At 32.8% G+C, this 72,089-nt stretch overlaps 3 protein-coding genes across 4 annotated transcripts; 1 reads left to right on the forward strand and 2 right to left on the reverse strand.

Moving 5' to 3' along the window:
• Positions 1-686: 686 nt before the first annotated feature.
• LOC143064057 (pancreatic lipase-related protein 2-like) lies at positions 687-13,407 on the reverse strand. Of its 2 annotated transcripts, none has more exons than XM_076236570.1 (9): positions 13,291-13,407; positions 8,900-9,351; positions 7,147-7,381; positions 5,933-6,172; positions 5,112-5,215; positions 4,088-4,217; positions 2,011-2,119; positions 1,628-1,813; positions 687-799 (listed from the first exon to the last, which is right to left on the reverse strand). In XM_076236570.1, the coding sequence occupies exons 1-9, from the start codon at positions 13,358-13,360 to the stop codon at positions 715-717; spliced, it is 1,611 nt and encodes a 536-aa protein (XP_076092685.1). In that variant the 5' UTR covers positions 13,361-13,407; the 3' UTR covers positions 687-714. The 2 variants fall into 2 exon arrangements, with proteins under 2 accessions (XP_076092685.1, XP_076092694.1); XM_076236579.1 differs by lacking the exon at positions 13,291-13,407 and adding an exon at positions 10,062-10,183.
• A 19,391-nt stretch (positions 13,408-32,798) lies between these two features.
• LOC143064074 (growth arrest and DNA damage-inducible protein GADD45 gamma-like) lies at positions 32,799-35,725 on the forward strand. Its single transcript, XM_076236605.1, has 6 exons — positions 32,799-32,950; positions 33,422-33,526; positions 33,969-34,092; positions 34,389-34,487; positions 34,945-35,079; positions 35,376-35,725. The coding sequence occupies exons 1-5, from the start codon at positions 32,901-32,903 to the stop codon at positions 35,041-35,043; spliced, it is 477 nt and encodes a 158-aa protein (XP_076092720.1). The 5' UTR covers positions 32,799-32,900; the 3' UTR covers positions 35,044-35,079; positions 35,376-35,725.
• A 13,429-nt stretch (positions 35,726-49,154) lies between these two features.
• LOC143064069 (growth arrest and DNA damage-inducible protein GADD45 gamma-like) lies at positions 49,155-51,846 on the reverse strand. The gene is made up of 5 exons (XM_076236592.1): positions 51,669-51,846; positions 51,047-51,151; positions 50,377-50,500; positions 49,848-50,073; positions 49,155-49,544 (listed from the first exon to the last, which is right to left on the reverse strand). Exons 1-4 carry the CDS (start codon positions 51,710-51,712, stop codon positions 49,882-49,884), a joined length of 465 nt encoding a protein of 154 aa, XP_076092707.1. The 5' UTR covers positions 51,713-51,846; the 3' UTR covers positions 49,155-49,544; positions 49,848-49,881.
• Positions 51,847-72,089: the final 20,243 nt, after the last annotated feature.

Consider the following 72,089-nt stretch of genomic DNA (forward strand, 5'->3'; position numbering starts at 1 on the left):
GTTTGTTGATGTGGTTCTCGGTTTTTCGTTTTTCTTTATTTAGATTAGACTGTTGGTTTTCCTGTGTGAATGGTTTTACCTTAATCATTTTGGGGCCCTTTATAACTTGCTGTCGGTGTAAGCCAAGACTCCGTGTTAGAGGCCATACTATTGCATATAATGGTTTACTTTTACAAATTATGACTTGGATGGAGAGTTGTCTCATGGGCACTCATAACACATCTTCCTACATCCAACTAATGCTATATTTGCATTGCTTTGAATGATCACAGGTCAAGGTCTACACAGGACAGTCGAACAATATAAACATCTTCTCTATTAAAATATTTTCAGTGGAGATCCCACTTGTTTTTAGAAATATATAAATACGTATAACAGCCTGAAAATACATTGGGGAAAAAGTAAAATAACAAAAATACCAAACTCAACAAAGTTCAAAACGGAAAATCCCTAATCAAATGGCAAAATGAAAAGCTCAAACACATCAAACCAAAGGATAACAACTGTCATGCAGGCATATTTTTATGATTACTGAGACTGTAAACCGGAAATCAAAACGAGAGACAACACTTTCCCCCGGTAAACAATGGATTGATTAATTCGCACTAGTAATTGAATAGAAAAGACCAACAATTCAATAAAAACAATTCTCACGTTGGGAAATTTCACACAAATCAGATATTCCAATATTTTCTATGTTTATTGTCACTACAGTTAGACACATGTTCTGGTTGTCGACTTTTTGGCTGTAACAGGTGTTCCGTGTGGTATATCCAAACCATTCAAACAGAAAAAGTAACTAAAACAAAAGAAAATACAAGTATTACAACAGTTAATGTAGCAGTATTGAGTATCTGCTATATAATTCGTATACAATTAATTACACACATACAAACATCGACGGAGTAGGTTTGTCAAAAAAAAATCCGTGATATGAAATTTTAACATAAGATCATTTCAAAATGGACACTCCGTTTTATTATATAACTGAGAATCTATTTCTTTTTAAACTCGTCTGAAATGCATGCTTAAAAACATATGTACTGTCTCAATTTAACATCAGTTAATACAATTTTTGAAAATGTATATAATTTATTATGTCATTTTTAAATATAATATGAGGTAATAACTCCCAATGAGGCAACGCTCTATCTAACAGAGATCAAATGCCGAAGATCTTGTGTTTTGTTCAATGCATTTTTTTTTAATAATTTCTGATGCATCTGAAAGGACCAACTAATTGATCTTTGAGGGCTCGTTTTACATATCCTTTGAATTGATTTAAGAGACCCGGGACGCTCGGTGGACGAGGAGTCAAAGTATATCATTAGCCAGTTAACACTGACATTGTCAGTTCGAACCCTTCACTTGGTAGATGCATTCGATTTTAATCTTAATTTTCTAGGATCGTCCTGAACATGCATAAAATATTTGCATCTGGACGTCAAACAACCAACAAGAAAATCTAAGCGGCGCAACCTCAATTAAATTATTCTCCTCCTTAAAAAATGTCGTTCTAACTTTTTGTAGAATGAATCATTCACCTGACCTCAATAGATACACAATTATGATTGTATTTAAAAAAAAAATTATACTTATAAAAAAAAAATCTCTAGACATAACTTACTTTCCTCCTATTTCTCCCGAGGTGACTTCCAATGATATGGCATCATAGTGACTTTCTCCTCCCCAGAAGTGCATTAAACTCTTTGGCCTTTTCACGTACTTAATTTCAACATTTTCAATTTCTCCAACCTCCACCGATGATATAATCAATTTGCTGTAGGTTTTGTATTGAGTAATTTCATCATCCCTACAAAGAAATGGAAGAGAACACTCCCTGTAGTACACAATAAGATCCCGGACATTTCTCAAGAAATAATGTTTGAAAAGCAAAAGTAACTAATTATTTTGGCTTCATGTTGTTATCAAAAATCCTATTAGGTCAATAACTCTGATGCATGCAATTTGCTTCAATTGTTTTTCTAGAAAGCAAAACAATAACATTACTTGATATATTCCAGCCATCCTGTGGTTCCAAAATTTCCTTTTATTTGGATGTTGATTGTTCCATAAGTAGTTTTTGAACCAGATTCTAACTTAATCATGTAATGGAAACCTGGAAAAGATATCATAGTATGTAAACCGTTTTATATTTGTAATGTACACAATGTGGCAAAAAGACGAATAAAGACCAAACTGTTTTTCATAAATTCCCTTTAGACTGAACAATTCAATTACAGAATACTTGATACAATATCATCTGAACGAAAGATATTCTGTTTAGCGAGTCTTGCATTTGAACAGGTGTGTCTTCAATTTGATTGGACCTGTCAATAGGACTAATATTTGTTTTGCAGATACTTTCGATGATCTGATATCATGCCATTCAGACTGTTGAGGCTTGTGATGTATGTTGGTTATTTGATATGTAATCGTGACTTTTAGTCTGTAAATGCTAAGACACCGTGATATATCTTGGTTATTTGATGGTCTGTAATCATAACGTTCAAACTTTATATGTTGAGACCTTGTGATGTATGTTGGTTATTTGATGGTCTGTAATCGTAACGTTTAAACTTTATATGTTGAGACCTTGTGATGTATGTTGGTTATTTGATGGTCTGTAATCATAACGTTCAAACTTTATATGTTGAGACCTTGTGATGTATGTTGGTTATTTGATGGTCTGTAATCATAACGTTCAAACTTTATATGTTGAGACCTTGTGATGTATGTTGGTTATTTGATGGTCTGTAATCGTGACGTTCAAACTTTATATGTTGAGACCTTGTGATGTATGTTGGTTATTTGATGGTCTGTAATCGTGACGTTCAAACTTTATATGTTGAGACCTTGTGATGTATGTTGGTTATTTGATGGTCTGTAATCGTGACGTTCAAACTTTATATGTTGAGACCTTGTGATGTATGTTGGTTATTTGATGGTCTGTAATCGCGACGTTCAAACTCGATATGTTGAGACCTTGTGATGTATGTTGGTTATTTGATGGTCTGTAATCGTAACGTTCAAACTTTATATGTTGAGACCTTGTGAGGTATGTTGATTATTTGATGGTCTGTAATCGTAACGTTCAAACTTTATATGTTGAGACCTTGTGATGTATGTTGGTTATTTGATGGTCTGTAATCGTAACGTTCAAACTCTATATGTTGAGACCTTGTGATGTATGTTGGTTATTTGATGGTCTGTAATCGTAACGTTCAAACTTTATATGTTGAGACCTTGTGATGTATGTTGGTTATTTGATGGTCTGTAATCGTAACGTTCAAACTTTATATGTTGAGACCTTGTGATGTATGTTGGTTATTTGATGGTCTGTAATCATAACGTTCAAACTTTATATGTTGAGACCTTGTGATGTATGTTGATTATTTGATGGTCTGTAATCGTGACGTTCAAACTTTATATGTTGAGACCTTGTGATGTATGTTGATTATTTGATGATCTGAGATCGTGACATTTATATAAAAAGATGTGGTATGATTGCCAAAGAGACAACTGTCTCCACAAGAGACCGAATGAAACAGAAATTAACAACTATATAGGATTAGGTCACCGTACAGCCTTCATCAATGAGCAAAGCACAAATAGCATAGTTAGCTATAAAATGCCTCGAAATCACTAATGTAAAACAATGTCGGGACCTAGTGATGCATGTTGATTAATTGATAATATTTAGACTGTATACATATGTAGACATATGTAGACCTCGTGATGCATGTCACTTACTTATAAACTTATAGACTCGAACATGATTTTATTCTTATGCAAAACGTTTCGGACAAGAAATATATAAAAGACATTTGAATTTAAGTCATATGAATGTCCGATTCATTGTTTGGTTCCAAACAGACATATTCGGTTAAAATTAGTTATGGAAAATTTAATTTGACAGCAAACAAATTAAAAACAAACATGGCCTCTATTTGGAACGAAAAAAAGATTAATACAAAAAGCCATGAACATTGCATGTTTTTGAAAATGTAATCCAGACTACCACATAACAAAGCTCATTTATACCAATGATTCTAACATCATTTTTGTATTGTTATATACTACTAACCACAAAATGGCGTCTTTGCTTTCGTGTTAAGGAAGAGTTTTCCACGTGCTCGATACATATCTGCATAGTAACCAAGTTGTGAACAGCCAGTAGAACCACAAGTTAGACAATTCCCAGCATTAAAAGATTCCTGAAGCAAAACATTGAATTTATAAACTAAAATTCATTTTTATATGTAGAGCAAAATATAAAAAACCAACAAGAGTTTTCAGCTTTATTTTTTTGGTACCATATAAACTCTACCCACTAACAAAATGATATTCAAATTCATATGAAATATACAGGATATCATTTAAAAAAGTAATGAACTGTCAAATTGAAAGCAAACCTGTGTTTTCAGTATCTTGAAAGGGCTATCACGCCCATTCTCCAATTTATCAAAAACCATAACTCCTGAACGGTAAAAGTGATAGTCCTCAATATTGAACCTAATGTCCAAATGTCATCAGTATATTTTTTGCATATTTCAAACTAATTTCTCTTACCAGTTTGATCCTATTGGCCATGGATCGGATAGGGAGACGGTCTATGGAATTGTGCATATTATATATGACAACTTAACAGCAATTATATATGCCCAAAAACTTTTTTTTTAATCTTTGCTTTTTTACACAATATACGGTTCCTGACTTTTATGTTATTTCTGACATCTAATGGTTTATGGATGCATGGGTGTTTTTATGTTATTTTTTATTACTTAACAATCCACAATTTTGGCAAAACACTTCATGTACCTTATCCACTACAATGGTTTACTGGGTATAATTATATGGTCATCCCTGGACTCTTCCCGCCGTCCCACACAGTAAAACCATGTCTGATTTGAAGCCTCCGTTTTACTGTACGAGGATGTACATTTAAACGAAATGATTAACATCAAAACACCTGACGCAAATTCAGATTAAGTAACACGAACCCCAAGAAAACACCCACTTCTTGCACACAACACGTTGATATGACAAGAAATAACAAATGGTGATTAGACGTTCTAATATTTTCCTTATTATGATTGTGTAATTCTTACAGAAGTATTGCAAGGATATGCTGTGAATGGACAAGGTGTGTTGATTGATTCTGTAAACACTTGATGAGATCGGGAGTGACTACACGAAACAGCCTCGGCAGCACCTACAAATTGTTTACAAAATATTAGGAGAAAGCAGTTTAATATTTATATGTCCAGGCGGTGTTGTCTCGATATCTAAATAGCATGAGCTTTAATCCCGGCGAGGGAAAAACATTTTTTTTCTCAGCAATTTGCAGATTTAACATTATTGTGCAGAGAGAAGTTTGAATAAAAAATGTGTTTTCAGTCGTGTATCACCTTCGAGTTCACTGGTGATACAATGGATGTATCTGTAATTGAACTTCAATTATCAAAATAATTATTTCTGTACCTGTATCTTACGATCCTTAACGAAAGATATTTAGCTACTAGTCAATTCCATCTTCATGTATTACAACTCTAGATTCAACTGACGAGGAAAGTAAACACTAGGCCAACGAAAGCTAAATTATTAAATCTGTCTAGGTGGCCGAGTGGTCTAGAGCGTTTGACGCAGTGCAGGCAGTGTTGTATCGACATCCAAATGGCATGAGTACGAATCCCGGCGAGGGAAGAACAAAAATTATAATCAAAACACACAATTACCCTGAATTATCAGGTAGATGTTATAGAAGAAAACCATGTGTAATCACCTGTATCATTTGCGGACCTTTACTGAGAGTAGCTTAGTATAAAAACGACCGAACTATATTTTCCCGTAACTGTTGATTCTTAAAAAGGTGTAGAGATTATGTCTACTAGTCAACGTTTATTCATGTGAAGGAATTTGTCAAACAAACCTTTGAATCCGCCACCAAACAAACCACTAAATGCTCCAGAAAACTGGTTTGGACAACCCGGCTGTAATTCCCCTCCGTTTACATAAAAATCTACATGTCCTGAAACCTGCATAAGGCCTGCACCACCCTTACTAAAAGGAGCCCCGTTCGTGTGAATAACATCTACAAACTGAGCATCTGTTTCGTCTAGTCTTATTTGTATTGGATGATGCTCAAAGTCTGGTTCAGCAGCGTCCATACCTGAAACAATACATACATATATTAGACTTAGGACTTATCTGTATTGGATGATGCTCAAAGTCTAGTTTAGCAGCGTCCATACCTAAGACAATACATATTAGACATCACATGCATTTGAAAAGATATTTGTCGCTAATGTTAAAAATTAGATGAAAAAGTATAATTGGCAATGAGACAACTCTCCACCACAGACCAAATGAAGTAGTAGGTTAACAACTATAGGTCACCATACGGTCTTCAGCTATGCGCAAAACCCATACCAAAAATCAATAAAAGGCTCTCAAATTACAAAATGTAAAACAATTCAACCGAGAAACTAACTACCTGAACTAAAAAAAAATCAATAAATGATTTACAGCAACAAACGACAAACACTGAATAACAGGCTCCTGACGATGGGACAGACACATACAGAATGTGGATAAGGGGGTCAAACATGTTTGCAGGCTCGCCATTCTTTCCGAAAATAAGAACAAACACAAGGTTGACTGCTGTGCCTATTTTTTTTACATTTTCACATATTATGACTGGGTTTTGTTTTGTCCACACATTGTTGTCAATATAATCGAGTTGTGTGCGACTGTCATACCAGTGAGATGTTTATAAAGTTATAAAACCCTGTTTACTTCTACACAGTCTGCACGGTTAGCCACTAGTCCGATGCCCCAGACTAGTAAAATGTCATTCGGACTAGTAAGGTTTTGCAAAACTTTGTTTGGCCCAATAAGAAAAATGTCAGAATATTGGTCTTCGGACTAGTAGTTGAAAAAGTTTTTGGTGCAGACTGCTACACAATAAATACATGTACTAAGTCAGAAATATGATATTTGTTTGATGTGTTTGAGCTTTGATATTGCAATTTTCATAGGGACTTTCCGTTAAGCATTTCCTCAAAGTTCGTTATTTTTTTGTTTTTTTAACTTTTGTTCTATAATGACCCGCAATTTAGGCTTATGCATGCAAATAAATCTTACCGGTAATGCGCGCGAGTCTTCCATGTAGAAGCCATCCTGTAAAACCAGCCGTATGAGCTCCAAGACTGTGTCCAATAAGATGTATGTCTGAAAATTTAGCACGGGCATGATCGACCATCATGTCTATAATCAAACGAATCTGTGTTCCCACCATTCTTGTATTAGCTACAGCTTGATCATAGTTTGGGAAAGCAGCACCAGGTCCCCAGGTTACGACGACAACATTCATATTTTCCTATGCAAAAGTTAGGATAAAGAGGAAAGGTTAGTTTAATGCAAAGTACATGTATATACATTTCAGGGGTTGTCGCATGTTTTCATGAATTTCTGTACCAAGACCAATAATACGGGATTAATTAATGCGATGCATGTATACATATAGACTGTAGTACACTCTTAGTAAATAACTTACCCAAATACCATAATATATTCTTTATATTTCTAAAATGATCGGACACTGTTCGATAGGGCGTAGCCATTAATCGAGTTACTGAATATTCAACACAATTCTTCTCGACACTAACCATTTAGAGAAAATCCTGAATAATCATAGGTCTGGTCTATGTTGCCTTGGAACATTTCAGTATGATCATAACTACAGAACTGGATCTTCAATCACTGAATTGGATGTCTAAGTTAGATAGGTGTCGTTACAAAAAACGTTATATTGTTGGATCTGCCAAGTACTCAAAGAAACCTCTGTCAAAACTATTGACGGGTGTCACATGTGGACCTGAAATGTTTACCATTCCGGGGCACATGAGACCAAACCGTTTTATGGTGATGTTGGTGTTGTTTAGTCTTAAGTGTTCTGTTGTGTTTTATAAAAGGTTGTTATTCTTTTCGTAGATTTTCCTTTTTTGCCAAGGCGTTATATATAAAAAGGAAGATATGGTATGTTTGCCAATGAGACAACTCTCCACAAGAGACCAAAATGACACAGAAATTAACAACTATAGGTCACCATACGGCATTCAAAAATGAACAAATCCCATACTGCATAGTCAGCTATAAAAGTGCCCAACAGGACAATGTAAAACAATTCAAACGAGAAAACTAACGGTCTAATGTCAGTTTGTAAAACAATTCAAACGAGAAAACTAACGGTCTAATGTCAGTTTGTAAAACAATTCAAACGAGAAAACTAACGGTCTAATGTCAGTTTGTAAAACAATTCAAACGAGAAAACTAACGGTCTAATGTCAATTTGTAAAACAATTCAAACGAGAAAACTAACGGTCTAATGTCAGTTTGTAAAACAATTCAAACGAGAAAACTAACGGTCTAATGTCAGTTTGTAAAACATTCAAACGAGAAAACTAACGGTCTAATGTCAGTTTGTATTTGATTGATGAGGTTGAATATATCTCTTTGGTATATTGTGGGCATCTCTTTGGTATATTGTGGGCATCTCTTTGGTATATTGTGGGCATCTCTTTTCATTATTGCGATTTTCACATTTCAAGATGTCTGAATATTTCATATGCATTAGTATTTCAGATTTGTATATTTCCTCAAGTTAAATGTGATTACTTATCATACCATGATAAGCACTCGGCGACATTGTACCAACATGACTTACATGTACTGAAATTTCTGTACTGTGTCTATAACTCTGTTTTGTTTTGTCGGTATAAGGTAATTTATTATTTAATTAAATCATTTGAATCTTACGTTTTAGAGGCAGCGTACCCAAATTATAAGGTTTTTTCCTGTACATAAAGATTTTCAATACAACTAATTATGAACCTACCAGTTTCAAAAGTTCGTCTTTCATTTCATATATCCATGGTGTCTTAATGGTATTACTAAAGCCATGAATAATAAACTTAATTTTAAGTCCGGCTTTAAATGGAGATTTGGTTATAGTACCCAAGTCTGTAAAATTTAAGAAGTAACCATGGTTTGGGTTGCTATTGGTAAATATCTGCATTTGAGTACCAACTTCCTGTGGTGACTTAGGAAGATCTAGCTGGGCATTATCGAATGGCGGGAAGTTGTCAAAACAACCAACAAAAGGATAACATTTCGTTTTGTTTTCATTAATCCTTGGTGTGGTGACAATTTCTGTATTTTGTCGATAACTCTTTGACGTTTTGATTTCATTGATCTTTAGTGTGGTGACAATTTCTGTACTTTGTTCATAACTCGGTGGTGTTTTGACGTTGTTTGAACTAGCTTCTAGTACTGCAGTTAGACTAAGCACTGAAAAAAACAAGTTTCATCGAAATATTTTAATCAATAGCTTTAACTTTTCCACCACCAGTATATTCAAATAAACACAACGTTATTTTTTTTCAAATATGACTAATATTGCTGTTTAGAATTTTGAAATTATAATCATAATATGTATTTTACTGAAACACAAATGACGTTTTTAGGTAACATTGCGAATTTGACGAAATCTTGTAATGCGCGATATCAACTGCAGAGCGGATACAGGAAATTACGTCGCATTAATGAAGCTCTCACTCCGACAAATCATCGAGTTGAGCAGTCACGGTTTTTTCCTAGCTGATTTTGAGGTGCAAGAAAGCCAACACTTGCATGACATCCATTTCAAAAATGTGCTTTTGAGAACTTAATAGCTCTCCTTCGTTCAATAAATTTAAGAGTACTTTTAAAAGACTATAACCTTTGAAAGATGTGTTAGCAACCTTGTCCTGTTTATCATACAGTTACAAGATACACAAATAGTTTCTTCTAGAATCAAAGACACCCCACAGAATACGAAGTTAAAAATAATTACGATATTTAATGTTAGAAGAGTTTTCGTTTGACAATGACATTATTGCAATTAATGCGGCCTTTTAGATTACGTTTAGCAAAGAATATATAAGTGATGAAATACCTATGAAAACGACTGTAAAATTTATATTCCTAAAACCAAAAAAATAATTATATTATGTGCTTACCAATTACCGAAAGGAAATGCGATTTGTTCATGTTCTCTCCGTCCTGTTAACTTACAAGAGGAATATCAAATGTGAGAGATAAGAGAAACCTTAATAGTCAACAAGACACATCTATAGAATCAGTACTAATCATGACACATAGGAATGTTCAGTATATATATATATATAGAGGTTAACCTTGCTCATGCATTACAAGGACTAACTCTTAGTTCCCATTGTGTTCTCTATATAAACATTGTGTTTGCATATATTGACGCGGTTTGTACAATATCCAAGAAGTTGGGCGGGGGTCGAGAAGACAAGAAGACAGAACCAGCTCTCGTTACAAAAAATATATATGATAGTGTTCTTCTCTATCACAAATTGTAGCACGAACTGTTCGTACAACCGAATTAAGCTGTCCGGTTTCAAGGGAATTTCTTACGGAACTTCCTATCAATAATACTTAGTTTTAACCGTTTTTTTAGATATGAAAAATATATTCAAGCTAAAATAGTATAGTGTTATTCGTAAGGCATCAGAGGAGATTAATATTTTTACTAACTGTTATTACCCTCTTTGTATAGAACAGAATCGGGGGTTGCTATTTAAAAAATGTTTCCGATAGATTTAGAGGCATTCCGATAACAGTGCGGACAACCGCAATACTTAATATGTTAGTTATAATACTGAACTTGTTTGTCATCGGCTATCGATAACAATGATTTTAAGCTCACTCAGTCTATCAGAGGCCTTCCAGTGGGGATTTAAATAGAATAAAAGAGCAAAGTTCATGCATGTGTATGAGTAAACATGCATTAAAACCAACACAAAATTAAGAAGCTTTATTATACTTCACGTTAAAATGCCATATTTTGATTGGCTAATACGAGGGTGTTATGTTACGGCCAGAAATCGCCTTTAAATTGTAGCCAACAAAAGACACAAATCAATAATAGAATTTAACCATATTTATTATACAAAAGTTTACAAGAAGTATTACACATATATTACTGTCAACTTAACTGTCAAAATATGAGCCCAATCTTTTATCTTTGTCTGTATCAGGAAATCTTTCGGAATCCAATCTGAATATTACGTTCACTACTAAGGTCACAATCCAGTATGATGTTGTTTGTAGAATAAAAATGTCAATCCAAATGCTATGAATATTAATGCCTATCGATGTCTAAGTCCAAGTGCAAGAGTGAGTCTTTAACTTTAGTGTCTGTATATATATATAGTTGTCATGGAAGATTCTAGAACAGTCTATAATGGAACATCCTAGAAAGTTACAACAGAAGTTTCTAGTAAAATGTAGAAGTTTATCTAACGCATCTTTTATTAGGATCATTCTGGAAAGTTCCAATCATTCTGTAATTGTTCCAGTGATTTCTAAACTGCACAGTTCTAAGATTATTCTGTAAACAACTAACATGCCACACAACACAAATTAGGCCAACATAAATAAATACAATAATTACAATATCATAACACCTCCCCCCTTAAAAGAAGTTTTAGTGTAACAAAAACTTATAATGAATAATATGAACAAAAATACATAGTATATACAAAGTGTTTTAATAAGCTCTAGATAAAGCATCTGCTATTACATTATCTTTACCCTTAATATGTTTTACAATTACATCATATTCCTGTAATAATAAACTCCACCTAGTCAACCTCTGATTCTTGTTTCTCATTTTATGTATGAAGGTGAGAGGATTATGATCAGTACAAACAAGAATAGGATATACAGTTGGATTCAAATATACATCAAAATGTTGAAGTGCTGATAACATTGCAAAACACTCTTTTTCAATAGTTGAATAATTTTTCTGATGTTTATCTAATTTCTTAGAAAAATATGATACAGGTTTCTCAACATTATCATCTGTCTCTTGATATAAAACAGCTCCAATTCCTACATCGCTTGCATCAACGGCAAGTTTAAATTGTTTTTCAAAGTCTGGAGTAATCAGAACTGGACTATTAATTAAAAGTGATTTGCTATTTTCAAAAGCGTTTTGACAATTTTCACTCCAGATAAATTTAGAATCTTTTCGTAAAAGATGAGTCAATGTTTGACAGTCAGGGATATACAAATTAGGCCAACATAAATAAATACAATAATTACAATATCATAACAGTTAATGTACTCTATCACATGGCTGAGCGGGTGACATTTTTTTTAATGTCACCCTCTCGTCCAGACTAATCAAAAATCGATAATTTAAAGGACAATGAATTAAATTTACACCAGCTATCAAAGAAAAGTTCTACGTTTTGGCTCAGATTCTATTATTTGACTGTCAAAATAAAAATATAAAACATCTTTCTTCGCTTCTGTTGATTTTTCTAATACCCGTAACGTAGTTATGTACGTGCCGTCATAGAAAATACTTTAAAATTAGATTCATCTGTAAAAGAAAATAATGGTAGGACATTCTTTATAATAAATTAAACAACACATAGATGAGAGGGTGATAGAGCAGATTGGTGCCCCTCAAAAAAGCATTGTCAACCTTTGCTTCGCCGCGGTCGACAATGTTTTCTTTGCATTTCCAATATTTTAAATTTTAGGATAATGACAAGAATATATATAACTTCACAGTTATCTCTCTTAGTGCATTATGTTAATCAAATATGTATTAACTGTGATAACAAAATATATACCGGTTTTCCACTTGTTGTTAGTCTGTTCAGAGACATATAATACAATTGTATTATATGTCTCTGGTCTGTTTTATCTACGAAATAATTATGTCATGCCATTCTCTATTGTCCTCATTTTAACATGAACAAATATTATATTTGTCAATATCTAAGTGTATATTCATGCTTTACACGGAACGACAGCGAGGTGTAAAATGTTGAAAAATAGGCTACTGTGTGTGATATTTTTTAGTGTTTCCCATTTTGTTTTATGTCAGGACCTGTCATATCTGACTATAGTTTTTTCCTTTTTTGTTGAAGGCCGTAAACAGTGAATTATAAAAGCTTAGTATCATGTTATTTGGATCCTAGACTGTTTTGCTTGAAACTTTTATCAAGTTCCACTGAATTGGCTAAATAAAGTATATTGAAATCAGTGTATCTCATTCAGTGGACAGGAGTGTCAGTTAATTTTTCTGTTCTCATTGTCGTGATTTTTAGGGTTATTGTTTATTCAACACAACTATCACAATTTAATCTCATCTAGCCGTGAATAATGTTTTTGCAATAAAATTACCTAACGAAGATAGCTTACCTTCTATCACAGAAATTAGAACCCTAGCAGGAAAGATACTGGAGTCTTTACAATGTTTGGAGCACAGCATGTTGAGATTTTTTTTTCACATTCCAGCTCTTTATTCACAGAAAGGGAAAACTAACACTAATACATGTACTTGTATTGGAACGAAATATTGTCGAACACATAGTATGGCTTTGTGAATATTACAGGAAGTCGACGATTTATCGCGCAATGTTTACAAAATGACGTCAATGATTTTGACGTCAAAACACCTGACTTCTGAGGAATGTTAAAATGGAGGTGCCATTTGGGATAACTTGCTGTCATTCTATACGTGTCCGAAAGAACAGTTTACTTTAGTTCTTCTTTCAGATTGGAATGATTTATATTTGCTGTCATATTGTGACATGTTTTATATATATAAAATATTCTGCTGATATTTCATCTCAAAAGGAATTATTTTGTAATAATTTAATTTTGGATGTAACGCGTCTTCTGATTGGCTGACGTTATTTTGTTATGAGCCCATAGACATGTGACCGTGACGTCATCAACGTTTTTTCATGGTTTTTTACGTTTTAAATTGGAATTTAGAATTAAATTATAAGAAATGACTGTAATATTTTTTCTATCTACGCGCGTTATTCAGTGTGCACCAAATTTTTTTATGTTATTTCTTCATAGACAGAAAAAATATTACAGTCATTCCTTAACTAATTAGATATTAGGGACTTATCATTTTGAAATCAAACATATAACTTTGAATTTTCTTGATCCCCCCTCTATTAAACATGCAAAATTTTAACATTTAAATATTTCACGGAAATATTGCAAACATGGAATTATCTCAGTGGATTGAGTCCAAAACCATATTTGAGGGAATTCCTTTATTTGGCTAATACAGAAAACTTGTTTCTAAGTAACTCTGTACAGAATATACATTAAAAAGTAAACCTTTTGAAACAGTAACAACACATTATTTTAATACTAAGAGGGATCTATTAAATGTCCCTCTCTTGAATGCTGCCTAAACTTAACTTGAAAGCTCTATTGAGTCGACAAACTTTTATAATATGGATAGTTCATGCTTTCAGCTTGAACAATTCAATTACTAGTTTATTGTAATATTTCATTTATAAATGTTGATTTATTAGCCTAAAAAGTACAAACTTTGAGGGAATGAGAAGTATAAATGGACCCAAAGGAATCTTATAATGAAAACAAAAAGGTTCATTAGTGGTGATCGTCATCTTAGAATCATCATTTGTATCAGTATGTAAAATATTTGACCATTTATGGGAGCATTTATTGCTCTACATTATATTCCTTCATGATGCAGCTTGATTTAAAATTTTTGCACAAATCGCTGTAGATTTCATCTTAAGGTGGTATGGGAGTCTAAAATAAAAATTATGGAATTTGTTCATACTTTGCCAAAACGTTGTATCTATTGATACATGTTGAAAAATATAATAAAAATGATAGGTCACAGCGCATTTTCTCAAGCTACAGGACGGGACAAAATGACACATTTTGTATGGATTATACAGGAAAAAACACCATTTTGTGATTAGAAACTAAACAAAATGATAGAATTGTTAAATACTTCAGGAAAAGATAGCTTTCAGACACTGCTTTGAGAATATCAAAAGAAAAGATAGGGTCACCGTACGTTTTTTCCGGCTAAAATACAAAATAGGAAAATTCCATACAGAATCCTTCAGAAAATACACTTTTTTAGAGTTACCTCCCCTTAAAATGCCAATTTTTAAAAAAAATAAAAACAACCAAAAATAATTAACATTTGCAAAAATATCAATATTTAGAAGTTATATTCTTATAAATTGGTACTTTTAAATGAAAATGTACATTAAACATCTGCATTCCTGCATCAAATTTTGCTAACTTGATGGAAAATCTGGACCTTTGATTCTCTGTTTTTTACAATCCAAGATGGAGGAAGACACCCATATCACCTTAATTTATACTTAATTTCTCTTAAACTTTTAAGCTGAATGATTATAACAAAACTTGGCACTAATGCTTTTTAAGGTAGTGATCGACGTGAGTGAAATATAACTACTGGATTATGAATTTTAAATGGGACAAAATGACACAAAATGGCAGCTTCCTACATCACCAAAGTTATATGATATCTTACTTATTGGTATATGAAGTGTGGTAAAATATATTTCAATTTGACTGTTGTAATGTTCTTCTTGTCATTTTGTCTCTTGAAATATTTAAACTGCTAATTTCCATGTGCAAAAAGTATTGATCCCCCACTTTGAATTTCTATAAAAAAAAAAATGGACCCCCCTTTTCCACAAATATCAAAAAAAAACTTGACCCCCCCTTGCATTTTGACCAGCCCCCCTCCCAGATAAAAATATAGGTCCCTTATTGTTCATTTTATATTTAATTAGACCTCTTATTATTTTTTTGTTGACGAAATCCAATTGAATGTATGTCGGTTAGTTGGGACTGCGTGTTACTTAAATAAAAGCGATTCATCAGTTCTGTTATGCTTATTTTGAAAGTGGAAGCCTGCCTGTCAATTTTTAATTCATTAAAGACCATTAAAATGACAAAATGTCTTACAGTCGGAATCATGGAACTAAGTTGTCCTGCTCGAGTTACTCAATATCAGTGGATTGTAGCGAAATACAAGAAATTACTTTCAATCTCTTTTTTGAATGAATACAGGTAATATTTGAGGATGACTTATATGCTAGGATATATACAGATTTTTAGCAAATCTGGTTACAAATATATCTGTATATATTTGCTAAAAATATATATATATATATATATATATATATATATATATATATATATATATATATATATATATATATATATATATATATGATATATATAGAGTCTATAAGAATCTACCAACCAGTAAACTTAATAGGTATTGGATCATCAAAATTGACAATACTACACAAACAGGAAAAATTATATGAGTCTGAAAGATTGTGTAACAATACCGATAAATAGATGGAAAATAAAACACTAAAAAGTGTTGAATATCATTGCACAAAGATGGAAAAACTGAACAGATGATATAAATTATACAATAATTGCAAATATTTCGGCTCAACAAATGGCCTTCTTCGGTGACAAAAGTTTTAACAATAATGAGATATAATGTATAAGGTGTAAACATAGATCACTAATAATACAGGTAAGTTTTTTGTCGATTGATTTTAATCCAAAATCCTGAATATAATAATATTAACACTAGACTGTAAATTTAATTATTTCTTTCTATTGATTCCATCTGGATGGAGGACACCCAGTGTTTTTATCCAAAACCTCTCCCGATTTTCTCTTTGCCTATTTTGCCATGTACAATCCTGTTCGATCACAAGGATCTTCATGTGATCAAAATCTTTCAGGTTGTGATCTGGTAACCTGAAATGTTGGCTGACAGGAATGTACGGTTTTTTTGTGAGGTCACTCCTGTGGCCATTGAGGCGTTTGTGAAATGGCTGCATAGATTCACCAACATATTGGAGACCACATCTAGGACACTCAAGAACGTAAATCACGTTTGAGCTTTTGCAGTTGACATTGCAAAATATCTTGTATGTCTTTTCTGTGGTCTTACTGTGAAATGTTGATGAATGCTGCAATTGGTTGCAACATTTGCAGCGCTTGTCCCCACAAGGCTGACAATTACCTACAGTATGGTTAGGTTTGGAAAGGTCAGCACGGACAAGTATATTTCTCAGGCTGTTAGGTTGTTTGAAGGCAATCATGGGAGGCTCAGGAAAGATTTTGGATAACTTCGAATGTTTCTCGATTGCTGTCCAATGATCACGAATGGTCTTGAAACTATTTCTCAGGCATGGATGGTAGGTGAGCACACATGGGATTCTTTTACTTTTCTGTTTATTTTTGTAAGTTAGCAGACTGCTTCTGGGGATGGATTCCGCTTTTCGAAAACTATTTTTGATGTTTTTGTGTTTATATCCCCTTCTTTTTAAATGTCCTTTAAGCTGCCCCAGACGTTGTTTTGCAGTGTCTTCAGAGGAGCAGATTCGCCTTATTCTGAGAGCTTGGCTGTATGGAATGCTCTTCGTGCAGTGTGGAGGATGGCAACTTTCAGGCGACAAGTATTGATGAGTATCTGTAGGTTTAGAGTATATATCTGTGTTTATTATACCTACAGAGAGGGTGCTAGATGTATCAAGGAAGTTTATGGTGGAATTAGATGTTTCATGGGTGAATTTGATGGTAGGGTGTTGATTGTTAGCATTTGTTATAAAAGTTTCTAATTTTTGGTCTCCCTTGTCCCATTTCATGTCAACGTCATCAATAAATCGATACCAGGAAAGCGGTTTTTCGATGGAGCACTCCAGCAGTTGCTTTTCAAATTTACCCATGAATATATTGGCATAAGATGGAGCCATTTTTGTACCCATAGCAGTGCCATTTGTCTGTAAATAGTGTTCTCCTTGGAATGTGAAGTTGTTCTTTTTCAAGACCATAGTAAGCATTTCAACTAAGCAATCAGTAGGTGGAATTTTAGGAGATCGAGAGTCCCAAACTTCTCTACATGCTTCAATACCATCCGCATGGGGAATATTCGTATAGAGAGAGGTGACATCCATAGTGACAAGAGTTGTATTGGCAGGTAGAGGGTTTAAATCCTGCATCTTTAGTAAGTAATCTGTAGAATCTTTAATAAAAGATGGCAAGTTTTCTACATGTGGTCGAAGATAGTAATCAACGAATTCGGATATTTTTTCGGTGGGATGACCATTAGCTGAGACGATTGGTCTACCTGGGTTACCAGGTTTATGAATTTTAGGGAGCAGGTAGAATCGCCCAGGTTTTGAATTTTCAGGTTTTAAATATTTGAAAGTATCTATATCAATGATGTTATTGTCACACATTTCCTTTAAACATTCTGTTATTTCCTCGCTGAATTGGAGGGTGGGGTCCGAATTAAGTTTTTTGTAAAACCGGTCATCATCTAATTGGCGAATGGCCTCTTGGACATAGTTAGATTTGTCCATGACGACAACTGCACTCCCTTTGTCTGCAGGTTTAATAACAATGTCGTCATTATCTCTCAAATTTGTCAAAGCCACACGTTCATCAGGTGTTAAATTATCATAGGTCTGATTGTTTATTTTTACATTTGTAAGTATATCCGTTTTAACATTGTCTATAAATGATTCTAAGGTGGTGTTTTTGCTTGGTTTAGGGACCCAGTTGCTTTTCTTTCTAAATCTATATTCATTGGAGTCATCAGAGTCACTATCTGAGGTGGTGCTATCGTCCTCTTTCGATGCAAAATGTTCCTTGATGCGGAGGCTCCTGGCAAAATAATCCAGTTCCTCAGACAATTTAGTATCATTCACTGGACCAGGGACTGGACAAAAGTTTAGGCCTCTGGATAGTAATGACGTTTCGTCCTCAGTAAGTTGTTTGCTGGAAAGATTAACAACGGTATTGATCTTGTTGCTGAGGACTTGAGGTCTACGTCTAAAATGTCTGTTTTTGGTTTTATTATTCTTTTTTTCTTTTGTACTAATGGATGGGAAAGAAGTACCATCCCGTTGAAATTTGCATCTTTGTCTGGAGCGGAGAGTGGCGGTCTTAGTGTTGGTTATATCGCTCAGGCGCTCTTGGATGTTCTCGAATTCGCTTGCTGTTAGATCTGTTTTGCAAGCCTGAGACAAGGAGTCAAATTGACGTGTTAGGTTTTTAAGATGTTCAATACAGTGTTCTCTAAGGAGTATGAGTAGACGGAGGGAACAGTGAAATAGGGTTTGATCCCACCTACGAAGAAATGTATCAGACAGGTTGCCGGTAGTTTGAGGCAGCGCTTTAATACATAAGCCACTAGGAATAACATTATTGTCAATATAATGACAGTAATTAGAAAGATGGTGTCTAGTACTAACGGTATATGATATATATGATATATATATATATATATATATATATATATCATATGTTGTCTGCATGGTCAATGATATTGATTGGGAAATTACTGGAATTTGGATTCCAGTGCTTGGCAATTGAGAAACTCATTGATGTTAAGAAATATATAGCAGTCTTAAATATACACGAGCATTGCTCACTAGATCAGGTGCCCTAATATGTAACTATATATGTCACAAAAAACGCAAGTCTAAGTTATTGTATAAAGTAGATATTATAATAAGATGTGGTATGAGTGCAAATGAGACAACCATCCATCCAAGTCACAATTTGTAAAAGTAAACCATTACAGGTCAAAGTACGGTCTTCAACATGGAGCTTAAGTTGGCTCACACCAAACAGCAAGCTATAAAGGGCCCCAAGAATGACTGGTGTTTGACCATTTAAACGGTAAACCCAACGGTATAAATTATATAAAAAAACGAGAAACGAAAAACACTTATGAACCACATCAACAAACGACAACTACTGTCTAAACATCAGGTTCCCAACTTAGGACAGGTGCAAACAAATGTAGCGGGTTTAAACGTTTTAATAGGTACCAACATGTACCCTTATCTGAAACAAAAGTGTAACATCACAACATAGAGGGACTCACCATAAAATATCAATTGAAATGACTTTATTCAATGAAAATACCTATTAACACAAGTGAACATACAGTGAAAGAATAAATGTGATCTATTACACAATGTAAAAATACAATCAATGAAATAAGGGGTTAGATGTTGAACAATTTCAGAAAGAAAACAACAACCTTGAACAAAATGCCACTATATAGAATAATGCACACAGGTAAATTAAAATAATTTTAACGTAAGGTATACAGTATAAATGGCGAACGGAAATAGTTTTTACAAAATGAAAAATAATTTTGTTATTCATAGTACGAGAACAGAAGTGAACATTTATAGTCATACAAAACACTTATCAAAGCTTGTATATATTAAAAATAGAGAGACGAGATATAAACTACAAAAGTAAATATCAAATAACACAACAGCATTATAAATTGTATCAACAGGTCAAATTAACACCAAAGTACGATTTGAGAGTACTGAAAGCTAGTTAAAAGCCAAAAACAACTAATGATAAATAATCATGCATCAGGGACTAAAATCAACTAAAACACATCCAAGGGATTTAGTATTTTAACGTCATGGACAGTCAAAAAAGACATGACTTATGCAATGCTAAAAAAATGTATCGACAGGCAGTAGGAGAATTAACCTCTATTTACAGAAAAAATGAACGTGGATGGGTATTTATACATTCCGTTTGAAAAGAATATTGATTCTAATTTCATGCTGATGGCGAAATCAATATTTGTGCCAATGAAAACTATATTCAAAGATCTAATTACAAAATTGTTAATATAACCTTTACTGATCTTTACTTATATTTATAAGCTAGTATAAAGATTCGATTTGTTGACACGGATCACATAAATTGATTTCCGCGCTTTTAGTACAGATTACCGTTAAATTTAGGATGTGAAATACCATTTTTAATAAGTTATCTACAGAAACAGGCAAATTTACTTTGTATCTATGAAAAATCTAGTAGAAGATTTAAGTAAATTATTCGGGTTACGAAATCCTTGACATAATTGTCCTTTTCAACTTTTTTCTTTTTTTATTCGAGCGAAGAAGAAGAAAAAGAAGAAGAAGAAGAAGAAGAATATGTAGATAACAGATAAAAAATCTATAATGTGTTGGTTTTTTAAGCCTCGGTCACACCTTACCGGATAGCACGAACGGACGCCTAATGGATGAAAATAAAAGTTGTCCTTTGACAAAATTGTTATCCGTTAGGAGTCTGTTGATGTGCTCACCGAATGAAACGGACGTGTAACGGATGCATAACGGACACACACCGGACATGCAACGTACAAGAAACGTACACGTACCGGACAGAACGGATGTCGAACGTACATCCAACGGACGAGTACCGCATAAAACGGACACCTAACGGAAGCGTACCGGATAAAACGGATGAACAAGATATACGGAAAAATCAAAGGCGACAATAATAATACATGTAAATCGCATATATATTCAAAATGTTTCTGTGTAACTGGTTTTGGTTTATTCTTCAAAATTTCGCCAAAGGGCAGTGTCTGGCCTGAATAAGAACTGCTTGATTGTGGAGACGTGCCTATACTCTAAGATCGATTATGCATAATAAGAATTCATGAACCTTAAGAAATCTGACATACCAATAATTGGCATTTCTGACGCGAAATTTTCAATTGGCATTTATCCGTTTCAGATCCGTTCATCATCCGTTTTATCCGTTAAACGTCCGGTAGAAGTCCGTTTCTCATCCATTCAACATCCGTTTTATCCGTTAAACGTCCGGTAGAAGTCCGTTGGTGAATTTATCTTCCAGACCTCCAACGGACGTATAACGGACACGAAACGGATACAAAACGGAAACGAAACGGACGAGTACCGTACAAAACGGACGCCCAACGGACGTTTAACGGACATTTTATCCGTTGGACGTCCATTCAAAGTTTTGAACATGCTCAAAATTTTCCACCGGACAGAACGGACGCCGACGGATAAAACGTACGCTTAACGGACATACAACGGATAAGGACGGACGTCTAACGGATAAGAACGGACGTCTATAAACGGACATTAACGGATTGAAAAAAAGTTATCCGTTAGGCGTCCGTTCGAGCTATCCGGTAAGGTGTGACCGAGGCTTAAAATACTAATGCATTTTAATGCAAGTGTGGTTGATATAGATAACAAAACAAGCAGCCCAAAAAGAAAAAAAGAAAAATAGATATCCATTTATGTATAGTACACAATAAATTGGATCAATTAAACATAATAACTAGCCTAAAAGAAAGTAGAAGCATAAATCATACATTTGCCACTCTGACTCATTGAAAAACTAAGTATATTCTACAACTACACACACGGTGTTCTGAATGGTGTCTTGATTTTTTTTTTATCATTTCCTTAAATAAAATAATCTTCAGAAGTTTGAGGAGTGTGTCACGTATATTGCAATAAACAACAAATATTCTTATCTACTCGTAAAAAGATTTATAAAAGTCAGTGTGAGAATTTTCTAAATCTATACTTTAGTTTATGTCCATAAAAAGAGTGTTAATTTTGCTGTATTATTAGACTTAAGTATTTGAATTATTGTTTTGCGATGTGCAATGCATTCAACAAAAACAATATATAAACACGTATGTGTATGGCCCCCACAGTTATACTAACACTATCAAAATGTTTCTTCCAAGATTAGAATAACCTATTGACTACAACTTACAAGAACGTACACGGTAAACCCAGTTGAAATAGAACAAAAGAATCGAAGCTCTTTGTTAGAGAAGGCGATAAATGCTTATACTGCATTGTTGAATATAGTAACAAAATTTTTAAAAGTTAATAGAAACAAATAAAACGACAATTTTCTTCTCAATTACCATCATTACGAAGTGTTTCATTTTGCAATTTATCTATTACTTAGTAATGCAGAACAATTAGATATCAAGTCGACGACATGGGTATCTGTCAAGTTGGATGTAGAAAATGCATAACCTCTGATTTTTTATTTGTTTTTACCAAGGACGGAGAACATATCAATCTATTAGTTCAGTAATTTTCGTGTCTGCCCTTCCATTATGTGACTCAACAAAAAATTCTAAAAAATGGGTAACAATTGTATCGAAAAGAGAAAATCGAGTGCACCTTTTTATGTTAGGGCGTGTTTGAGGTGTATAATTTGTCTTTAAAACATACAAAGCAAGAGTATTCAATATATCATCTCTACTTTACTAAAAGTACTTGACGACAGTCTTTTAAGTTGGATAATGAAAATGCATATCTTCGAAAAAAAAAAATTGTGTGTGATAACTAGGGTTTATAATCTTCAACCACTTAAAATTTTTAGTTTGCCCGAAACATTTAATTAGATTTTTTTTAAATGTTTAAGAATTTTCGAAAATTCCACCTGACAACCGATCAGACAATAGTTTTAAGTTGAATCACTGCAGACAAGATCATTAACTGATGCTCATTAGCTAGTAGATACAATTGTTTTTTTTTAAAATACACCTGCCATATAGGGATCGTAATGGTGCTATGTGGATAAATTTATCGGTTTTCAAGAAAAAAAAAAATCATCGCGTCATCCCTGCAATGGCTCCCATTTCTACGATGTGAAAATGAACAAGCGTAATGAGGAGATAATTTTGACGAAGTAGAATCCTGACTGGGATGAAATAGATTCTGATCCTATTTTTCTTGAAAGCTGGATGGATTTAGTCGGTAGTTTTTCATTAATAAAGTTATTGATGAATAGGGACAACAGATAACTTGGACCAAGCTTACCCAATCTAAGAAAGCTTTGACCAATTGAACGTTGATAGTGACCTTGTCATGTAAAATAAATCAACTAATTCAGGTGGTAAATCAACTACAGGATATTTTTAGCCAGACATAATACGATGCAAGATCAAACTGATATTATAGATTTATAATCTACAAATTGCTGTTAATCATTACTCAGTCTTATTTCAATAATGAACACAAGATTTCCTTAAAATAACTTGAACTTGATAGTTGCTGTGTTGGTATCGCCACACCCTTTAACCTATCAATTTGACTAAGACTGGGCAATATAATAAGGATATAAAGGCATATTATTAACTAAGAATTAATCTTATGAATCTGATCCTGTAATTTTATCATGTGTTTATATTTTTATCATACTCTAAACCTCTGGCTCTTACATAATGCAAAAGTTTTGGCGACTGCTCTGTATCTTACAATTAATAGCCATCTTCCCGGCTTATTTCACTACTTTTTGAGTGATCCCCCAGTTTAGAATGTTAACTTGGTATGTATCTTTCTGATCAATTTACCAAATTTGAACATCGATTAACTACTGTCTTAATCATGAAGAAAATATAAGCATCTTCAGTGTAAAATTTTTGTGAAAATGTGACCAAAGTTTTTTTTTTTTTTGAAAAAGCGAGTGGAAAGGTACAGATTTATATTCTTCAAAATACCAATAATCATTGCTCAGCATAATCGCAAAATATTTTTATTTTTAAATTTTTAAATGTACGAGCAATTCTGTTAGCTGGAGAGCTGCAACAAAACTTCTATTAACTTCTTGGAAAAATAAAATCACAAGTACTGACCTCCGAGAAAAAAATTCAAAACGAAGTTCCCTTATCAAATGGCAAAATCAAAAGCTATAACACAACAAACCAAAGGACAACAACAGTAATATTCCTGAATTGGTACATGTATTTTCTTACGTAAAAAAACATTGTTTCATTTAATTGCTTCATCCGTCAGCTGGCTATCATTACGGCGAAGATTGAACAAAACAATAAGGCTATGAAGACATATCATATTCTAAGAACTAATTTTAAAATCTGACCATGTAATTAAATCATTTGTTCATATTTTATAGCATACCCTTAACCCAATCCTCCTGTATAAGAGTTTGGGCGGTTGTTATGTATTTTGCAATAAACTGCAATCATCTTTATTTCGCTCCTTTTGAAGTTGATGTGAGCCTCCAGTTTTTATTGTAACCCTTTTTTTTGTGTCATCCAAATCAATTTTCAAAATTTGTGTATCGGTAAACTACTGACGCCTTATCAATTATGAAAATTTCAATTCTTAAGAAACAGGGATCTTTTCATAAAGCATGCAGAAATAACAATCAGGTTTAAATGCAGTTTGAAAATGTGTAAATATTATATGCTACATTACTTACAATGTCAATGACTGTTTAAATTAATATGCAAAGCAGTTTACATGGAATTTTCAATACCAGTATGTAACATATTGTTATAGGATTTGAACATCGGCAAACCACTATTGCCTATTTCTATTTATGGTGAGACAGAATGATATAAATAGGATGCATTGTAATGAATATGAAGTTTAGATTTAATAGTTTGAAAGTAAAATTGAATAATTCCACCTTTTTGTCTTCCGAGGAATTACATAAACATAGTATAAATTAAAAGAGCGAGTCTGTTTTAGGAGTCCCATTAATAATACCCAATTTATGATTTTTGGGCCTGCTTGAAAAACAGATACTACAAATAACTACCTGTCTGATTAGCAGTTAGCATGAACATGTTTGCAAATGTTATGTTATAAGATAAACTCAAGAAGTAGTTTAATCAAAACGTCTTATTGTATCCAGTTTTAATGCGTTGCGAGATCGAGCAGAGTAAGTCAATTGAACAGATCTATATTCTTCAAAATGCAATTAAACTAAGACACAGCATTATTATAAGAAATTTAAAAACGGACCAGGAACTAAAAGGAGTAGACAGGATAAATGTATTCTTGAATTTACTAAAATAATCGCCGTGAATAAATTTACTGAACTACTTTGCAAAGATGTAACTTAGCAATTTCTGTGATGAATGATTTACGTAATTAGTCAATTCTCTTACTTATCTTACTAATTTCATTTTTTATAATGTATGCGCAAACTCGGCTTGCTATGGAATTGTAACTAAGCTTCTACTGACTTCTTTCAAACAAGATTAATGCCTGGAATAAATGTATAATATCACATATGTAAAATGAAGAAATACATGTACCTCTATCATGATACCATCTATCTGAAATTTTATTTTTCATTTCAATGTAAAAGATGTTACAAATCACAATGTATTGTTTTGTGTGTCAAATGTCCTGCTGCCCATCGGAATAATAAATCTTCTTATTATATTCTACTATATGTGTCAACTACCCCACCCTATTCCAAGGTGTGGTAATATTAAGTATTATAGATATGAATGCCATTCACAACATTAAATTTCAAATATCATTAATATCAGATTTATATCTGACGTTACAATTACCATTCTAATACAGATTCTTGTAGAGCCGATGTAGTGGCATCTCCAGTATCGATAATAGGGTGTGGTCAAATGCATCAAATGCTTACGAAACTCCCAAGACAATTTCAAAAATATCAACAGGGAAACCTCTGGCTGATTGAAAATAGCTTTGACGAATGTTACTGTTGACCGATTAAAATAAGTGCAATACTTTAATTATTTGTGTGTTGATATTTACTTTTACACGTTAATACAAAAACAGGGATCAATCCAATCTCCGTACAGCGCTCGTTTCCTTTCCGTATACTTAGTACACTACAATACAATGACATATTTAGGGAAAACGGTACTATTTATTCTGCCATAGGCGACAATACTAACATTTTCTAAATTTACCAGTTTTTATAATAAAAACCTGGATAAACAGTTATGTGTGGTGTTAGTACTTTATTACTGTATTCTAAAAATTGAAGCCAAATAGTATCATGACTAATTTCCAACGGAGCTTATTTATGTTATCCATGCCCACCGTCATTTTGCACCAAATTTATGAAATTTTGGAAGCCTTTTCGAATAATTCTCTAGAAAATATTTCAATAGGTTTCAAAATTTATATTGTAAATTTACACACTGCAGCTATTCATAGATAAATAAAAAAATATATTGTACCCTTACATCCAATCACAGCGCCCCTAAGTTGACTTCCTTCACCCTCTAAGGCCAACCTAATGCTGGGAAAATGTAATACTATCGTTTTCCCTATACCGTTTTCCCTATAGGGAAAACGGTAGTATTACATTTTCCTAACTTTCCAGAATTTTCGTCGACAAATGATTTGCTCAACAATTACAGCGATTGCACAACATTTATTTACCTTATCAAGAAATTCCAAGAACCTTTATATACTCACTGTAAATGTTTATATTGTGAAGCAGGAATATTTTAAATGAAGTTGTTTCAGTGGCAGAGAAAGACAGTCGTGTTATATATAACATACAGATGCCACTGCTGGTGGACGTTGTTCTCGAGGGTATCACCAGCCTAGTAGTCAGTCTTTCGGTGTTGACATGAATATCAATTAGAATCATATTCAAAACAGTGTGGCTGTAGCCATTGATTGACGACCTAAATTATCCTATTGACTGGGACAGATTATGTGAACGTTTGTCTGTAGAGACCACTGCTCACTACTTACTTGTTATATAATTTAAACTGTGGGGTCACCAAAGGTTCTTAACGCCTTTAATAATAAAATAAATCGAAAAACTAATCAGGAGGAACCTTTATGTTTTGATTTATATCATTGATATAAATCAAAACATCGTGTTATTTCTGATTAATTTTTCGAATTACTTTATTTAGGTGTTGAGAACCTTTAGTGACCCCACAGTTTAAGTGTCTTTAACAAGTACATAGTGAACAGTGGTCGTTACAGACACACGTTCACATAATCTGTTCCAGCCAATGGGATAATTTAGGTCGTCAATCAATGGCCACAGCCACACTGTTTTGAATATGATTCTATATTGTAATTTTTATAAATTTCCTGTTGACAAAACTTTATTTTTTTTGGAAAAACTAAGGATTTTCTTATTTCAGGAATAGATTACCTTAGCCATTAGTATTTGGCACAACTTTTTGAAATGTTGGGTCCTCAATGCTTTTTAGCTTTATACTTGTTTGACGCGCGTTTCGTCTACATAAGACTCATCAGTGACGCTTAGATGAAAATAGTTATGAAGCCAAACAAGTACAAAGTTGAAGAGCATTGGCACGAATGGACAACAACTATTATATTCTTGACTTGGTACAGGCATTTTCAAATGTAGAAAATGGTTAATTGAACCTGGTTTGATAGAGCTAAACTGCTCACTTGTATGACAGTCGCATTAAAGGACAAATAAAGGCAATAGTAGTATACCGTTCTAAAGTAATATATCGATTAAGCGAAAAAAAATCAGGAGAGGCAAAACCAAGGCCGAGGGAATCACAACAACTACAAGAGGCAAAACATCGGAATGACAGAAACACTGAACTGCTACACAAACAGATTACAACTGACATATTCCTGACTTGGTATAGTACATTTTAAGAATAAATGGTGGGTTTTTGCTAGCCAAATATCCCGTTTATACCACAATGTAAAAAATGCCGCTAAATTGACAACGTTACGGAACAGGACAACAGTACAAATTAACAGAATGACACGCAGGAGAAATATATTAATAAATAAAATGATAGTACAGTACAACATGTAAACCACATAATATCAACGGACACCTTCAACACACAGTACACCACAGTATGAAACTACGGAAGCTAGAAAGTATGTTTCATTTTTTGATACATTGTGTTCCCTGATATTAACATAAACAGACGACTAGCTAGAATCTATGACAAACACGATGATTTCAACTTTCCAATTGACAAGTTCCCTATCGACATGCTCGGTCTCTCTTTAACTTTGTGCTTTTTTCTTCCTTATCGATTTTCTGGATTTGAAAAATATTAAATCGCTATTGTCTTATTTTAGCGATAGAATCAAAAAGTATTTTCGTATTACGTGTAATTTTGTGTTTTAAATTTTGATTATAACGAGAACTATTTGTGAAATCGGCAATATTGAGGAATACATTATTTTTATCAATTTTGTTTTTTTCAGAACTTATCTGCACAATTGCAGAATGACAACAAAAAAATTAAAAAAAGATGTGAAGAGCTAGTCTAGAAAGTACTGTGGATATTTGCCCTGCCAGTATCGGAAGGAAGTAACAGTTATTGATGATAACGTTTGACCAGTCTGACTCCAAGCTACGTTTATATCAAGGCCAAGATCTGTCTTGTGCATATATAGAGGATATACAAAAAAAAATCAAAAAAATCATACGAACACATAAGGAGAAAATGAGATAAATAAACAAACACAATTCGGTGCGAAAGGAACACAAGTAAACCGTCGACAGTCAGTCATTCTATTTATCTAGATTTCAAGAATAGACGTTTAGTTGAAAATGGAAAAAATATAAACTGTTATGTAAAAGTTAATATTGATATACCGATAATACAGTTGTTTACAATATAAACTGTTATGTAAAAGCTAATATTGATATACCGATAATACAGTTGTTTACAATATAAACTGTTAAGTAAAAGCTAATATTGATATACCGATAATACAGTTGTTTACAATATAAACTGTTATGTAAAAACTAATATTGATATACCTATAATACAGTTGTTTACAATATAAACTGTTATGTAAAAGCTAATATTGATATACCGATAATACAGTTGTTTACAATATAAACTGTTAAGTAAAAGCTAATATTGATATACCGATAATACAGTTGTTTACAATATAAACTGTTATGTAAAAACTAATATTGATATACCCATAATACAGTTGTTTACAATATAAACTGTTATGCAAAAGCTAATATTGATATATAGATAATACAATTTTTACAAATTAATGGTTCAATCCATCATATTCTAATTAAGAAAATGCCTCTACTAAGTCAGGAATATGACAGTTGTTATCCATTCGTTTGATGTGTTTTATCTTTTTATTTTGCCATTTGATTAAGGACTTTCCGTTTTGAATTTTCCTCGAAGTTCAGTATTTTTGTGATTTACTTTTTGCATGTATGGTCTTTCGACTTTCAGATACGATAGTATTTAGCGTGTCTTTTAATTTTATATATATAGACAAAACGACCGTCTGGCATACAATATTATTAGCCTGGTATCTTTTATAAGTTTTTTTTATATTCCACGCTTGAAAGTTGATGTCTTCGTTAAAGGACATCCCACATGGAGTAGATATGAGAACATTGATAAACATTGACTTTGAAATGTACACTTACAATTTGGTTTACAAATTTTCTTTTCTTAAATATTTTATACAATCATGAAAAGCTGTGGATGATAAAACATCAAATTATGGGGAAAAAGGAATATACTCCTTTAAACTAAATAAAATCGTTCACATACCATACCTGACTTTCCTGAAAAATACCACTTCTTTAAAATCATTGACAACCTCCATTAACTGCCTTTAAACACTTAAATCCACAGCTACCTAACTTATTGAAATTATTCAAAGAAACTAACACGTTATCAAAACAGTCGACTCCGTCGTAAGTGATATAAATACAGTAGGAGTTATCCTTCTTTGTATTTACTAGTATACAAAGACAACGTCAAAGATTTATTGATATAAAATCCCAAAACCTGGATTGTCATCAACACACAAACAAAGAACACATATTAATCAGTATAATCAATTATATATCAATGCAGAACATAAAAAAACAATATATATAAAGAGATACATGTATATATAAAATCTTGTAATTTTTTCCTTTTTTTTGTCTTGTATCTATTTGACTGAGGAGGTACAGTTTTAGATACTAGTAATACAATTTATATAATATTTAACATGACATAACTTTTAGATAGTGAACGTCAGAAATTTGACATCTTATTACATGTAATACCTTTTATGCAACATTTATTGACATCATAATGATTACTTCGAAATATGAAATAGAATTGTTCAATGTCTGAAAGATTATTGAAAGATGGCAAATTACCTGAACAATTCATGATACTTTTAAATAGTGACAACAACAAAAAGAAAGTAGACAACACGGTCAATGTTTTTCAGTTTTCTCAAAAGAATCCATTGAAGCCAAGTAGCCACTACACACAAGAGTATTTTATACCCTGGTGCATTGAAGGTTACGGGGGGGGGGGGGGGAATATACAATACGATATGTTTTACTAAAACAATTGAAATTCGGATTCACATTTGTTTGTGTCAAATGGAAAATATAAAAAAAAGCTTATTCATTGAACAAACGGAACAAATATACCTTTTTATAATTTTATATATGAATAAAATTCTCATTCATTTAACAAATCTGAGAACATCATACATTCATGATCAGTTATGTGACACTGTAATCCTTTACACACGACGATCAGGTTTTAATATAGAAAAGATGCATGGTCAAACGTTGTTAGCAGCGTGTGTAAATAATCAAATATCTATATAAATTATAATTTGCATGACTAGAAGAAGGGAGACACAGATATTAATCACTCGATTGTACTAACTATATGATGCAAATAGTTAGTGTATAGAAAGCTGCTTTTTATATTCAGCCGTTAGTGTGAGCATGTTATAAGTGTAGATTTTATTTTACTAACAATAACAAATAGCTACTAGCATGTAAAAAGACTAACTTCTATTCATTTAGTATTTCATTAAGATATGCACTTGCGGCCATTCAAAATTGATTGAACTAGAAACAATTGTCTTTCAAGTGGGAGGTTTAGCTAGATATAAAACCGGGTACAAAGTAAGAATTGTGACGGTTGTTTTGATTATTAAAGTCTAACATCTTATTTTGTCAGTTTTAATGGACTCCGTCCCCTCTTTTTAATTTACTTGGAGTTAGGTATTTTTAATTTACTTGGAGTTCGGTATTTTTAATTTACTTGGAGTTCGGTATTTTCGTTGATATTTTTCTGTGTCAGAACTAGGATAGAAAGCAAAGTGAAAAGTACTGATGTGCTTTCTTCAAGAAGCTGTTTATCCAAATAAATATTATATTTAGTGTAAGCACTATATGAACTTAAAGTTTGTATACTGAATATGAAACTAGTGAGGCACTAACAAAGGATAAATGTATTCTTGATTTGACCAAGTTTTACGAAGTGACTGAACTACCCTAGCAAAAAATGCTTTGCCTCGATAATATCTAATATCCAGTACGGTGACAACACACTTACAGATAAATGCAAGATAGGATTTTGTTTACTTATTTGTTATTTGTATGCAATTATTCTTTCTTGTTATATACGCAATGCAATAAGAAATTAAACAAATTTGAGGCAAGTTAAACTCGATTCAAGATTATGCTGTGCATTTTTACTTAATTCTCCATTGATCTAGAACGATTATAAGAAATATGTCTTGATACAATCGAAAATAATAATCTGTGTACTAATATTCTAGAAGTGCATACAAATAGCAAATGAGTAATATAAATCCTACCTTGTATCTGTCGGTAAATGTTGCGTCACCATAGTCGAGTGGAAACTGTTCTGCCGGTATTGTTTAGACTCAACGAATATACAATAATATTACTCATACTATAATGATAATGAGGATATGATTAATTTATTGGTTGTAAATCAATATTTCAAAAGGTCTGAGCAAAATCTGGAAGATGTAAAAAAATAATAATTTCTTATTTTTTAGTTTCATCTCTGTCCTGGGTTTCATCGTAAAAAGATGTTGCAATCAATATTATTAAGATTGCAGCTCATATGATATTTAGCTATGTTGCTATTCTTACGAAAATCTCACAATAAATTTCAAATGACATTAGGGAAACCCTGATCGTTTAAATATATCTATGACGAATATACCTGTTAACCGATAAAAATAAATCCAATACTTGAATGACAATTTAATAAAGTATGTGTCGTTATTTCATTTTGTACGTTAAATAGGTGTTATACTCTGCAATGAATGCTGTTGATTTTAACTTTGCAAATTATATATCATGTTATATTTGGTATAGAAGTTTAACTAGAACAAAAATATTTTGAATCGGGAATCCCGCTTCGGAAATATTAACCAATCAAATTGTTAGGAGTATCAAAATTGCCACAACAAACATATGATAAACCTCGTGACTAATCGTCTTACTGACATACCAGAGGAAACGACCAAAGAGTAAAGTATAGAACTTCATATGTGCAAGAAATAATTTTGAAAGAAGAAAGAAAGGAAGCAATAATGACTCTTACGGATTTAAAACAAGATATGAATAGCAATAATATTGACAAGTAAGTATTTGTAATCATAATTTAAAGAATTAATATAATTATTTTGCAAATATCAACTATATCGCATGTGACCTGTCATGTTGCATCAGTTTATTTTCTACTTCGGCAATCTTATTTTCTAGATTATTTATTGAATTTGATAATATGCATGCTATTTTGTAGGCCAATATGTTTTTAGAAATGTCTTTTTGATAGGAATATGCTCAAAGTCATCTCATCACGAAATTGTTCTATTTTTAGCAGAACATTCTTGGAATTGCATACAAATAAGTTCTGTATAATTTTTCATCAAACATTAAATTTGGTAAGCTAAATTTGAAAATTCTCCCATCTTTTCGATGCCATTCCATTTTTTCTTTAGAAAATGATTACTCAGCAATTTTAGTGATTGCACAACACACCGGTTCTATTTATAGAATATAGAAATTCCCGGAACCTTTGTACTAACGGCAAATTTTCTGAAATTTTCAGGACTGCTGTTGAAGCAGGAAAGATTTTAAAGGATGTTGTATCAGAAGCAGACAAAGACAGTCGTGTAGTAAATGGAACACATAGCTGTGCAGTACATTTACAGCAGTAAGTATAGATTTATGTTGTTGACCCAATAATTAAGAGATATAGTTAAGCACGAGCTGAGTGCACGAAAACCTGTTAGAGTTATACTAATATGAAGAATAAGAATAGAGTATAAAAATTATTATGTTGTAGATTTTCAAATATTTCTGCCTCCAGTTCAAACGTAGATACATTGATTGTTAAAATGTGCATCTTGTGCATAATAGGCGGTACCGTTAATATGTTTACCTTACCAGGACGTTGTCCGATGAATAGATGATAAAAACATATAAAATTTGTACTTTTGCTCGTTAAATAAAATAAATAAAGTGACTTCTAGATGATTGCACTTTTGAAAAATGATATAATTTTTGCAGAGCAATACACTACGAAGTATGTAAGAAGAAGAAGGACTACTGATAATTGAGTTTATTTCATCTTGTTTTTTTAATTTTGATTGTAGCTGTCCAGATAACATTATGGCCTGTATCCTAGCAGACTATGGACCTCTCCACGATGTCACCATTAACATAGAACACACTTTACTGGAGGCATACTGCATGGAAAATGGTATCAGAGTTCTCAAGGTAAATACTTGGCAACATGTTAACATAAGTTAAAGTTTTATATTTACTTACTAGTCTGGAATGCCTTATAGTATATTAATGATTAAAATTCAATGAAGAAAATTGAAGAAAAAAAAACAAAGAAAGTGCATTGAGATCAGGAATATGCACTATTTATTAATTTAGTAAGACCAATATTCCTTAAAATAAAGTTTATCATTTAAAAGTATGTAATCTTATCATGAAATATTAATCTAATTAATAGTACAGGTTGTATTAACAGTACATTTATTAAATAATAACGTTTTACCTTACAGGTTGACAGTTCAGAGAAAATAAAGAAATTCTTGGGCACTTTACCCAAAAATGGGAAATACACAGAAAGGTCTGGAGACTATACCTGTCTGCTGATAAAGGTAAATACACACACTTTTATTTATTTATTGATATTCACATGAATTTTATCTTACTAAAAGAAGATGTTCATACATTGGTTGATTATCTGTAGTTTCATTTGAGATGGAAGGTTTGAAAAAAGTTTGACAATAAGTTACAAAAATATTTTCGGAACTGAAAATGATTTAATCATAGACTTTTTTCATAAACATTAGGGATGGATGGTATAAGCAGCCCACAGAAAGACATGTCACCAAAGCAGACATTATTCTAATTAGTCTCATCAATTTTCGGTCTTAGTTTGACCAGTTTGACCACACCCACTCGAGACGAGTAATCTGATATGAGAGCACCATTACTGCATTTAAATGATATTATTAAAACATGTGAGAAGAAAACTTTTTTTTTTGTGTTCATATATTTTGTAGCTAAATGATTTCAAGAATATATTTAGATATTATTATTATTCTATTTCAGAATCCCAAAGCATTGTACGACAAAGCTGAAGACACGTTACTGAAGTTTGATAAGTTGTATAAAGTTTGGGGCTGGCATGTAATTGAATTTCCGGTATGACGTTGAATGAACCCAGCCATTTGTATATTTCTCATAGTAAGTATAAATCATTTGTAAGCAATACTTTACAGTAAGGGTTAAGCAACGTTATTTGAGAAAAGGCTTTCCTTATTTTTTTTTTGTTTTAAATGAATATTGCTTTGATAATAAATATGAGAGCTGTTTGTTCTGGCAATAATTGAAGAGCAAATACAATTAGAAAGGTCACTTGGTGTAAAGAAAATTCTTGCTGCTGTTTTATTTAATTTACAGGCGATTATTTAATCATTGTTAGAATGCTGTTCTGAAAATAGCACTATTTTATTAAAAAAAACATTTTTAATCTTTTTCAGAACTTTTCTGCCCAATTGCAGTAAAAAAAGTAAAAAAAGAATGAAGAGCTAGTCCTGACAATTGTGTCGGACGCGTTTTACAGTCTTTATTAGAACGCCTCAACAGTTATTGATAACGTTGGACCAGTCTAATTAGATGACGACGTGTACATGTCAAGGCCCTGACAAATTGTACATATGTATAAGGGATGAAAAAAATCATACAAAGATTACAGATCCGGGAGGAGTCCTGAAAAAAATATAAGAAATATGACATGTAAAATATCATTTGAATGTATTTATCAATCATCAGTTGTGTTTGCATGTTCATGGCTATCCTAGTTATAGAAATAAAAGGAATATCAAGTCAATTTGGTTTATTTAAATTTATAAATCATTAGAAATTGTTGTAGTTTCCATAACACACTTGGTACTCAATAGGGACTTCTTACTTACACACAAAAAGAAGTTGGAGATCCAGAGTAAAAAGATGTTTATACTTAATGCATCGTTTTTAATCACTACGTGTGCGCCAAAAACACTGTAAATACAACATATTTCATTGCATGAATTTGTGCCTGTTTACATAGTAATGAAATTGAATTTATACATGGAGATGGACAAACGAAACTTCGCTGAGTTTGATTCTGCACAGCATAATACATTCAAACATAAGCTATGATGAGCTTTTTTGTCGATTATAAAAAAAGGTAGACAAGAGAAAACAACGAACTAACAAAAAAACATACACATGAATGAATGACAACCCAAATTTTTTAAGATTTATTTACGAAAAATCAATGACAAATAGTTTAACTATCAGACCATCGTTTACAACTAAAACTATGGGTTGAGCCTCCGCAATGCTACAATATAACCATACACAGGTGATATAAAAGGTTAGGAATCAACTAAATTACGCATCAACTGTAGTTTACGGAACAAATAGTGCGTTTGTTGTATTCTTTCTGTGTAAATCGGTCCTGAATACTGCTTAATATTCACAAATCGAATCCAAACAGCTGATAGGGTATGGATGCACTAAAGTCCAAAAAAAAAAAAAAAAAACCAACAGTAGTCTTACATTTACTCTTGCATGAATGGAAAGGATAACAACACTTTCGCTTATCATTGATAATCTTACAGTATTACTCCTCAATAGTTGTCTCCTTATAAATAAGAAGATGTAATATGAGTGCCAAACAGACAACTCTCCATCCAAGTCACAATGTATAAAAAGTTTACCATTATAGGTCAAAGCACTGTCTCAACACGGAGCCTTACCTCACGACGAGTAGCAAGCTATAAACGACCGAAAAGAATAAGTGTAAAACAATTCAAACAGAAAAACCAACAGTCTTATCTATATAAAAAATACGAGAAATACCAATGAAGCACTCCAACAAACGACAACCACTGAACAAGAGGCTTCTGACTTAGGACAGGTGCAATAAATTGCAGCGGGTTTAAAAGTTTTAACATGCACCAACCTTCACCTTTACCCGAGACAGTATGACAAGATCGTCCGGGGGCCTACAGATGAATACATCCTCGCCCTTTGGTCTATGGTAAAGATCGTACGATCAGGCCTACAGATGAATACATCCTCGCCCTTGGGTTTATGGTAAAGATCGTACGGTCAGGCCTACAGATGAATACATCCTCGCCCTTGGGTCTATGTTAAAGATCGTACGGTGGCCTACAGATGAGTACATCCTCGCCCTTGGGTCTATGTTAAAGATCGTACGGTGGCCTACAGATGACTACATCCTCGACCTTGGGTCTATGGTTGATAAAACAGTGTCACAGTCCGTCGAGTACAATGTGGTAATTCATTTCTTTTTTCTTTAGATCATTTAACTCTGCTCATTCTTTGTCTTCCACATCACAGTGGCGGATCCAGAAATTTTCGTAAGTGGGGGCCCACTGACTGATCTAAGAGGGGTCCGCTCCAGTCACGCTTCAGTGATTCCCTATATAAGCAACCAAATTTGTTCCCAAAAAGGGGGGCCCGGGCCCCCTGCCCCCCCCCCCCCCTAAATCCGCCTCTGCATCATTCTTTGTATATTAAGCATAATAACATTATTCTCTCATGATTCTCAAAGTTCAACGAGACAATATTTTTCCAAATAAGAGATTGTTGATATATCAGCATTCTTTAAGAATATAATTATGAAAAGCTTTGTAACTCTTTTGATGTTATTAAGATTCGTATTTCTAATATTTTAATATCAATACGAAGAAGTGCATATGCCATTTAAAGGGATAATATAGCTTCTTTATGTGAGTTGTAAATTGACAGCCAGATGTCATTTGTTTCTTCTGAGGTTTGAGATCACAGATAGGAAATGGCATTGCTAAGTTCTAAACAACGATAATTCAATAGCATATACATGTTTTGTAAAGTAACCAGAATTGTAAAGTAAACATTTCTTTGCATATATACCATGCTTCTTTCCACAAAATTAAAAATGAAACCAATTTCTTACCAGGGATAACTAACTTTTATAGAACTATATGGGGTGTCGGAACCAGGATTTCAGATAAGTGAAGCAGACCACGTGTTTGAAATGATTAAACGGGTAAATTCCAACTCCTTTAAAAAATAAAATAAGAGAATACGGAAACCTGTTAAAAAAAAAAAAAAAAAAAAAAAAAAAAAAAAAAAAAAAAAAAAAAAAAAAAAAAAAAAAAACGCACACACACACACACACACGCATACGTTTGTTCGAGTAATTAATTGTTTTCTTAACGCAATGTTTTGCAATATGATAGAGGAAGGTCTCGATAATTCATACGTAAATTATGAATATTTTGAGATAACGCTAAATTGCTCTCCATTTCTTAATATAAAACATAAATTCAATGTACGATAGATGCCACCACGATTTAACAAGTTGCTTAGATAATAGCTTTATTTCTTCTAAGCTTTCGTGGCTAAAGAAATTTACCGAAAAATATTTGATTAATATTGAGAATGAACATGGAGAATATGTCAAAGAGACAATAACCCGACGAAAGAGCAGACAACAGCCGAAGGCCACCAATGGGTATTTAACGCAGAGAGAAAATCCCGCACGCGGTGGCACCTAAATACAATTGTGTACTAGTTCAGTGAAAATGGACGTCACACTAAACTCCAAAACATAAAAATGAACAAAAATAAAAAAGGCATACAAGACAAAACATTTCGACATTGTTACAATTTTGTAAAGGGTACTGTTCTATAAGTACCAGCGGCCAATGTTTTGGACGACAGGCATAATTAATCGGTGTACAAGCAAACTCGAGGATGATTGTGCTCTGGTGTTAATTGGTTCAAATATGCTTTTAAAAATTTAACGACGATGGGTGATAATCGGTTTCACATACTTTGTGACTACAATTTTCGTTTTTATTATGTTTTTTCGAGACGGTGTATTCGATATGTCTTCGATAAAAAACGATCAAAATACTTTGTTCAATGATAGCGATAGCTGCAACACATGATAAAATAAAGAAGAATTACCAATATTACCAATAACGTAATATGAATGTAATTTGAATCTCATATTTTTAAATCAAATTAAGTGTAATGAATTAGAAGATTCGTCGAAAAGATGCGTAAATAATAGTTGTCGATTAACTTGGCAGCCAGAGTCCTACTTTCTGCTGCTGCACCCTTTATATCCTCTGCTTGATAAAACAATAGCTATCAATATCCCTTGTCATCTCGGTTCCGATCAGTGATAAAGATCATTGTTCTTTTTAAATCTTGCAACAGTGCTGACCGTTACTATGGTTTCGTTTTAGGTGTATTGCTTAGGAAAGGACATCTGCCTGCATTTTGAAACGGTAAACTAAGTACCTAATGTTTGATTAATACACAGCTGTCAAACCTTTAAGTTTGTATATGACAGGTGAGATATTGAATACACAGTCGCACGCGCCATCTGTCACTACATTCCAAACACGATCACAAATTGTAAAAACACCAAATATTACTTTGTGTTATTAACGTCTCCCGTACGTGATAACAAAGAAGTTTATATCGAAATGTCCCATTATTTACTAATTTCAATAAGATGTAGGTAACCAACCAGCCTATCCGATTGCGTGTAAGGAACGCTGGTGTGAACAATTACCGAAATGACAGCTGGTCCACGCGACAGCTTGTCGTGTATCTAACTATTACAAAGTTTAATTGTTGATAACGGTTTTCAGTTGGTTAAGTTATTTACAGATCAATGTTTTTATCAAGGTAAGCTGTGGACAAAGAAGAGTGTACCAGGTAATGCTGTCACAATAGATAAAGAAGACCACAAGAAAATCTGGTGCATTATTATGTCAAACAAAGACATCAGTTTAACGGGTGCTATAATACATAGAGATCCCGGTACACAAAAACATTACGGGGGCGGATTAATTCATTTAAAAGGGGGTTCCAACCCAGGATAAAAAAGGATAAAAGGAGGAGGGGTCCAACCATATGTCCCCATTCAAAAGCATTGATCGACAAAAAAAGTGTGTTGCAACCCCCGGACTCCCATTCTGATTACGCCACTGCATTACTCTGTTGAAATATTTAAATTTTACGAAATGCACATATAGAGTCCAGTTGTACTTTTGAAATTTTACGAAATGAACACATAGAGTCCAGTTGTACTTTTGAAAAATGCTTCAATGTAACGTCAACACGGATGCGTTCTGTAGAAAATGAGATCAACGAATTATTGTTTCCGCCACAAATAGTACAACCATCGCACTTTAGCGTTTCCACTATCGCACTTCGGCGTAGCTATCAACAAGATAAAGCGACAATGGCCACCGTCGCACTTCAGTGTGATTATTGCGGTTCGGAGTCCTACATATATACAATGTATATATCTTAAAACTTAAAACTATTTATTATTTATGACTGTATGTATATTTTACAAATATGCAATGAATAGAACAGATCTGATAGTTTGTTTTTGCGGTAATTTATACAGCATTTATTACTTAATATTTTACATTTCTGAGATTTTGATAGCAATTATTGTTCCCGAAATATCAGTTGCATTCATGTCCACAGAAAGCTTAAACTTTGATAATCACGGAAAGGCATATTTGCTCTATAATAAAAAGAGTTCATATAAATAACTATCTAAACGTCATCTAAAAAATGATGCAATGTTTAAAATGATATCGTCTTTCTGTCACTTGTTTTGCTAAATAACCTTTTTTAATTGGGTATACATACTATTAATAACGTATTGATATTAATTCTACTAAATGAACGCGTTCCGGGTTCATTGTTGTTACCCCTGTTGCAACTAACTCTATATGTTTACATTCCCCGTCATGCCGGCCAAAGTACATACTTATGATACTATACAGTTGGATATATTTACGTGGAAGGTGATTCAATATCATTCAGGGTATTCCCTTTGGCCAGGTAATTCGTGACTAAGTCAGATGATATCTATTTATAGAACTATATATAAAATCCATGTGAGCTAGTGTTGTGATCAGACGATCTTTGTATAAGACACCAGAACAGATCATACTTATATACGTCATGCTGAATGTACTAAATGTCTGCTTAATCACGACCCCATATCATACGTCTCTTATATTTGGCGGGTTTTAATAGACGTAGATTTCTTTGTTCTGTTTAACTATGTTGTTTGTGGATCTGACGAGTTTAAATGTCTTATATTTTTAACATTAGGTTACTGGGTCACATTTACATAGTTATACATTTTTTTTTATGTTATTTATAATTATATATTGGACTAATTTAAGAGAAACAGCTTATCATTACACAAAAGAATTTAACTATGCATTCAGGTCAACGCTTATATAGAATCGTCCTTGATATGTATGCTTGAAACTTGCCACTGGACGGAATTATTGAAATGTGAATATTTTACAATTCTAATCATTTTCAGTCTTAATGCTTAAGTATATTTTGAATGACGAAATAAAAAAGGTAAATCAGTAAACAACAGTAAATGGATTACAATGGAACTATCAAATCCTACACGGAATATATAAGTGCAGGCAAGACGCACAAAAAATAGCGTTTTGTTAACCAGATCTTTGTTATTTCAATCTAACTGTCTACTGTACCGATCTACAATGCCCTGTCATGAAATGACACGAGATCAGTGCGCAAAAAAACTTAATTAAATAGGTGATTTGGTTCACTTGTTATATAAAGCAAATAAAAGTACGGCATGTTGTTTTCACAACAAACTTAATCAACACTGGATACTTCCTATCTCACCCTATTTTACCCCATGATGATGGCTTTACCGATGTGGCAATAATTGATCCCGACTTAGATAGAACTTATACTGAAAGGAGCGGAGCTTCCTTTTGTTTGTGCGGGCATTTACGAATATCATGTCAACACTCAACACACTGCCCTTAAAGAACATGAAATGAAATAACAAATTATCAAACCGAGGTATATTTAAACTAACCAAGGTCTATGATTATATAGCAGCATGGTTCATTCATTTTATTATTGAAACAAGAGCATATTGTGTAAATCAGTAAATTATTCAAATATGTATGTTTAAATTAATATTCTGTAAACACAACAGTAATTTAAAACCAAACAAAGTGCAATCCTGAAAGTTTAAAATATGTACAAACAAACCAATAAAATTCCTTTTTAATTATACTGGCTATTATTTAATCAAGTAAGGTTGCCACTGGAAGGCTTTACACAGCCCTGGCCTAATATATGTTATGTCTTAACGTATAGGACATCATCACAGTGCTACAATTGTCCCTATTGCTGTTTTCTTAACGTTAGTTCTTTTTTGGGACTGGTACAAATGGTCATATGTCCAAACATCATAACCTGGAAGACAAAGACGGATGTATTATGATATTTGGTTTCCGTTCCTTTAGATAAGTTGTCGACGGAAGTCTGTTCTTTTAAAGAAGTTACAAAAGGACTTTGTTGTGTTCTAGAGTAGTATTTGTATCCCATAACAAACAATCTACATTCGCACAGCTGTTATCGCAATTTTGCATATTTGTTGAGAACCATTATGTGCCCACTCTTAATACGAATTATAGGGTCATTCAGTCACAGAGTTGATGTTAAAAACACTCATTAGTAATTACACTAGCACTTTCCAACTAAAGATAATTTATAACAAAGATTTGTCTAAGACAGCTTTTTCAGACCTGTTCAAACCAAATATGCCCGTGCTATAATGATCAAGGAACAATTGAAGAACCATAGCGCCCTTCAAACCAAATATGCCCGTGATATAATGATCAAGTAACAATTGAAGAACCATAGCGCCCTTCAAACCAAATATGCCCGTGATATAATGATCAAGTAACAATTGAAGAACCATAGCGCCCTTCAAACCAAATATGCCCGTGCTATAATGATCAACGAACAATTGAAGAACCATAGCGCCCTTCAAACCAAATATGCCCGTGATATAATGATCAAGTAACAATTGAAGAACCATAGCGCCCTTCAAACCAAATATGCCCGTGCTATAATGATCAAGGAACAATTGAATAACCATAGCGCCCTTCAAACCAACATTTTGCGTTTTAACAAATAAATTGACGTTACTAGCAAAGAATATTAAAAACAGTTCTAGGTATTTTACTAGACCTGTGGGAAATACTTAAACACATTAGAAATGAACACTCTTTGTAACTATACTAGGTATATGCGTGGAATCGATATGACTGAACTAAATATTATCTAATCTTAAAACACTGCAGATAATCCCTTAATCCATAAATACGTATCCCTCATTGATAGTTCTATATCCATATATAGAATAGTTCTATAAATAACTGTAACATTACTATATTTACAAACAGTTATAAAAGGCTGCAATTAAATATGCTCCTACATAAACAATAAAATATTAGATAAGAATGTCATCCTGACTTTTTAAAAAGGTTACATCCCTACTCCTACGTCGAGTACTATATGTCCTTATTTGGTCATGCAGTAAAAATCGACCGTCTACATGCCTTAACTCATTAGATATATCGAACGTTTTCTGTCAGAGTATGTTGAATACAGAATTTTGCAACAACAGTCGAGTCAATGTGATAGGATATTTGGTGATTTTCATTTGCCTTAATCAATGCAAAAGTCTACATATCTGTACGTCATGCATTATAATTAAGAAATTATTCGTTCATGCCTTTTTTCTTATTTAAACAAGGGTATACATTATATTAGTCCCGCATGCTATTTTAATACCGAGCGTTCGCCATTTCTGATTGATGAATCAAAACAACCAAGAAACAACAACAATAACAAATAAACCATCTACAGATACATAAATACTCATTCTTTTTTTTTTATCCAACAACACCCACAGAAATGTCATTTTTGTTATCTGCATTGTTTTAAAATACAAAATGACGTTTGCAAATTGAATATACTAGTTGACAAAGAGCACGACCTCCCCATAACTTGTTAAAACAAGAAAATTGCTTTCCTTACATAACGACAGAGCATAATATTAGAAGGTGCGTTTCAGTGTCCATCCTCAGGAATGACTTTCAAGATAACCCTCCATGCATAAACCCATAGATAACCTTCAAGATTCTCCCTAATGAATTACTGAAATTAATCATGTATAAAACCAAAAATTAGTTTAACCCCATCATGTTTTCACGTGCGTGTTCCAAGTCAGGATACTGCATGTATGTCATCATATCTGAATGTCTATTTGTTATTTGGAGAAACGGTAGTTAATGACAGATCTTTGGTAGTTAAATTTATTCATAATTTTTACACACTAGAAACGTTTTAGAGCATGACATATTGTATACATGCATGTCTATTGTTGAAGAAAGTATATTACCTTTTGATGTCTCTTTTGTTTGTTTGTTTGGTTACTGTCTATCATTTGACGTATACCCACACCTCCCTTGACTCATAGACACATGCATGCAAAAGCTAATATATCGATGACGCACATGACTATAGAGGGGTGGACTTTACTAAAAACTCAAAATTCTGGATAAGAAAATAAATGCATATCGATCACATGTCTTCTAACACATTGCATTTATTTTATATATATGTAATTTATAGATACTAAAAAGTCAAACTATTTTATTTTGAATAGCTAACTGATAACAACAAATTTGACCAGAGCTCTGGTTTTGATTTTGAACTCAAGTAGGATATAAGTTCCTACAAATTCTGGATTTTAAAGCATTTTATTTTTATAAAATACAAATCAATCACATGTCTTCTTATTATACATTGCATTTATTTTATAGGTAAAACAAAGTCAAACTATTTTATCTTAAATAACAACAAATTTGACCAGGGACTGGTTTGGATTTCGAACTCAAGTATGCTATGTACATTTACAAGGAACTTAGGAATATGAGTTTAAATATCTACATGCGAAATCAAAGATTAAAAGTAATTCCTGTCCGCCAGATAATTGTCAAATTTAATAGGAAATGACGTCAAATATTAAATCCGATGAATAAAGTTTGTTTAAAGGTGTTATAAGAACTTCCTATTTTTTGCGGCAGGATAAAGGTATGACGTACTAGGTCCACTGACCCGTTTCATTTTCAAGCACGACTCCGTGAAAATATGTCTAAAAATAGAAGAAATACAATGGTTAACCATATTTCGTGTTTAAAATACCCTTTTATCTACTTGAACGTAACATTTCTAATTATGCAAACAAATGTTATTATTATTTTGAAGGTTTAAATCTTATTTCGTAGGTTTACTAGCAAAACTTACTGTGCTTTACCATTCATTGAAACAAATTGAATATATATATAAAAAAAACCAATCTAGTTCATTGAATATTTTTTGAATATCATTTGGTTTGTGTAGCTATTAGTTAAGATTTCAACTCTTTACACTATTTTGGGTTCCCATTTTAAATTAATGTCTCCTAATGCCTTGTGTGATAGTCCTCGCAGACACATTAAAATAAATCTGTACAGTTTGCATTTAGGAATCATCAGTATGAATTGCACCATCGTCTTTAACCCTAATCACTCACCTGGAAAATTTACCCCTTAATTAATTGCTCATGAAAAGATCGCATCCGAAAAAGGCTCGGATAGTTTTATTTGTATAAATCCCCTATTATGAGTTTTGTAAAATTTAACAGTGCAGTTTCTGATATAACATATGACGAATTTGAATCAAAGAATGTATGCCCTGTGATGCATATATGATAACACGTCCTTTTCTATATTGGCTCATATGAACACTGGGGTCGAGCATTGGGATTATATGGGAGTTCCGGAACCTTTTTTTTCCCAATTTTTTTTCTTAAGTGGTCACAAAGAAGATGAAATGTGAAAACAACCACTGAAGAACAAGCTGCTAAATTGGGACATGCACTCACAAAATATCATCATTTCTAAATTGTCAAGTGCTAACCAAATTTTATTACTATAGATGAGATGACTTACCGATGCAATTGTGTGCACCACAAAACATTCATATAATATTTCTCGATGGAAATCAAACATATAACAGTTAATCGAACGCCTCAATACTGTATTACACTTGGTTATTTTTACAGTCATATAAACAGTTTTGAAGTCTGAAATCTTCGGTATTTCTTTAAATAACCTGACTGTCCAGAGAGACTCTGGGGTAGTCATGGTCGTTAAATCTCCGTAGTTTAGTAGTATTTCATCGGATAAAAAACTGATTGATTCTATTGTGAAAGATGGGTGGAGAACAAGATGTACTCATGGGTAATCAAGTTAGTTTACCACCCGTACTATTACATCATTAGATAAGGACAAAAATCAGTGTATATACTACAAACACCTAATGAAAGAAAAGTTAGACCCACTGCTCATTTTTACCACCTGTAGTGCGTTTATTGTAGAAACTGATGAAGGAGTATCGATCGAGACCCATGGTTAAATGTCGTTTATCACACGTTGTAGAAGAAACAGTATGGTAGACGTCATCGGCGGGAAATACAGTGTTTTAATTGTGAATATCACCCTGCAGAGTGGCAAACGACCTTTACTACCCATGAGTCTCTCCGGCAAGTCGGGTAAATTATAATTGTCCTTTTACATTTCAGCTATGTTATCATCCCGAAATTCCTATGGCTGTTTAATTCTTTAACAAATTCCGCTGTCATTTTGCTTGACAGAGCGAGTATCTTCCTTTTGACGATCTTTTGAGTTAACTGCAACTGACTTTTGCAGTTTGTAATTATGTTGTGCTGTTATATCAGAGTCACGGGTAATATGGATGGTTGGGCGTTCACAATCATGTTTACCCCGCCATTGTTTGTATGTACCTGATCGCAGTCAGGAGGTTTGAACTAGCCCGCACCAACCGCGAGTACCCATATTACGGTACTTTGTTCAAGTTTTCGTCAATTGTTTTTTTGGGGCAAAATACCGAACTGATAAATCAAGCCATTTTTATAAACTCTTTAAATGGTGTACGAACGCATTGATCGCTGATTCAGGTTTAGGAAATTTAGAGTGTTCGCAAAACATGTTTAACGCCAAATCATTATTATCAGTAGCCTGTGGTTGTCGTTGGTTGTTGGATGACATTTTTGTTTTTTCGTTCATTGTTTTTTTTCTTTCATAAACCAGGATGTGTACTGTCTAGCTAGTGTGAAGGTTGGTCGTACGGTGACTTGAGTTGCGACCTCCTCATCATTTGGTCTCTGTTATATAGTTGTCACATCGGCAATCATGCCATATCTCAATGTGTTTTTGTTTACTGTCTGTACAACTATTATTTAAAAACAGTTTCTAGTAATTCTACAAGGGAGAGCAAAACATGTTTTTATATGCTAGTTGTGTTTCGCGTGATTGTCTAAAGTAGCACAGCAACAGAGCCTCGCGGCTATTACATTGTACTTGATGTTCATATCGATCAGTGCTCCAGAGTTCAACGACTTATTGAAGAAATGGTAATGTCACTGTTCTCATAAATAGGAGACTTCTACACATACAATTGTATTTTGATTACCTTCCAAGGATATTTGATGTTGACAAGATTGATTATTTACCTTTTAAAAACAATATTTCTTGGACACAATAAACATATATTAGCATCAATATTAAGCCTTAGGTCTCTCTAGTCGAGTTCAAGTTTATCTTTTTTACCTATATTAATGACTGTCAACGAGGATTATATTGAGCACCTAAACTTTTAAACCAAATGTTAAGTAAACGATAGAATGAGAATAATAAAGATATAAACATCTCCGGGGTAAAACATTATGTCAACAGTTTTTTTAATATACTTATCCTGATTTCAGCTAATCCAATCAGACATGGAGAGTGTTCCGGTATATATCAAGAACCAGGAAGGGACTGTAAACAATTGAGGTAGATTATCTAACATCTACACCTAACGATTTTATGACCAGGAAAACAAACATATTACGAAGTTTGTTTGGCAACATTTTAAATGTTGCACTTTATTACAATAACAGGTTGGCCAGTATTAATAGCCTTTCTCACGATTGAAATAAAAGATATTTGATATCAACATGCAGTCTATGTCGAGATGCTTATATCAACATGCAGTCTATGTCGAGATGCTCAAGCGCAGTGATGTAGTCATGTTACTGACCGACAAGTTCATTGAACACAGTTCTATTAACTCTACGAATTCATTTGACACATTTTATTATATTGACATGTATAAGAATTAAAAGAATAGAGAATGGAAACGGGATATATGTCAAAGAGACAACAACCTGATCAAAGATCAGATAAATAGCCTAAGGCAACCAATGAACGGCTAAGAGAAATCCCTACATACGGAGACAGTCATCAGCTGGCACCTAAACAATAAAGTACACTAGTTCAACGAAATAAACGTAATGGAAGACGTTTATATTTTTTCAGCTTTGATCAGTCCACATCCAAAGTTGCGGCCAGTATAACCTATGCCGTTTGGATGACCGGGATGCACAAGTACACATCCACGTTCGGTTGCAATGGGAAAAATATATCTGATTCATTATGTATGGAGAGTCCAACTACCTCTTCACGTTAAAGAAATCTAACGACATTTTTTTCTCATTTGAAAGATGCATAAAATATATAGTACAGGAAGGCAAATTAAGCAAACAACAAGTAACTTATCATTGAGCAGGACAAGGGACTACTTTTTTTCATTTAAAAGTAGTGTTTTTCATAAAAACGACCACATCTATCGAAAATTGTATCCAATTTTTTCTCAGGGTTGTGCAATACATTTTGCCCTTACAGTTTTATGAGTCGTTTGAATATAAATTTCGTGCAGTAAAATTGGTACTTTTAGTATAACTGAACAGTTATTGGTAAAACATGTATTTGGTGTTGTCGGCAGAGTTGCTGAATATTTGTCATTAACGAGTCGGGTTAGCAAATACACCTTATCGCTAATCCCGGATGACCCGGCCGCTTGAACTTTTGACGCATACAACAATCACTTTTCCATTGTGGCGTGAGATATTTTGTTTTATGACGTCCAAATTTTACGGGAACCTGTGTGATATCCAAATTTGTTACTGCGGAATATTTTTGGGACGAGAATGAATTCGGTTATATATTATTGCTACATGTAAAATTTTTCTTGACAATTCTGGAGCCTACATCTCAGAGATGACGTTGGTACATGTCTCTCATATTGGTTTTCCGTGAATGCAGAGACACCGTTTTATTTGTGGGTCACAGCCAAATACAATTTAACGTCCCATAATGCACATCTACCCCATTGTGGCATACTTTCCATAATATTATCATTAATAGATAATTAAAATGTATTCGTGTCAAACTATTTACCCGTGAAGGATAACAAATATAAACTTCTTTTTTAAATATTTATTATATATCTATAAACACCTGACTTTGACATATAACATGTGAAATAAAAATCCAATGTCTATTTTTAAACTAATGTTCTATAAATGTCTGGACTATTACGCAATAGTAACTGCATATGTCACTTGTTCGAACTTTCTACTACTTTCAATGAAAACAAAGAAATGCAAAGTTCATGACTGAAGACGGAAAGAATAATGGATCTCATGTTTGGATAAAGCAACATTTTACAGGGTACTACTTTGCGTCGAAGGCTTCCCAGTATTCTGCACGGTAATCCAGCAAGTCCTGTTGAGATCTCGTTGCCTCTTCTTGACCTTTGATTTGTTCCATGATGGTTTTATCAGTTAAGGTTAACTTCCAGGTTTTGGTTTCCTGTAAAAATAAAGAAGGATTATGGTATTAGAATATTTTCCTTTGAGAGTCCACACAAGGAAGAGTTTTGAGTAAATTCTTATCAATGTTGTAAAATTAGCCAATAGTTTTCTAGGTATTAACCCACTTCTTTTCAGGAAATAGATTTAGTATTGAATTAAAAAAAAACTTGTTGATCGATCAAAAAATTGAAAACTTATCATGTACGTATATCAAATATTATTGACGAACTTCGAAAGTTCAATATGAAATACTAACAGTAAGTATATTACTTTATCTTTTTGACCTAAACCTAAACCTTACCTGGTACTAAATCACATGATGATATGATGTGCCCTCAATCTGGCAAAGCTACAACTGGTGTCTGGTTAGCTAACATGGAGTAGTAGTTATTGATGAAATCATTGGCACTCTCATCTGTTTTCTCGTCTGTTTTTGTGTTTTGTATTAGAACACAACCAACATCTTTATTGTCCTCCTCCGTTTTGTCAGTACGAACCATCTTTCCAACTTTTTCGAAGTTGTCAACCTGAAAAATCAAAAAAATATTGATTAAGCTTTTGATCTGTGAAATTAATGCTATGCAATATCTCGCCTCCGCATAAAAGACGGAAATTGAAAGAAATACTGACTTTTTTTTTGAAAAATCCCCAAACTTATTTAAGCAAAGTTATAACTGGTATTAGCGTTAAGCAGGAAAATGACTGTTTTCCTTCCTGATCATTCCTTGGCACTTGTAAGACCATATAAAGAGGTTATTCTTGTTAAAATTTCCTGTGACATTTCCTTCTTTTAAAAACTGAATGAAACTTTTTATTCAATGAAAACTTACTTTTACAACTTCGATTTCGTTTTCCCAACAATAGGCTTCCACGAGTTTATGCTGTATGTTAGCAGTGACGTCATCTGTGTCAACTACTTCTGGCAGGAGACATAATGCAATGTCGTCTGGGATTCTGAAAAAGAAACAAAGATATAAGAAATCTGGTATGAAGAAGAAGAATGTTTTATTTCCATCAAATTGGCTCACCAGGAGCATAGTACAATATAAGAAATTAGTAAAACAATAACAATCAGAAACAACAATATTCTTGTATGAATAAAAATAGATGTGGCGTATAGTCAATGAGACAGAAGCCAAAAATATCGTCATTCTATTGACAAAAACATATTCTTGACCTCATGACCTCATCTGGCACTAAATCAAAATCTGACAGTCACAACAGGTGCGAAGAAGGTAATAGGTTGCAGACTTAGTACACTGGCTGGTGAGTTCATCAATATCTAAATACTCCAAGTATTAAAAACTTAACCTTATATTTACTCTAATAGCTCTATAGGTTCCAAATGAATTTTAAATTTACTCCATGTATTACTCCAAGTAAACAAAACTTAACCCCACAAGTAATCTAGCCAATAGATAAATTCCAAATCAATTTACAAATCGTTAAAATAAATGCTTGATAAAACGAACTTCAATCATTATTGTTCAGTATACTTACTCTTGAAGTATCTGAGCACATTCATAGACACCGCAGACTAATCTACCATCTTCTTTAGCTTTCATCAGAATCGTTTTAAGAGCCATTCCAATGTTGTTTACATTCCTGGAAAAACAAAGGATCGTTTACATTAATTTGTCAATAACACCTACTTCTGAGAAATTCAATATATATGCAGTACGCATCATAGCTGTGACGTCACAGAGTACTTTGATATTGTTTGTCTGATGCAATTTCACCGATCTCTTTTACAAAAAACTGATGCAAATTCGAGATAATTTTTTTCTACATTATAATGAGGTTTTCAATGTGTTATAAAATATCTTCACGTTTTTGCAACTGTTAGTTATTGTCCTAAACAACTAGATCCTTCTACGCTTAATTCTTGGAACTCAAAAGTCTTGGAATCAGAACAAATCTGTTGAAACGGCTTGCAAGTCAGAATAAAGGCTTTCATGGTGACTTATATCAGAAATGCAAATATATTAAATCTTACACAACTAGCATGTTTATATATATATATAAACATGTGACAACATATGGTTACGAAATAAATTGTGTAACTGTTCCGCTGTAAAAAATAAATTAAAAACATGTAATTCAATACAAAATATGTATTTACCTTTGGGCATCCATATCTATTCCAAAATTTTCAGGGAATGTCATCTTCACAAAAATTGCAGCTTCCAAATGAATTAAAATATTAAAAGTAGTATATATATATATCCTTATTTTGAATACGTGTTAAATCCAACGTGTTCAGACTCTGTATAGTGATACGTATGAAATAATTAATAAGTAGGGCGACAGTTGCTTTATATACATTGTAGTAAGTGGGAGGGATTTAAATCAGAGAAATACATTTGATTGGCCATTGGGTTTTACTTTGTGAGACGTTAACCTTTTATCATATAACGGTAGCTTGCAGATAAAGACAAAATTTAAACTCTAACGAGGTAATCGATTTAGTAATTATTAGAAAACGATAAAGAAACTGTAAAAATTTGTAATCAAACGCTTGGTGTCATCAAGAATTCTCCATAATATAAATTCTCCTAACCGTTTGATCGATAGTTTAATGACCTTGAGAAAGAACCAGTAGTACACTGAACTATGATTTCGTGTGCTCGTTTTATTATCATAATGACCTGAAACGTTGTACTTAATGCAGGTAAGATACTGACGTCTAGTTTTTATTTGAAATACAGGAAGCAAAGTCTTCGGTACTGTAAGTATACGGTTTTGTAAGACTTATATCAAGAAGTTAATTTTTTTCAAAGATTTCAATCTCTCATTGATGTGGATAACTATTTCAGACATTTGAATAGTCCATGAATTATTGTCCTTATATAGAAAACGCAGATGTTTGCAAATTCCAATCTGTCTTTCCCTGTAAAAATCTGCCGCGGATATAATCTGTTTTAAGGCTATTCTGATAACAAAAGGTCTTCGAATTTGAATAAAGAAAAAGGACAAGGAAAAACTTTTGAATTTTCGGTATTTTAGTGATGTCCACTTTAGATATCTTTTTAAAAACTATCTTCTATGAATAACTGTAAGAAATACAATAAAAATGCTTGAAAACTATAATAAAGAAATCACTATATATACCTTTATGAAGTACTTATTGACAAGAAGATTGCTAGGCTGATTGAATTTCAAAAATGATATCAGGCCTTAACCAGCTATACAACATTCAATATTGTCGGCACTACGGATACACAATTTTGCAACATGCAGTATTGCTAATGACAATTTAGACTGAAATATTAGCTGTATCTTTATTTGTAATGAAGAAAATTATATTTCATATATTTTATGGTTTTTTTTTTGTATGCCCCAAAAAGGACAGACCATGAAAATCCTTGCATTAAATTGGGCCGATGAACTTAAAATACGAAATACGATGACTGTCTAATAAGCACTTTGCAACGTGCATTCAAGACAGGTACAGGGCTTCCAAGTTCTGTGCCTGGTACTTACGACAATCGAGGTCAGACACAAAAGATCCATGATTCATCTGATGCATTTGGAATACGTTTATCTGCTACGGAGTATTGCTGATGACATATTGCTTAGAAAACATACAGCAATGACAATAGCTCAATTTATTCTGATTTCCGAGATGGTTTTAGTCCTGGAAATTATTGACTTGAAGTGAGACTTCTGTCATAGCTTTCAGTACACGAGTACACTTAGATCGTTACTATGTGTCTTCTGTTATTTTTTTCAGTTGCTTCTGTGCCTATAACGCCTGTTTCAACCAATTTTTATTTTGTGATGTGACTTTATGATCCCAGGTTAGAGGGTTATCTGTTCAAAAACGGTTGTGACTTTTACAACTGTCGATAAGGTACGATATGGGTTCATTGTTGATATCCGTATAGTTATGTCCATATTCTTTGTTTACTTGCATCATCAGCAATTGTACTAAACCACCTAACATAAAATTGGCGTTTTCAACAGTCTACAAATTACCTGATAACGTTTTTAATTTCTAAAAAAATCCTGTATTCTTTACAAAATGATTAAGTAAACATCACGATTTGCATGTTTTATTTGAAGAGTTTTCAATGCATTATAAATACCAATAAATTACAAAATGGCCCATAACATACCAGTTTTTTTTCTAAAAGTTTATTTTATCCTTGCATTGAAATCTTTTTAATTAAAAGTTATTTTTCTAAATCAGACTTAAAATTAAATCATATTCTTTCATGTTTTAACTAAACTTGCAACGTTTTCTGGTCTAGGCATTTACATATACAGTGTAACCTGTGTTATCCGACACACTGGGGTACCAAAAACAAATGTCGGATTAAACAGGGTGTCGGAATACTCAGGTTTTTTCTTCAGAGATAGGTTTATTTTGGGACCATGAAAATGTGTTGGTTACAGCAGGATGTTGGAATACCCGGATGTCGGATTAGGCAGATTTCACTGTATATACCATTTTCATATTAGTATGTTATGTAAATGACCTTCAAATACCACATCTATATTTAAAAGAATATTCATATATACAGGAATTATCAAAAAGAACAGCATACGTATATATTTGAAGACAGGGTCAGATTTTTATATGCCGAATCAAGGAACATAATGATAAATTTCGGAAATGAGATAGAACAAGCTGATAAATGTATTACACGCAGTCATAACAAAACAAGATACTGTCCTTGAGTCGTCTTATAATTAAATTGATGCCGACATTCCAATCTGTATGTTGATAGATAAAAGTATCTAATCGGGAGGTCGTTAGTTAAAACAACTTATTATGACAGGCAGGTTGTAAATTTCAAATAATATTATTGAATGTTTAACATCATAAACTACAGTTGTGAAAAACAAGTACAACATTAAGTGAATGTTATTCAACAAATAAGCATGTGAGAGTGCAGTCCGATATTGTCCAGTCGAGTTCAGTCTAGTCAAGATAGTACACCTTGCTGCACGATCCAACTGCAGCTATTATATCTATCTCATCTGATCTGTTAGTTAGCGCACCAAAGTAACCTACTATATTTTACCAGAACGATGTCAACACCGATCAGCAGACGGAGAAAGTTTATTGACCCCATTGCCTTCACATTGTTCACTATGTAATGGTCAATAACCAAGGATTTTCTTAAACATTGAACACACGTTTTAAGTAGACTATTTTGACATAACTGCATATCCATGCATATTATTCTGTGTAAAGATGAAGAATATATAGGTAAATTATCGATGATGCCTTTTCATGCATCGGTATCTACAATGTTCGATCGATCAAATGAATGAATTATTTATTTGAGATCTCCATGTTAAATAATTGAGGTGATTGACCGTACATGCATTAAACATTCTAATTTACTAACCTTGTAGAAAAAGCTTGTCATTTAAAATATAGTTATGCTATGTCATAGGTTCAATATACAATTAGAGCATAAAAAATATTTAAAAATAGAGACGTATTACAGAGGAAAATGCTAAAGGCAATAGCATGTAATAAGAAATCAGAGGTAATATTGTCGCCTGCTTATTATGGCGCTCATATTTTAGCTGCTTTCTGTAGAGGTCCATAACCAAGAAAAAAACGAGGAAAAGAAAAAGAAGCTAAAACCAAAAAAGTAGTGTTCTTGGAGTTTAAATTTTACATTGAATTATTTTCAAGATATTGACAAAATTTGCCCTGTCAAATGCTTGAGCGAAAAAGTAGTTTATGTAAGCAAAATAAAAAAAAAAAAAAAAAATTGCGGTGAATATCCTAAAATAAATAAAATAAAGTAAAAGTGGACCAAGGCTGAAAAATGGAAATATTTAGAGTACTGTGAGGCCTAAAACTTTAAAATTCTATTATGAACCATAGTGTAAAGTGGCTGAGAATGTCAAAGCAGAAACCGTCTTTGGAAATTAACCTTCAAGGACATATTTCGAACTTTTTCTCTCAGTAGACACTAATCAAAACATCAGACACTTAAGAATAAACAACGGTTTTGTTGACTTTTATTTTGGTGATAACAATATTAATTAATGTATTAGAACGTAGTGAAAAAAGGATTTGGCATTTTAATTTTTTTTTCTTCAAAATGTCTATATCTTTAAGATACATATCCGTTGGCCAATTGTTTGTGGTAATTGGATATAGTTTGTCTGCTCTATTGTCGGGTTGTTGTCGCTTTGACACATTCCCCATTTCCTTTCTCAATGTTATTGAGTTGTGAATCTAATAACATTTCACGCAATAATTCTGTAAATTTCCAGAATTTTTCCAGATTAAGAATGCTAATCATAGATGACGCATTTTCTTATTTACAGGTAATAATAATAGGTCTACAGTTTAAAGCAAGTTCAGGATGATGTTTAATTTCCATATACAGAACAAATGCAACCTTTAGTTTAGTTAATTAGCGCATATCGACTCTTTTGTAATTTGCACACAGACGATTCTAATATAGGAAGAGCAATTACTCAATTGGGGGTTTCTCGTTGTAGAAAGCACCGGCGGGGTTGGGATGAGTTGTGGGTTTCAAATGAAGTATTTCCCTAATCTGCATTTACACAATCCTGCAAAAATAGAATAATAATAATAAAAAAAACAGAAACTTTATTTGCCACAGTTTTAAAGATAGTCAGCGATTTTGTATCACGGGTTAAATTTGCTGTAAACCAATATAATTAAAAAATAGATCTCTGATTTTGTTATACTATATGTGTGAGCTCATAGTATAACAAAATGAGAGATCTGTGTTTTAATTAGATTGGCTGTTAACAATGTATTATATGCTTGCTACTTTCAACAACACCCCACGTACGAATATTTACTAGTCAACAAAAGTAATGATACACAAGTTTAAACTTATTAAATATAACAAAAAGGAAAAACTATTTATTAATTATCCAAGAAAATATTTAATTAGCAAGTTATAACATGCCATGTTATGAAAACAGAATCACATTTAATTTGTGGAAAACTAGGACAAAAATCCGCATTTATTTCGGAAACGATTGTTTTAGTGCTCACTAACCTGCGAAGGCTTTTCTGATTCAAATGAGATCATGATTTTGTTTCATGTTACAAGTTCTAATATCGGTTTTTCAAATTTTGGGTGAGAATGTAGTTTTTATAATAGCATATAATTGCAAATAAAAAAATGATGCATATATACAATTTTTATAGGACACGCATGCTCTTTAAATATTTTCTTTTGTTGACCAATCTAAAATGCACATTAACCAAAAAAAAAACCAAAAAAACAACACGAAATGGATAAATGAAAAAAATAAAAATAAAAACACACCCAAAACAAAAACACAGAGGTTTTAAAATTGGTAATCAGATTGTTTGGAAACTGGTATTAAAATTCAGAACAATGGTAGTGACAACTTACTCCCTTGTGGATAAAACATTTTCGACAATGAAATTGTTATACGATTTATTCAATTTGCATGCACAGTAACAAGGATAACTAAATTGTCGTATAATAATATCATGTTTGTTTCTTTAAGTAGTTATGGTAAATGCAACTTAGTTTTTACATGTTTTTCTTAAGTTTTGCTGTTACACCGCTGTCCATTGTTATTTGTAGGGTTATCCACGTACACGTATGTTTTATCCAGCCAAATGTTGTGTGTCCCTGTCCCAAGTTAAGAGCCTGCAATTCAGTTGTGTCGTTGGTTCATATATATCCCGGCGAGGGAAGAACAAAACAATTTGCGAAAGCAAATTTACAGATCTAACATTGTTGGGTTGATGTTTAGACGAGTTGTATATCTGCCATTTTTGTTGTTGTTGTAAATTCTATCCTTAAAATCAGGACGCTTGTTTTCTGGTTGAATTGTTTCTTATTTTGTCATGTCATGACCTTTAATAGCTGACTATAAGTGTTGATTTTTCTGATTGTTGAAGACCATACTTAAAGTCCATACGATGACCTATACTTTCTAACATCCACGTCATTTGAAATCAGATGGACAATTGTCTCAGTGGCTATCATATAACATCTTCGTATCTTTATTTGGATTGCTACAGCTAAATCAATAAATGCATTTAGCTTTGTTTTCAATGTATTCTAATCAACAAGTTAATTGTTTATCGAAATGATGTGTTTTACTTTACGCAAACAAAATTTGTGAAAACTAACTATAGCAAAATATTAAAGAAATCTAGCCATTAAATTTCATAACCTTTCCGAAAATATTCCTGAAATAATTTTCACAAATGAAAGTGGTGCGTGCATATAGAACACTAGTACCTGTTTTTCAAGGCACACTTGTGACGACAGTCGTTTACATATGTGTCGTAAGTAGGCGGGCGGGGCCAACATCTATTAAGCAAAGAAAGTGATTGATATGAAAAAATGCAATTAATAATAATAAGGCAAGATGTAATAATCATCAATATGTTTTTAAGCTTCCCGTCGAAATTCCTTTTATTAATTTTTTTGTAAGTACATAACGAGTTCCATATTGAAAACCGTCACAGTAACAAGAATCAAATTCTCCCAACTAACAGGTCGGTTTTGATGACCTTGACAAAGAACCAGAAGAACACTGAACTACATTTTGATGTTTGTGGTGATCGCTATGTAAGTCATTCACATGTTAAATACATATCAACGGGCATTGATCCTAACGCTTAAATGCACACGAAGGTGAAAGCTAAAGCAGTTGCTTAAAACTGACTTAAACGGGCCTGCGAAGTCCATCCAGCTTTATCCAAGGTTTCAAAATGGATATGATGCTGCTCAGGATGCATGGTCAACGAACACTGGATATAAGTTATATATACTATTGTAGACCAACAATTTTTAGCCGGTTTGTCACCGAGCCGACGATCGTCTGAAGTATTTTATAATAATAAACAATCAGTGTATGTGATGTACCTTATAACTTCATACTAAATTATAATCCTGGTTCCTTTGATAACTATTTACACCACTGGGTCGATGCCACTGCTGGTGGACGTTTCGACCCCGAGGTTATCACCAGCCCAGTAGTCAACACTTCGGTGTTGACATGAATATCAATAATGTGGTCATTTTTATAAATTTCCTGCTTAAAAAACTTTGAATTTTTTTAAAAACTAAGGATTTTCTTATCCCAAGCATAGATTACCTTAGCCACATTTGGCACAACTACTTGGAATTTTGAGTCGTCAATGCTCTTCAACTTTGTACTTGTTTGGCTTTATAAATATTTTGATATGAGCGTCACTGATGAGTCTTATGTAGACGAAACGCGCGTCTGGTGCACTAAATTATAATCCTGGTTCCTTTGATAACTATTTACACCACTGGTTCGATGCCACTGCTGGTGGACGTTTCGTTCCCGAGGGTATCACCAGCCCAGTAGTCAACACTTCGGTGTTGACATGAATATCAATAATGTGGCATTTTATAAACTTGTTTGGCTTTATAAATATTTTGATATGAGCATCACTGATGAGTCTTATGTAGACGAAACGCGCGTCTGGCGTACTAAATTATAATCCTGGTTCCTTTGATAACTATTCATAGACAGAATCTACAAATTGAACATTCTATGGAGGAAAAATGTCCAACTTATCAAGACTATCAACATAATGCATCAGTTCGTAAAAATAGTTTTTGGAAACATGAACCCAAGCTGTGTTCTACCATTAACTTTTCAAGAATGTTTTTAGGAGTTTATATGGTTATATTATTAACTCATATTACATATTTCCATATTCCATATTTGAGCTGTTTTCTAATTACTATTGTAAATGTTTGATAAGCTAGTCAGTTATCATGCTATGTATGTTAATTAATAATTGCAACATTTGGAGAACCAAAATCTTTCGACACTGCAGTTTCAAATGTGCCTCATGTGATAACGGCAAAAAAAAAAGATAATTTAGTAGCTATTATGTTTTGATCATGTTGAAATAATGTTGTAAGGTTAGTTTGCAACGTTCGATGGCCAAAATATATTGAGAATGATACCACATTGAGTGTTTCTTGTAATGTTTTTCTTTCAAATCACCAAGTTTAATTGTTTGGAATAAGTGAATATACCCGACGGTTTCATCTTCTCCAGTATCTCACTCAGCATTATTTTTTTCAATTTGGAAAACTTTGTCTTCGAGCAGAGTTTGTCTTGTAAGAGGGTAGTTTTTTGTTTGTTTTGCTCTATTATCGAAGTTGATATTTTTTCAATTGCTATCATCACAAGCTAAAAAAGAGGGACGAAAGATACCAAAGGGACAGTCAAACTCATAAATCTAAAACAAACTGACAACGTCATGGCTAAAAATAAAAAAGACAAACAACAGCACACATGGCACAACATAGAAAACTAAAGAATAAACAACACGAACCCCACCAAAAAACTAGGGTGATCTCAGGTGCTCCGGAAGGGTAAGCATATCCTGCTCCACATGTGGCACCCGTCGTGTTGCTTATGTGATAACAAATCCGGTAAATAGTCTAATTCGGTAGGTCACATTCATGAAAGGGAAGGGAATTGTAGTTACGACGTAAGGAACATATTCGATATCATTTGTGAAACGGTTATTCCATAACGGTCACCCAACTCGTGATGGCGTCCGTAAAATTTACGAAGGGATGATTTCAACTTCACCATTTGGAACTCTTGGTTTAATAGCTTCCTTGTGAGCAGCAACCCTCTATGAATAAAATCATGATAGGAAAAGTAAGCATGGAAATATCGTATCAATTGGGAGATATATACCCCGTATGCAGGTGCTGCTGGAATGTTGCTATTTGGAATGGAAAGTTCACAATTGGAAAGCTGAAATCATATCTTTTGTCGTAAAGTTTTGTTTTCAACCGACCCTTATTGTCAATTTCTAGATGTAAGTCAAGATATGAGGCAGACTTAACTGTATCTGTAGCATCCTTTACCACTAGCTCGTTGGGATAGATGCGTTCCACATAGTCACCAAATTGTGAATTATTTAGTGAAAGAACATCATCTATATAGCGGAAAGTAGAGTTAAAGGATATTGCTAACTTCTTATCTTTCTTCCTAAGAAGTTCCTGCATGAAGTCAGCCTCATGATAATAAAAAAAAAAAAAAAAAAACAAGTCGGCAAGTAGAGGGGTACAGTTTGTTCCCATTGGAATGCCGACAGTCTGTTAAACATATACCAAAATGAAAAGTGAATGTTGTGTTTATTATAGAAATAAACCAATAGTGTTGTTTTACTTTGACTTTGGACCCACATGCACTAGGAATTTTGATTGTAATCGATGCTCAAAAAGGAGAAATCCCCACTTATTTCTGATACAGATAATTCAAACACATGTATCCAGTAAACAAAACAATATTTTCTTTATTTTAATCAATGACACCAAAAGTACATTAACATTTGACATGGCCAGTAAGCAAACATTAATAATTCAAGATTGTAACAATTGAAAATCTTTAGTTTAGAGACACTTTTAAAGTTCAGAAGAAATATAAAATAACGAATGAAGTAGTGGTTTCACCATGCAAGTGTGGCTGGTATTAGCTGTTTAAACTCATTGAAGTTACCATGCTTATATTGTGCTACACCACAACAGTGGCGATCTTCTTTATCGACCAATTAACTTATATTGTAAAGTAAAACTCCGGTTAGGACAAAAATAACCTAAATTGTTTTTATAAGATAGTTGATCTAGTAAATATTTCATTTGAAAAGGTTATTACGAGAATATAATTTTACCACCAATCCTGCCAAGGACATCAACCACAAAACCAGGAGTGTTCCAGATTATGGTAAATGTAGAAAATTGCTAAATTGCTTCTATCAAAACGACATTGAAAAAGTGTTGTTTTCATTTACCTTCTAATGAACATGTATTCTCTATATTCAGGCGATGTTGTGATTGAAAAAACCCAACCAAAGTTCAAAGCAGGATTTGTATTTGTACACAAAAAGAGAGACCAAATATACCAAAGGGATATTCAAACTTTAAATTGAAAACAAATTGACAATGCAATGGCAAAAAACAGAAAACGACAGAACGACAAACAACTATTTACAAAACACAACAATTAAAGTTTACAACGGAAGATTGTATTTGTACAGAACTTCGATTCTCAACTGACCCGCACTGCTATATTTTGGAGGTTTGCATGTATAACAGAAACAGCCGACATAATTGTATTTTCGATATTATTTATTTTAGATTTAGAGAAGGACATAAAAAGTAATTTAACATTGCTAGCCTACTCTTATTTACTTTCAGCACCTCGGCTCTCAACAGTTGGCATCCTCTTTGGTCGCAGCTAATTTTTTGATAGTTTCCATTATAGTTCTATTAGAGGCAACTATGAGGACATAGATCGTCTTAATTTAAAATTTAACAAGTGCCTTTATTCATGATTTCATACATATATCTCGAGTTCTAACAACATTTGACATTTTCATTGGAACCAATTGGAGCCTCTTCCTGTCCATTTGGTCCTTTATTTTTTATGAGACATATTTTAAAAGAACCACTTAGGAAGCAATAAAAGAAGGTTTGATAATACTTTTTCGTTATAAATATAGATGTGATATAGATGATCTCTCTCACTAAATAATTTTGGTGACTATGTTGAACGCGTTTATTTCATCGAACTTGAGATAAGGGTTACACCAGATACCGTCAATTTGCTTCACATCTTACTATTGTTTTATATTTTTTTAACAGAGACCCTTTAAAAATATTTTCTTTGTGTATCCTGTTTATTATTATGAAAAACTCCGACTAGGACAAAATAACATATTTTTGTCTTTCTTAAATGGTCGACCAAATAAGTTAGTTCTTTGAAGAGGTCTTTATGAGTCTTTTATTTGTGGCATCTTTGTTAGTACCAATTCTAACGGGATTTCCTGTTAGGAGTGTTCTTGATGATAGTAAATCCAGAAAAATCACATATGACGCACGATATATAAAAACGGGTTGTTTTTCATTTACCAACAAATAAATATGGATACTCTATACTAGATATATGTTGTTATCGAAAAACAATTGAAGTTTATAATGAAAGATTTGTGTTTTTATAGAAAAAGAGAGGTGAAAGATACATAGAATCATATTCAAAACAGTGTGGCTGTAGCCATTGATTGACGACCTAAATTATCCCATTGACTGGGACAGATTATGTGAACGTTTGTCTGTAGCGACCACTGCTCACTACTTACTTATTATATAATTTAAACTGTGGGGTCACCAAAGGTTCTTAACGCCTTTAATAATAAAATAAATCGAAAAACAAATCAGGAGGAACCCTTATGTTTTGATTTATATCATTGATATAAATCAAAACATCGTGTTATTTCTGATTAATTTTTCGAATTACTTTATTTAGGTGTTGAGAACCTTTAGTGACCCCACAGTTTAAGTGTCTTTAACAAGTACATAGTGAACAGTGGTCGTTACAGACACACGTTCACATAATCTGTTCCAGTCAATGGGATGATTTAGGTCGTCAATCAATGGCCACAGCCACACTGTTTTGAATATGAATCTAATGGATATTCAAACTCATAATTTGAAACCAACTAACAATGTCATGGCAAAATAACGAGAAACAACAAAAAGACAAACATCAGTATACAACACACTACACATATAACTAAAGACAAACATCAGTATACAACACATTACACATATAACTAAAGACTAACATCAGTATACAACACACTTCACATATAACTAAAGACTAAGAAACGTGAAACCCACAAAAATCAGGGGCGATCTCAGATGCTCTGGAATGATAAGCAATTCCTACAAAACATATGGGACCCGTCATGTTGCTCATGTAATATTTGTATCTCATAAAGTTATTTATTAATCAGGAAAAACGAAAGGCATAAATGTTTCTTTTGGTTGGTATGTGTAATTAACCTGATATTGAACTATTTGTTAATAACATTTCTTATATATGATTAGAGTTAATCTGACAGTAATTTACCGATGTTCAAATCTTGTAAATCGATTGAAAAAAACACGATTAAGGTAAAAAAAAAAATCGGAATCGCACGAACTTTAAAGGAGCTAGACTGCCCCTGGGGCCGGTAACAAGAAATTTTATTAAGACAGGTCGTAAATATTGAATTAAGGGGAAGATAAGATAATTCTAAGATCATTCAAAAAGTGTAAATCAAAGCTCCCTCAGGTTGCTCGTAGATTGGTCTTATTTCCCCCTTAAGTTGCATCGTAATAGTTTCAAGTTACGAGTTCTTAATAATTTTCTGGCGTCTCCGTTTTTGGTTCCTCGCAAAGAAATTAGAATTACCTTGAATGAATCATCAAAACGTTTTAATGAACGATAAAAAGCGCATAAAAATCAACTTCCCATTTAACCTAATGAAAACAATACTGGCCTCAGACCACCATTATTCTTCCCTTTGCTACAATGCTTTTTTTTTTTATAACAGTCAAATTGAATTGAAAATATTTAGACGTGAAATTAATTTAACTGCTTATAGACCATTATTATTTTAATAAAAATATGCTTGTCTCAGGACAATCCATTAGTGCTTTTTCTTTTGAGTGCCCCTTTATTCACCAGGCCAATGGTAGGATTTGAATCTTGTATGAATGACGTAGGCTTATTTTTCTATCCTACTTTCTTTTCGGTCAAATCACTACTATCATGGTTTACTTTTATAAATTGTTATTTGGATGGAGAGTTGTCTCATTGGCACTCATACCACATCTTCATATATCTTTTCACTTTAAAAAAAAAATATTTTTTTTCACATTTTTACAAAAAAAAATCACAAAAATACTGAACTCCGAGGAAAATTCAAAACAAATGACTCAGTAGGCAAAAATGTAAAAAAATAAGTGTATAACAGCAACACGAAACCCATTGAAAACTGGGGATGATTTCAGATGATCTTGAAGGGTAAGCAGATCTTGCTCCACGTGTTGCGCCCATCGTGTTGCTCATTATATTACGATTAATAGTCTAATTCGTTAGGTCAAATTCGTGAAAAAGGAATGGGACTGTAGTTACGACATAATGAACATATCCGATATCATGTGTATAACGGATATTTTATTACGGTCCACCAACTTGTGATGGCTTCCGTAAAATTTAAGAAGTGTTGATTTAAACTTCACCATTTAGAACTCTTGGTTTAAAATTGAAAAAGGTCACAAATTTCTCTTTGCGTTATATTTAACACGCAAGCAAAAATTGTAATGATTTACCATAAAGAGAAACTACCACCCTTCACACAAATGACATATAATTTCCTATTCAGATGAATTAATACTTCTAAAAGTTCTAAGGTTCACATATTAACTATTTTTAAGCAACTTGTTCTATTTTTACAAAGTGAATATACAGCTAAGAGTAGTCGGGACCATTCTTACAAAAAATATCAACTGAAGCTATTGCGAATTGTTCTTGGTACAACCCTAAGTTGCTAAGTTTGTTTTAAGAACACTTAATAACTGACCAAAATTTAAGAATGATTTTGTGTTACCGGAATTAGTAAGATCGCTTTAAGGAAGACTTAAGAATCGTTCTTTAATCGTGCACTTTTTTAAATCATTAAGGGCTGTCAATCATTCTAAGATAGGTCCGAGACTGAGTCTTGTTACTTTCTTAAATCTTAAGACGCCCTTTGGACATTCGTAAGACATAAGAATGCTTCTTGTTACCGGCCCCTGGTCCGTAAAGATGATAAGCGAATACTGCTATGCATGCAGCAGGCATCACCCGTAATGCAAATCCACACTCAAGCAAAATGTCACAATCGGTATAATAACAGATCAGACAAGTATACTGGTATCTAAAGATATAATACCGCGTAATCATATCGTTTGAGAGTTGATACACTGAGACATCTTATCGGGCATGCAATTCAAGATGGTAATCGTAAAATTCTAAATATGGAGGAGCATTTTTCTAAATCTCCTGTTATATAATGTACACATTTTCTGGAAGCTTAATGAAAATACATATCTAATAAAAAAAAAAATCACCTTACACTTCATCTCTGTCATAAGCTTTTAAATTTGCGCGTGTTTAATCAGCTTCTTAATTACCATTTACACAATGGGGAAAACAATTACATTTTACATTTAAATCCACTAGACATCGGCGTTGTTTTAAATCCAAAAAAAAACCAAAAAAAAACACCGTATCAAGAACACATGCTTAATTGTTACGCCTTACTCATCTTATACTTGTAATGAATATTTTTGTACTGTACGAGTAAAGCAAAAAGTAAAATCACAAAAAATACTGAACTTAGAGGAAAATCTATTCGGAAAGTCCATAATCACATGGCAAAATCAAATAACAAAACGCATCAAAAACGAATGGACAAGAACTGTCATATTCCTGACTTGGTACAGGCAGTTTCAAATGTAGAAAGTGGTGAATTAAACCTGGTTTTATAGCGCGAACCCTCTCACTTTGATGACAGTCTCATCAAATTTCGTTATATTTACATTGAATATGTGCTTAAAAGATGGCAGGAATATTTCAAATGAAAGTTATCCCATAAAAAAAAAGGTTTTTAAATGAAAACGTTTTTATCTAATTAAACAATAACCACACATTGAAACATATATCTCGTATAGAGATCAAAATATGGTACTTACATGCAAAGAATAAAATGAATAAAGGCAACAGTAGTATACTGCTGTTCAAAAGTCATAAATCGGTAGAGAGAAAACAATCTGGGTTACAAACTAAAACCGAGGGAAACACATTATTGAAAGGAAAACAACGAAACAACAGAATACTGAAGTGTAATAAAAATTGTCTATGTCATAGTCAAGAGTCTAGGAATAAATACAATTAACGGCTCTGAATAACCTTAATCGCTCACCAAGGTCTTATTATATCTTAAACAATAGACACTCCACTTTATATACTAGAATATAATTCATGACAAATGTCTATATTTTTGTTGCCCTTTTAATACTGATCATATTTCTTATTGACAGTTTCTCTCTTCCTTCTTAAATGTTGCCCACAAAACAAAGAAAAACTGCAAATTATTCATTTAAGGGGAACTTAATGAACAAGTATTTGCGGAACTAGTTCTGAAGTGCTCGTCGAATCAGATTTTTTTTTGGCCTTTTTACTTTTGTTTTCTTTTAGCGTCGCTGATTTTTTTTTGTAAACGAAACGTGTGTTGGTTTCAAAATCATAAGCCTGATATCTTTTACGAGTGAACATAAGGTTGATTTGTTTTGTCATACTTTTTTTTTGTTCTTTGTTCTAACTTTTTCAATTTTCTCATTTTATGATAGGCATTTTATAGCATATTTTCAATGTTTCAGCAGTAACATATCGTTCTCCAGCGTATGGCGTTTACTAATCTCTATAAATACGATACACTTTTTGGTGTTTATAATATACGGAATTTATTACAAGTGGTATGCTCCATACACAAAAACTGCTTCAAAAGATGGTTCAGAAGAATAACGACCGAAAATAACCAGGATTGAAAATTTGTATTTACAACAGACGTGCGTTTCGTCTACAAAAGACTCGTCAGTTACACTCGAATCTACAAAAGGTAAAAAGACCAAAAAGTACAAAATTGAAGACCATTGAGAACCAAATATTCATAAAAGTTTTGCCAAATATAGCTAATGTAACGATTTGTGAGGTAGAAAAGCTTTAGTGATTCAAAATGTAAAGTTTTATAAGAAGTTTTTTTTTAATTTATGACCATATCAATGATAATTCATGTCAACCCAGAAGTGTTGACTTCTGAGCTCTCGGGGAATATAAATCGACCAGCAGTTGCATCGACCCAGTGGTTGTAAATGAACTCATCATAGATACAAGAACTGAAAATATGTATTTGCGCCAGACGCACGTTTCGTCTACAAAAGACTCACCAGTGACACTCAAATATAAAAAATGTATTAAACAGCCAAAGAAAGTACGAAGTTGAAGAGCATTCAGGACCAAACATTCTTAAATGTTTTGCAAAATACAGCTAAAGTTATATTTTTCCTGATGTAAAAAAGCCTAAGTATTTTAAAAATGTAAAGTTTCATAAACAATTTATTTATAATTATAATCAAACACAGAAGTGCTGACTACTGGGATGGCGATACACTCGGGGATTAAAAACTTCCCCAGCAGTGGCATCGAAATCGACACTCCATAAGTTTTACGGTCAGCGTAACGAATTTATAAACCGATCTTATAAACATGATGTGTCAATAACTAGCACAAGTTTTTTTGCAGTCTGAGATCTAAGTCTACAAGAATAGTCGTATAATCTGCTATTTTGCCGTGTGTCTGTTTCCACTTTATATTTTATGAGAAAGTAACCAGTTTATATGCTAAGACCAATGACGACTCGTCACCATTTATATAGACTCAACAAGAGATTAGCCAAACTGCTTTAAACATTTTTCAGCAATTTTCAAATAATTTTTTTTTTGCTATTTGTAAAATGTCAACTACTAACTCCGGTGGTACCTCCTACTTCGAATTTTAGATTCTACGTATATAAAAGTTACGTCAAAGTATTTCTTTTTCATAGATAACATTTCTATTCAAATGATGAGAATTGTCAGCATAATTATTATCCGTTAATGATACTATATCAAAATAGATAGCATTTATCTAAAGGTCTAATATCACAAGAATAAATCGATTGAAAAAAAAACACGATTAAGGTAAGAAACAAAAAAAAAAAAAAAACCCGGAATCGCACGAACGTTAAAGGACTCGTCCGTAAAGATGATAATCGAATACTGCTATTCATGCAGGCATCAGCCGTAATGCAAATCCACACTCAAGCAAAATGTCACAACCGGTATAATAACAGATCAGACAAGTATACTGGTATCTAAAGATATAATACCGCGTAATCATATCGTTTGAGGGTTGATACACCGAGACATCTTATCGGTCATGCAATTCAAGATGGTAATCGTAAAATTCTAAATATGGAGGAGCATTTTTCTAAATCTCCTGTTATATAAAGTACACATTTTCTGGAAGTTTAATGAAAATACATATCTAATAAAAAAATCACCTTACACTTCATTTCTGTCGTAAGCTTTTAAATTTGAGCGTGTTTAATCAGCTTCTCAATTACCATTTACACAATGGAGAAAACAATTATATTTTACTTTTAAATCCGCTAGACATGGGCGTTTGTAGAAAATCAAAAAAAAAAAAAAAAACACCGTATCAAGAACACATGCTTAATTGTTACGCCTTGCTCATCTTATACTTGTAATGAATATGCTTGTACTGTACGAGTATAGCAATATGTGCTTAAAAGATAGCAGGAATATTTCAAATGAAAGTTATCTCATACAAGAAAAGGTTTTAGATGAAAACTTTTTTTATCAAATTAAACAATTACCACACACTGAAACATATATCTCGTATAGAGATCAAAATATGGTACTAACATGCAAAGAATAAGATGAATAAAGGCAAGATGAAAACAACGAAACAACAGAATACTGAAGTGTAATAAAAATTGTCTATGTCATATTCAAGAGTCTAGGAATAAATAAAATTAACGGCTCTGAATAACCTTAATCGCTCACCAAGGTCTGTGTACATCTTAAACAATAGACACTCCACTTTATAGACTAGAATAGAATGCATGACAAAAGTCTTTTTGTTGCTCTTTTAATGCTGATCATATTTCCTATTTACAGTTTCTCTCTTCCTTCTTAAATGTTTCCCACAAAACAAAGAAAAACTGCAAATTATTCATTTAAGGGGAACTTAATGAACAAGTATTTGCGGAACTAGTTCTGAAGTGCTCGTCGAATCAGATTTTTTTTATATGCCAAGACCAGTGACGACTCTTCACCATTGATATAGACTCAACAAGAGATTAGCCAAACTGCTTTAAACATTTTTCAGCAATTTTAAAATATTTTTTTTTTGTTTTTTTGTAAAATGTCAACTACAAACTCCGGTGGTACCTCCTAATTCGAATTTCAGATTCTACGTAGATAAAGGTTACGTCAAAGTATTTTTTTTTTATAGGTAACATTTCTGTTCAAATAATGCGAATTGTCAGCATAATTATTATCCGTTAATGATACCATATCAAAATAGATAGCATTTATCTAAAGGTCCAATATTACAAGAATTAATGTCTACTTAGGCCATTTTAAAATTTCATCTACAGTTGCATCATTCCGTTGTTTCCTATTGCTGAAAATTTTAAAATGAATCGTAAAAGTATTCCAAAGTTGTTATAAATTAAAGAATTTGACTTTGTTCTATCTTTCATTCGACACGATATAAGTGACATTTTTGAAATGGATATCATTTGATGCACAAATTAATATAATAAAGTGTGCAAGTTATATGTTCGGTTATGGCCATATTTAGCAACCATTATTAAGTTCTATGTTGCAAGGTAACACTGTTTGAAGTTGATTAAAAGACATGTAAGACATGTTTGATAGAACTATTGTTGTAATAGTCTTATTTGAAAGCATCAATTTTTACATCCCAAATAGACCGAAAATAGAGATTTATACGAAATTTGACAAAATTGTCCGGATTTCAGTAAATTTAGGTGTGGAATACATAAAGCGCAGGCTCCGATGTGTTAAATGATCAAGTCAGATAGGAAAATGTTTAACAAACTTTATGATTAAAGATCTATGTCAACACATGCGCTTTGTGTTTCCTGAGCAAGACATGTATGAAAATTTAATTCTTTTCTTGAATTATTGTTGAAATCATTGTATCTTTTAATTGTCTTTTCATCTTTACTTTTGATATTACTTTTTGAAATATTCTTGATCATGCTATTTTTCTAAGACCCTTTATAATAGTCTACTCTGTTCATTATTATTATTACTCTACTTGCTTTTTTTCTGGTTTCTAAATGGTTGTAGAATTATTCTCTTTTAGGTGCTTGATTGCGACGTTTCATTTAACAACTTTTTCAGACTCTTAACAAGTACCTACAAAAGGATGAAAGCGCTAGAGAAGGAATACTCGTTTTTTTTTCTTGAATATATACATTTATACAATTATGATGAAACCTTGGCGATCACTTCTGGCAGTACTTTCGTCATGTTAGTTTAATTTCTTTAAAACAAGATATAATATTTTTTAAGCAATTTTCAAACGTCACTATTTTGCTACTTGTAAAATACCAACTACAAACTCCGGTGGTACCTTCTTAATCAAAAACGTACGTCAAAGTAATTTTTTTTTAGATAACACTTCTATTCAAATGATGAAGTTCGTCATCAGAATTATTATCCGTTAAATACTTTACCAGAATAGATTGAATGTAGCTATCTAAAGGGGAAGGACAAATAAAACAAGAATTCTTTTTTTATAAGCCGGAAAGTCTTTATGTACAGTAACACCATTCCGAAATGCCGTATTCATGAAAATGCAAAATAAAGTACGTTTGTTAAAAATGGCTCAAAACGGCTTAATTGAAAGAATTTGTCAATTTTCTATAGCATTCTTTGATATGAAGGAAATTTCGTAATGGGTACCCTTTAATGCACAAGTTACTCAAAAAAAGTATTAGATTAGCATGTTTTTAATTCGTGCAGTTTTCAGAATCAATGTTTAATTCTGCATAACACTTTGATACTTTCAAATATTTTAATGTGATGAAAATTTTGTTAATATTCTACCTAGATTCTTTTATGTTACAATTTCGTCAACATGCTGATTTTTGTCCATAAGGGAAATTAATTCAGGATATATTCTTCGGGTTACTCCTTCAGATAACAGAATAAACATTTAACAGAAGTGTGTATTTAAAAATATCTGCCGAATGATAGGTTCTCTTATGTTCCCTTTTACTTCAATCTAGGGTTTTTTAATATGCAGTGTGGTGAATTTTTGGAAGCTAGGGCGTCGAATTTACATCAAATATGATTTTCTTGTTCTACAAGGCAAGCTTTTTCATTATAACACTACCAGCTCCCTTTTATTCAAGCAGATCTATTATTACTTTTCACTACGTATTGATTCTGTTGTAGGTCCTATCCATAATAACCTTCGTTTAGAATCACAGTTTGGCAAAATCGAAACCTCAAACACATCAAAAGAATGGGAAACAAATGTCAAATTCCTGCCTTGGTACTCTTGGCATACCTTTATGTTAAAATTGATGGTTGGAATCTGGTTTTGGGTTTGAATTTATAGCTAGCTAAACCGCCCACTTGTATGAGAGTCGAATAGAATTACATCAAATTGACAACAATGTGTGAGCAAAGAAATAATAGGTAAAATTGTCAAATATTTGGTTACAACAGTCAACATGGTATGATGTTAAAATTTACAAAGCTTTTAAGCTTTTCGTAGTCATGAATATGTCAAGAGACGTGTTTAAGGTAAATGGCAAGAACTTTATCCTTTTCCTCCGAAATGTTGAGATATAAAATCTAAGAGATTGCTTACAATCGACATAAAGTATAAAAGTTAACTAAACAACATAATATAATATTCAGAAGAGAATAAATTCTGGTAGAAAAAAGGTGTTTTGTAAATTCCTTTATTTCATTGAAAACACATAAAGTATATTCCTGACAAAATATATTCGATGAATTAAGTGGACAATAGTCAAGAAAATATAACACTAAACTATTGGAGA

This window comes from Mytilus galloprovincialis, chromosome 1 (genome assembly GCF_965363235.1).
Source record: "Mytilus galloprovincialis chromosome 1, xbMytGall1.hap1.1, whole genome shotgun sequence".
Classification (NCBI taxonomy): Eukaryota; Metazoa; Mollusca; class Bivalvia; order Mytilida; family Mytilidae; genus Mytilus; species Mytilus galloprovincialis.

Coding starts and splice junctions, on each gene's coding strand:
- LOC143064057 (XM_076236570.1), bottom strand. CDS start 13,360: ATGCTGTGCTCCAAACATTGTAAAGACTCCAGTATCTTTCCTGCTAGG. Junction 7,382..8,899: donor AAGACGAACTTTTGAAACTG/GTAGGTTCATAA, acceptor ACTTTTGCATAG/GAAAATATGAATGTTGTCGT. Junction 1,814..2,010: donor GGATGGCTGGAATATATCAA/GTAATGTTATTG, acceptor ATTTCTTTGTAG/GGATGATGAAATTACTCAAT.
- LOC143064074 (XM_076236605.1), top strand. CDS start 32,901: ATGACTCTTACGGATTTAAAACAAGATATGAATAGCAATAATATTGAC. Junction 32,951..33,421: donor AATAGCAATAATATTGACAA/GTAAGTATTTGT, acceptor TGAAATTTTCAG/GACTGCTGTTGAAGCAGGAA. Junction 34,093..34,388: donor ATGGTATCAGAGTTCTCAAG/GTAAATACTTGG, acceptor TTTACCTTACAG/GTTGACAGTTCAGAGAAAAT.
- LOC143064069 (XM_076236592.1), bottom strand. CDS start 51,712: ATGACATTCCCTGAAAATTTTGGAATAGATATGGATGCCCAAAG. Junction 51,152..51,668: donor ATAGATATGGATGCCCAAAG/GTAAATACATAT, acceptor TTGTTTTTCCAG/GAATGTAAACAACATTGGAA. Junction 50,501..51,046: donor TGTGCTCAGATACTTCAAGA/GTAAGTATACTG, acceptor TTTCTTTTTCAG/AATCCCAGACGACATTGCAT.